General features: G+C 45.1%; 2 protein-coding genes and 1 non-coding gene across 3 annotated transcripts; 2 read left to right on the top strand and 1 right to left on the bottom strand.

Moving 5' to 3' along the window:
- The first annotated feature begins 4,832 nt into the window (after window positions 1-4,832).
- On the top strand, window positions 4,833-45,362 carry LOC135522074 (Wilms tumor protein 1-interacting protein-like). Its single transcript, XM_064947996.1, has 8 exons — window positions 4,833-6,919; window positions 25,483-25,584; window positions 34,517-34,584; window positions 35,264-35,326; window positions 36,014-36,144; window positions 39,205-39,256; window positions 42,881-42,949; window positions 43,905-45,362. Exons 1-8 carry the CDS (start codon window positions 5,560-5,562, stop codon window positions 44,046-44,048), a joined length of 1,989 nt encoding a protein of 662 aa, XP_064804068.1. The 5' UTR covers window positions 4,833-5,559; the 3' UTR covers window positions 44,049-45,362.
- Window positions 45,363-46,124: 762 nt separating this feature from the next.
- trnar-acg (transfer RNA arginine (anticodon ACG)) lies at window positions 46,125-46,197 on the bottom strand. The gene has a single exon. It is a non-coding gene; the product is annotated as a tRNA-Arg (tRNA).
- A 233-nt stretch (window positions 46,198-46,430) lies between these two features.
- Window positions 46,431-59,319, top strand: LOC135522073 (phosphatidylinositol-3-phosphatase SAC1-B-like). The gene is made up of 18 exons (XM_064947995.1): window positions 46,431-46,483; window positions 47,068-47,165; window positions 47,900-47,974; window positions 48,096-48,223; window positions 48,854-49,003; window positions 49,208-49,267; window positions 49,382-49,415; window positions 50,285-50,386; window positions 51,714-51,886; window positions 52,037-52,185; window positions 52,380-52,478; window positions 52,597-52,735; window positions 53,709-53,778; window positions 53,968-54,040; window positions 54,485-54,578; window positions 54,698-54,790; window positions 54,925-54,982; window positions 55,231-59,319. The coding sequence occupies exons 1-18, from the start codon at window positions 46,455-46,457 to the stop codon at window positions 55,365-55,367; spliced, it is 1,761 nt and encodes a 586-aa protein (XP_064804067.1). The 5' UTR covers window positions 46,431-46,454; the 3' UTR covers window positions 55,368-59,319.
- Window positions 59,320-62,329: the final 3,010 nt, after the last annotated feature.

The following is a 62,329-nucleotide window of genomic DNA, read 5'->3' as shown; positions in this document are numbered from 1 at the left end:
CTCTGCTGAGGCATGACTAAGGGCTGTGTGTGATATATGAGGGAGATGGTTGCGAATTGTTATCAGCCACCTGATTCCCTCCCCTTTCTCTCTCACAGTGTTGTTATTGCTCCTTCACCGTTACATTCTCACTCTGGATCCACAAGTGTTCTAGCCTGGAATCCACACTGAGTATCACACAAATGTAGTGAAATGGACACACTCGCTAGCCAACTTCAGCAGTTTTCTCATGGTTTTTTGAGCTCCCTGCCCACTGCCTTCGTGGAGGAGAGAGACACTAAGCAGGTTTCCATTGACCCAGGTTAATTCGACAAAAGCATTGTAAAAAAATATATATATAATAATCATTGCGACATCTGTAATGGAAACTGCAGATATAGAAATGTTTAAAGGTCGAAAAAAATGTATCCGTTCGACAGGGGTGGACTTATTTTAAACAAATGATGATAAACGCTGTTTTTAGAATAAATGATCTTTGATTAATTCTGAAGGTACGCGGGGCACATGATGTCATGATATAGCCTAACTATAAACTCCACTCCACATTTAATTATAAATGTCAAGCCAAATGCTTGCTAAACACATTTGCTTTGCCTGACAATGATTGTCCTGCTTTTCAAGACTGCTTGCATTGCTTCGCTTTGCTTTTCTGGTTCGCCGGGAAGTTTCACCATCCAATTATTTCAGATCTGCAAGTTTCACAATGGCACGGACCCTGGCGATATGTGAGCACATGAGACATTAGAATATGGCAAATATAGTCACTTATTGCATTCTATCCATGCTGACTTTCGCGGGCTACCTAGACTTGAAACAGGTGTCAGGACATATGGGCTGTGGCAATTTATTATTGCGCAATTTGCCTTAATGGACAATGGAAACACTTCAACCACTACATTTTTATTCAACATTTTTAATTTTAATTATGAGGTCATTACATCCAACTGTGTTTATCGACACACAAGATAATTTTCCATTTAACTATCTATTTTTTCCCGCATTTATTTTCCATGCAAACTTTCTAAATGTCAACAAAAAGTCTCTACACAATTTAATGGAGACATAGCTAGTGACAGTCAATAGTGGAAGGCTTGTGACAGTCAATAGTGATAAAAAAAGTTAGGTATTACTTTATGCTCACATAAATACATTTCATTGGCCAGTTATCATACAGTATATTGACACAGTTCAGACAAAAATTTCCCTGAACACACATTTAATTGTGTTAGTAATAGCCCCCGAGACATTTGAAACCTTCATCAGCGTGGCTGTTTCCATGGCTACTGTAAGTCATTAAATAGGCAACAATATTCCTCTGTGACTCAACTACCAGAGGAAGACCACAATCCTAGCAGCAGACCCTCTCCAAAGACTTACAGAAGGCCTACATTAACATAGTCTTTATCCCAGCCTGCTTAATTGTTTGAAGGGGATAAAACATACTAGCCTGGTACAACCAGACTGATCTGGAAAGCTTTATATATAAGCCCACCAAATCATTGTGTGGTTGTACAAGGATGAAAACATACAGGAGTTGGCTCATTTTCTCAGAGACTGAACTAAATTGGGTAGTTTGGTCGTCCCAGGATATATTGTCTATGCCTCCATGGAACAATGAGGCTTGTCTGTTATATTTCATTGTTTTGATGATAAAGCTAAAGCATTGGTATGTCTGGTAAAGGACCACATTAAGCCACAGTTATTCTGTTGTTTACCTCTCCATAGCAACCCATCACTTGGAGCAGGTTGGCTCAAGTTCTTTTACATTCTAATTTCATGTTTTTAACTGTACATTGGTATTTCATATTTTTTAAATGTGCATAGATTATGAAATTAGGTCTCAGTTCTATTGCTAATTTCACCTTTTCCAAATGAAAATGTAACAGCTCTGTTGTTGCCAGTGGCGTATATTCATGGAAGCCAAGGGAAGCCAGGTTTGCCCCCCAAAAATGAGTCTCTATGTTTCATCATTTTCCTTAAATTCGCAAGAGGCTGAATGTATCTCATCGGAGAAAGCATCCGAGCGAGTGAAACAGTCCCCCTTTGTCTCTGTATGTGTAGCTCATCTATCTGATGCTGTCTGGTCAAAAAGAGTATGACATAAAATAATAGCCAATCAGAGTTGCGCTAAACTGACTGAGCTCAACTGTGAATAGTCCTGGCGCACCAAAGAAAAGTATCAAGGGAAGCCAGTGTGGATTTGGCTTCACACCAATCACATCGAGAGCCAAATGTAATTGACAGAAACTACTTAAATTGTTGTATCTTGTTATGTTGTTGTCCTGAAGGCTAGTTAGCTACTGTAGATAAAATGGTCCCTTTCCTAAATTAGCCATGGATGGAGATAGGGATTTGGACTTGAGGTTTTACTTATTTCTCCATACTGGCCAATGATTATAACGGTAATTCTGTTCTAACCAAAAAATGCATACATTGTGCCCCTGGCCTGAGAGGATGGAAGTTGAATATGTAGCTGGATGTAGTAGGCTAATGTTAACTATCTGGCCCTTTCGTTCTCCATGAAAGGAAGTTAGGCTAGTGACCAAGCATTTTAGCCAGGAAGTCTAGGACAACAAAAACTAAAACTGTGTACTGTATGACAAGAGTCATAGACCATTTTGTTAACATGAAAGAGTGGAGGATGTCATTGACATTTCTCTACAAGTAGGGTGAGCCGACATGTTTTTTCAACTTGCACGAATGCACACACACACACACACACACACAGAAATCAGCACCATGGACAGCCAAATTATATTTACCTTACATTGATTGGACTAAATGGTTTTTGGTATCTTTTAGATGTCACTGTATTAGACTAAGCATAGGTGATCTGATGATGTTGAAATGTTGACGTTAAAATGGTGCTGGAATGTTGGAGGCAGCTTCTGTTTTCTTTGCGACTTGCGGTAACTCTCTGTGGTTCTAAATCAATAGTTGTTTAGTTGTCCGAAAATTTTGGAAGCATGAACTTGCTTGACCATGCTGTAGGTCTTATAACTGTTGTTCCATGCAGTATGCTTTGTGGACTTCAACGGGCAGAGGTTGCTCTCTGGTTTTGTGGTGAAACAAATGTGTTGTTGAATTTATTTTGCCATTGTGACATCTTATTGTCTTGGCCTTAGGCATATATTTCACAGTGTTAAGGCATATGAACTAACAGGTTATAGAGCAAACAACCAATTTATGGCTTGGCTTCCACAGTGATTTTACCCACGCACCACTAATGGTTGTTGCCTGAAACTGTACCATTTGCTGGGAAGGGAGAGCTCTGCCTTAATAAATATCCATATTCTAATTGTTAGAGCTGATTAATCCGAGCAGTAAAACAACATGATTTTCTCCAACAAGATTTCCATCAGAATCTTAATGAGCTCAAAGTAGTGCCTGCCTGTTGTTGGTGGGTATTTGCATGAGAACGTTATAAACAAGTGTACTGAGCTCCGTTTTGGCTGTTTGTGGTGACGGTTTCCTAATTAGTGTACAGATGGTTACTGACTGTGCCTTTATAAACATTCTGTTTTGATTACATCACAGCCAGCCACCACTCTCACAGTCTCTATCCTTCTACATATACAGCTTGGCTCCACAGACAATGGGATTCATACACAGTACTTAAAGTCCCCACCAAGGACTAAGAAAAATACAGATGTGTCCCAACTTGTCAGTTTGAGAAAGACCCTCCCCCCTCCTTTCCACACAGTAATGTTTACATATTTTGCATTACTCATCTCATATGTATAAATTGTATTTTATTCTATTCTACTGTATTTTAGTCTATGCCGCTCTGACATTGCTCATCCAAATATTTATATTTTCTTAATTCCATTCCTTTACTTTAGATTTGTGTGTATTGTGTGTATTGTTGTGAAATTGTTAGATATTACTTGTTAGATATTACTGCACTGTTGAAGCTAGAAATACAAGCATTTCGCTACACCCGCAATAACATCTGCTAAAAAACATGTATGTGACCAAAACAATTTGATTTGATTAGTACAACAGTACTTCCCGGCCACAAAGCACCATTGTGCATTTCTTCTGAGAATCCATGAATAGGTCAGGTTATAGCTCAGGTTTATACAGTCTATGATCTTAGCACTACCCCTGCCCCCCCTCTCCTCCCACCAACTTTCCACCCTGGGTCGGGACCTGGAACACTATAGAGTGGGTGGTATAATCGGGCACAGCGACAATGCTCTGGTTTCTTGGAGCCTCTGGGCTCATGCACGTGGTTAGAGGGGAATGAGTGACATCATACATCCACGACAGTAGAGCGGACAGAGTATAGTCTTCAGTAATTATTAACCAATATGCCATGGTTTTCCCTACCATTGAATAAGCAGGGTGGGCGGTCTGCCCTGTTCTGCTCTGGACTACCTGAAAAAACTGGAACACTTGACACTTTTTTTTTTTACTTAAACAAGATGTGAACATGTCAAAGTAGCCTATACACATCTGTCAGCACATCATATGAACTTGAGTCATCTGAATGTATAAATCCACATTAACCATATGTGGCCAATTTTTTTTTGTGACTAATTTTGACTGCAAATCACACGTTGTAGCCCTACATGATTCCTTAGCTATTACACTGTTGATTCATAATGAACTTTAATTCAGTTGGTTCTGCACCAACAAGGTAGCCAAAGAGATTGTGGGTATAAAGTAAGTATATCAATAAACAATGTGTGATAAAAAAGAAAGAAAGAAAGAACATAGCCTAAAGGTAAATGTTTGTTATGCTATGTGCCTTGAATTATCTGGGGGTCCGGATATCGTGACTCAAAATCTACCCCAGAATGAAGTGAACACTGCGCCTTTAAAAACAAACAGCGCTCCCTAATCCCACGGTCGACTCCACACTATCCACATTCGGACCAAGAGGTTTGCTTTAGTTCAGTATATTTTGCCGTACGCACTTGTAATAACTGTTCAATTACAGGCGAGCTAAATTAGCGTTGTGATAGGACCCCATTGGAATTTGTTTAGCAACTTGCGGGACAAGTTTGGAACGCATGCACTCGCTACAAAGTTGCAAACAACGTTTTTTTAATGGATGCTTCGGCTGTGAAGTTCGGAAAGGGGGCGCAGGCTGGGGTCGTAGGCTATCTGATCTGACTTTATAAACAGACAGTATCCTGTTGCGAGCAGAGTCAGCTGGCTCACGGAGGAGAGGACGGAGCTTCTTCTCGCTATTATTCGGATCTTTGTCCATTCCAGAGTAGGCCTAGGCATAATTGCTTCCGCGGGATAGCTAAACACATTACGGGAGAAACTGTAATTCAACTTCAGGTCGGGATCTTCACGTCAGAATACCGCTTGACAGTGCTCTGTCTCCGCTGCCTGGACTGGACAGAAGCCTGGTAATCTTTTACTTGGAGAGTGACGAGAGTTTGGATTTAATCCTTTCGTTTCAATTGTTTACTGTGTTTAACATTGTTTTTATTGGCTAGCCTACTTTTTATTTTATTTTGGACAGAACGTTTTTTTGTGACAGTTGTGGCTCGAATCTTAAATCAGATCATAGTTTATACACATTTTGTAATTCACTTCAAGATGGATAAATACGACGATTTGGATCTTGAGGCAAGTAAATTTTTAGAAGACCTCAATATGTATGAGGCATCTAGGGACGGGTTGTTCCGAATGAAGAGGGATGCAGGGAACAACTCCGACTTTGAAGAAACCAGGAGGGTTTTTGCCTCCAAAATGACAAAAATCCACATACAGAAACAGCAAGAGGAAATAGCCAAAAACAATTTGGCAGTGAGAATGAACGGGGGTCACAACAGAGCGGCAGACAGCACGTTTTACACCAAAGACAGGCCGCCTATCAATAGCTACAGACAGGCAGGAGAAGCTGCGGCCAAGCCTCCCATACTGTCTGGCCCTTTGCCAGGCACCGCCAGTGCGGCGAGTCAGTACGCGCCCTATGACGCTCTGAAACACCATTCACCCAGTCAACAGCCATACAGCTACGGAAACAATTACGATAACAAGGACCGTTTTGAGCCGCATTCTTACCACCACACCTTGAGTCCCAACAGCCCAGGGAATGCACCCACACATGCTTCTGGTCACCCTGCCATTCCCTCTGTCACTTGGGCCTCTTACTCTTCCAGCCCTGGTGGATCATCAAGGCTTATGTGCAGCCCACCTCAGCAGCCCCCACACCACTCACCATCTCCCTCCTTCTCCGACAGCCTACCATCTCCGAGCCCCACTAGACTGCACCAGAGCAAGGCTGCCACTCTACTAGTGCGACAGAGACCCCCCATGGTGGCTGGGGCTGCAGCAGACTGGATGCGGAGCTTGGGGAATCCAGAGCTGATTGCACCGCTCCCTCTGAGTGCCTTCACTGGCGGAGCTGACCTGTACCAGCATCTGTCTCCACAACCTGCCCCTGTTACACAGCCAACAGGCCCTTACTCAGCAGCACCCTCCATGGCCCAAAGACCAAACGCCAACCAGGGAAATCTACGCCAGAACGGGCTCTCTCAGAGTGCTGTGGCTCTCACTCCCAGCCCCACCCCTGCTCAAGGGGCTGTCCCAGCCCCACCTGTACACCCATCTGAGACAGCCCAGCCCAAAGCTACTACTGGAGCTTACTTCCCTGCCTCTGCCTCTCCCTCTGGAACCAGTGTCTCTAGAAGCTTTGGCCAGGGTCAAGGTATAGGCCAGGCCCAGGGCAGGCAAGTGGCCATGGGGGTGGATGTGCCCTCTGGCCTAGACAGCCAGCTGTCCTCTGGTGGTGAGGCTTGCCAGCTCCAACACCAGCCCCAGTCTCTCAAACTGCCCTGCCAGACTCTCCATGTCCAGCCGGAGCAGGGGCCGTCTGCCGCCGAGATCAAATTAGAAGCCCTGACCAAGCGTCTGGAGAAGGAGATGGACGCCCAGCCAAAGGCAGACTACTTCGGTAAGCTTAGTTTGACATTTTGATTGACCTGGTGTCTCTCTTTAATCAAATTCAAAATTTCTCTGTGTGGGTCACAGTGCGAAAATGGCCCACTGTTCAAAACTTTTCACCTCATTCATTTAACCTTGTCTTTGTGTATGTGTGTGTATGTGTTGATTTGCTCATGCCAGATCAAGTGGAATAGTTGTGAGGGCATCCTAGAGGTAATTCTGTCTGTGTATGTTTATGATCATCATGGCAGATACTGTTGTTCAGTGTTGAACTCGACAGAGACAGACAGACAGACAGACAGACAGACAGACAGACAGACAGACAGACAGACAGACAGCGTTTAGCCCGAGGCCTTTCTTCTATTCTCTTCTCCGTCTTTTAGATTAGATTGAATAATTGTCTAATTTGTTTCTTCTCATTCTCCTTAAATCCTCCCGTCTGTGTATGTCACTGACTGCCACCAGCCCACCTACCTCTCAGTAATAATACACGTTTTAGTAGTTCCAGGCTCAGCCCAGGGCCAACCAGGAGAAGGTTGTCTTCTCCTCTCAGCTGTAATAAGCTTGGTGGATTAAGTGGAGGACACATCAATAACAAAATTCATTAGTAACAGAATGCAGGCTGCTTTTTGTTAGATCAGCGCTGCGCTTTCGTCATTGTCTGTAAAACATCTATACTCTCCCCGATCACATCCGTTCTCTCCCCGATCACATCCATTCTCTCCCCGATCATATCCGTGCTCTCCCCTATCACATCCGTTCTCTCCCCGATCACATCCGTTCTCTCCCCGATCACATCCGTTCTCTCCCCGATAACATCCGTTCTATCCCCGATAACATCTGTTCTCTCCCCGATAACATCCGTTCCCTCCCCCCGATCACATCTGTTCTCTCCCCGATCACATCCGTTCTCTCCCCAATCACATCCATTCTCTCCCCGATAACATTCGTTCTCTCCCCGATAACATCCGTTCCCTCCCCACCGATCACATCCGTTCTCTCCCCGATCACATCCGTTCTCTCCCCGATAACATCTGTTCTCCCCCCGATCACATCCGTTCTCTCCCCGATAACATCCTTTCTCTCCCCGATAACATCCGTTCCCTCCCCCCGATCACATCCGTTCTCTCCCCGATAACATCCGTTCTCTCCCCGATAACATCCGTTCCCTCTCCCCGATCCCATCCGTTCTCTCCCCGATAACATCCGTTCCCTCCCCCGATCACATCCGTTCTCTCCCCCCGATAACATCCGTTCTTCCCCCCGATCACATCCGTTCTCTCCCGATCACATCCGTTCTCTCCCCGATAACATCCGTTCTCTCCCCCGATAACATCCGTTCTCTCCCCCCCATAACATCCGTTCCCTCCCCCCCGATAACATCAGTTCCCTCCGCCCCCAATCTCATCCGTTCTCTCCCCGATCACATTCGTTCCCTCCCCGATCACATTCCATCCGATCCGATCACATCCGTTCTCCCGATCACATCCGTTCCCCCCGATCACATCCGTTCTCTCCCCGATCACATCCGTTCTCTCCCCGATCATCCGTTCCCTCCCCCCGTTCTCCCCCCGATCACATCCCCCCGATCACATCTTTCTCCCCCGATCACATCCGTTCCCTCCCCCCCGATCACATCCGTTCCACCCCCGATCACATCCGTTCCCTCCTCCCCGATAACATCCGTTCCCTCCCCCCGATCATATCCGTTCTCTCCCCGATCATATCCGTTCTCTCCCCGATCACATCCGTTCTCTCCCCGATCACATCCCTTCTCTCCCCGATCACATCCGTTCCCTCCCCCCGATCACATCCATTCCCTCTCCCCGATCACATCCGTTCCCTCCCCCCGATCACATCCGTTCTCTCCCCCCGATCACATCCATTCTCTCCCCGATCACATCCGTTCCCTCCCCCCCGATCACATCCGTTCCACCCCCGATCCATCCCCCCGATCACATCCGTTCCTCCCCCCCCGATCACATCTGTTCCCTCCCCGATCACATCCGTTCACATCCTCCCCCCGATCATCATCATCCGTTCCTCCCCCCCGATCACATCCGTTCCCTCCTCCCCGATAACATCCGTTCCCTCCCCGATCCGATCCGTATCCGTTCTCCCCGATCACATCCGTTCCTCTCCCCGATCACATCCCCGATCACATCCTCTCCCCGATAACATCCGTTCCCTCCCCCCGATCACATCCGTTCCACCCCGATCACATCCGTCACATCCCTCCTCCCCGATCACACATCCGTTCTCTCCCCGATCACATCCCCCGATCATCCGTTCCCTATCCGTTCTCTCCCCGATCATATCCGATCACATCCGTTCTCCCCCCGATCACATCCGATTCTCTCCCCGATCACATCCGTTCCTCCCCATCATCCGTTCTCTCCCCCGATCACATCCGTTCCTCTCCCCCCGATCACATCCATTCTCTCCCCGATCACATCCGTTCCCTCCCCCCGATCACATCCGTTCCCCCCGATCACATCCGTTCCCTCCCCGATAACATCCGTTCCTCTCCCCGATCATCCATTCCCCCCGATCACATCCATTCTCTCCCGATCACATCCGTTCCTTCCCCGATCACATCCGCTTCTCTCCCCCGATCACCTCCCCGATCACATCCATCCGATCACATCCGTTCTCCCCCCGATCACATCCATCCATTCTCCCGATAACCCCCCCACATCCGTTCCCTCCCCCCCCGATCACATCCGTTCCATCCTCCCCCCGATCACATCCGTTCCCTCCCCGATAACATCCGTTCCTCTCCCCGATATCACATCCATTCCCCTCCCCGATCACATCCGATCACATCCCCTCCCCCGATCACATCCGTCTCATCTCTCCCCGATCACATCCATTCTCTCCCCCCGATCACATCCGTTCCCCTCCCCGATCACATCCGATAACATCCGTTCCCTCCCCCCCGATCACATCCGTTCCCTCCCCCGATCACATCCGTCTCCCCGATCACATCCGTTCTCCCCCCGATTCCCGATAACATCTGTTCTCCCCCCGATCACATCCGTTCCCTCCCCCGATAACATCCGTTCCCTCCCCGATCACATCTATTCTCTCCCCGATAACATCCGTTCCCTCCCCCCGATCACATCCGTTCTCCCCGATAACATCCGTTTCCCACTCCCCGATAACATCCGTTCTCCTCCCCCATCCATCATCACATCCATCCGATCACATCCGTTCTCTCCCCGATAACATCCGTTCCCTCCTCCCCGATAACATCCGTTCCCTCCCCCCGATCATTCCCTCTCCCCATCCGTTCCTCCCCCGATCCTCCCCCGATCACATCGTTCTCCCCGTTCTCTCCCCGATAACATCCGTTCTTCCCCCCGATCACATCCGTTCTCTCCCCGATCACATCCGTTCTCTCCCCGATAACATCCGTTCTCTCCCCCCCTATAACATCCGTTCCCTCCGCCCCCAATCTCATCCGATAACATTCTCTCGTTCCCCCGATCACATCCGTTCCCTAACATCCCCCGATCACATCCGTTCTCTCCCGATCACATCCGTTCTCTCCCATCCGATAACATCCGTTCTAACATCCCCCGATCACATCCGTTCTCTCTCCGATCACATCCGTTCTCTCCCCCGATAACATCCGTTCTTCCCGATAACATCCCCCGATCACATCCGATCACATCCCTCCCCCCGATCACATCCGTTCCCTTCCCCTGATCACATCCGTTCTCTCCCCGATCACATCCATTCTCTTGTCATGTGTTTGGCTGTTTGACTCAGTTTTTCCAAATAATATCACATGGCCGAGCACAGACCCAGGCTTGCACATTCTTGCTCTAAACCGCCATGTGCAATCACGCACACACACATGCATCCATATACGCACACAGGCACACACCCACCTTTTGTACGCAGCCACAGTCTGGGGAATACAGACAATGACAACTGAATAACAGCACCTGTTAGTGTTTTTCCATGTAGCCTGTAGCTGCCCTAGGATACATGACATCAGTCTGTTGTTTAGTTTAAGTACAGATGAATATATAACTGGTTCCGAGTAAATTTACACTCTTCCCTTTTAATGCAGAAATAACTATTGAATATAACATTTGTGCCCAATGTGTGCAACAGGACAAGTGGAAGTGAAAGAGCATGTTTGGTGGGGCTGATCAACAGATGAGAAAAGCATTGAGGAAGAAAGAAAGAGGAAAAGGAGAGAGTGAGAGAGAAAGAGGTAGGGCAGGAGGAGAAAAAGAGGTAGGGCAGGAGGAGAAAAAGAGGTAGGGCAGGAGGAGAAGAGAGAAAGAGGTAGGGCAGGAGGAGAGAAAGAGGTAGGGCAGGAGGAGAAGAGAGCAAGAGGTAGGGCAGGAGGAGAAGAGAGAAAGAGGTAGGGCAGGAGGAGAAAAAGAGGTAGGGCAGGAGGAGAAGAGAGAAAGAGGTAGGGCATGAGGAGAAAAAGAGGTAGGGCATGAGGAGAAAAAGAGGTAGGGCAGGAGGAGAAAAAGAGGTAGGGCATGAGGAGAAAAAGAGGTAGGGCAGGAGGAGAAGAGAGGAAGAGGTAGGGCAGGAGGAGAAGAGAGAAAGAGGTAGGGCAGGAGGAGAAGAGAGAAAGAGGTAGGGCAGGAGGAGAAAAAGAGGTAGGGCAGGAGGAGAAGAGAGAAAGAGGTAGGGCAGGAGGAGTAAAAAGAGGTAGCGCAGGAGGAGAAGAGAGAAAGAGGTAGGGCAGGAGGAGAAAAAAAGGTATGGCAGGAGGAGAAGTGAAAAAGAGGTAGGGCAGGAGGAGAAAAAGAGTTAGCGCAGGACGAGAAGAGAGAAAGAGGTAGGGCAGAAGGAGAAAAAGAGGTAGGGCAGGAGGAGAAGAGAGAAAGAGGTAGGGCAGAAGGAGAAAAAGAGGTAGGGCAGGAGGAGAAGAGAGAAAGAAGTAGGGCAGGAGGAGAAGAGAGAAAGAGGTAGGGCAGGAGGAGAAAAAGAGGTAGGGCAGGAGGAGAAGAGAGAAAGAGGTAGGGCAGAAGAAGAAAAAGAGGTAGGGCAGGAGGAGAAGAGAGAAAGAAGTAGGGCAGGAGGAGAAGAGAGAAAGAGGTAGGGCAGGAGGAGAAAAATAGGTAGCGCAGGAGGAGAAGAGAGAAAGAGGTAGGGCAGGAGGAGAAAAAGAGGTAGGGCAGGAGGAGAAAAAGAGGTAGGGCAGGAGGACAAGAGAGAAAGAGGTAGCGCAGGAGGAGAAGAGAGAAAGAGGTAGGGCAGGAGGAGAAAAAGAGGTAGGGCAGGAGGAGAAGAGAGAAAGAGGTAGGGCAGAAGAAGAAAAAGAGGTAGGGCAGGAGGAGAAGAGAGAAAGAAGTAGGGCAGGAGGAGAAGAGAGAAAGAGGTAGGGCAGGAGGAGAAAAATAGGTAGCGCAGGAGGAGAAGAGAGAAAGAGGTAGGGCAGGAGGAGAAAAAGAGGTAGGGCAGGAGGAGAAAAAGAGGTAGGGCAGGAGGACAAGAGAGAAAGAGGTAGCGCAGGAGGAGAAGAGAGAAAGAGGTAGGGCAGGAGGAGAAAAAGAGGTAGGGCAGGAGGAGAAGAGAGAAAGAAGTAGGGCAGGAGGAGAAGAGAGAAAGAGGTAGGGCAGGAGGAGAAAAATAGGTAGCGCAGGAGGAGAAGAGAGAAAGAGGTAGGGCAGGAGGAGAAAAAGAGGTAGGGTAGGAGGAGAAAAAGAGGTAGGGCAGGAGGAGAAGAGAGAAAGAGGTAGGGCAGGAGGAGAAGAGAGAAAGAGGTAGGGCAGGAGGAGAAAAAGAGGTAGGGCAGGAGGAGAAGAGAGAAAGAGGTAGGGCAGGAGGAGGAGAGGGAAAGAGGTAGGGCAGGAGGAGTAAAAAGAGGTAGCGCAGGAGGAGAAGAGAAAAAGAGGTAGCGCAGGAGGAGAAGAGAGAAAGAGGTAGGGCAGGAGGAGAAAAAAAGGTAGGGCAGGAGGAGGAAAAAAGGTAGGGCAGGAGGAGAAGAGAGAAAGAGGTAGCGCAGGAGGAGAAGAGAGAAAGAGGTAGGGCAGGAGGAGAAAAAAAGGTAGGGCAGGAGGAGGAAAAAAGGTAGGGCAGGAGGAGAAGAGAGAAAGAGGTAGGGCAGGAGGAGAAAAAAAGGTAGGGCAGGAGGAGGAAAAAAGGTAGGGCAGGAGGAGACGAGAGAAAGAGGTAGGGCAGGAGGAGAAGAGAGAAAGAGGTAGCGCAGGAGGAGAAGAGAGAAAGAGGTAGGGCAGGAGGAGAAGAGAGAAAGAGGTAGCGCAGGAGGAGAAGAGAGAAAGAGGTAGCGCAGGAGGAGAATAGAGAAAGAGGTTGGGCAGGAGGTGGAATTCAACCGGTCAGCAGAAACAGATTCGTAAATGGCCCAAGAGCATTGCTTTCTGCTTATTTTATTAAGCTAGTGCCACGCAGCACCCAGTTTGTGGGCTCTCTTCGAGTTGTTATCTGGAAATAAGGGAGAGAAAATAAGTGCTTGGCTGTCTTTCCCCCAGGTATACTGCTGTACTGTTGTACTGTACCAGACCTGTACTCTGTGTGCGGTTAGAAACTGCTGACAAGGTGTTTATGACTCTGCTCTGAGAGCCCAGTTCCAGGCTAGTCCTGTTACTCACACTGACACGGTACCCATGTAAAATATGCATACAGTATACTATGTCCTGTGGAGTTTTTCCTCCTCACCAAATGACCCTTTCAGGAAACAGTACAGATGCTAGTTGTCATAGGTTATGACATGTTTCTAACTCCTTGTCCTAAGTATGTACTACCATGTATGTATAGTCATTATTAAGGCTTGTGTGTGAATGACAATGTTGATTTGGGATTAAGTTTAGTTCACATGGATGCTTGGGTTCGGCATGTTGAGGCAAGGGCAGTCATCAGAACGGGACGTCCAGCCGAGAGAGTGTGAGAGAGAGGAACAACGAGAGAGAGAAGAACAACGAGAGAGAGAGAGAGAGGAACAACGAGAGAGAGAGAGAGGAACAACGAGAGAGAGAAGAACAATGAGAGAGAGAGAGAGAGAGAGAGAGAGAGAGAGAGAGTGGAACAATGAGAGAGAGAGAGGAACAACGAGAGAGCGAGAGGAACAACGAGAGAGAGAAGAACAATGAGAGAGCGAGGGGAAAAAACGAGAGAGAGAGGAACAACGAGAGAGAGAGAGGAACAACGAGAGAGAGGAACAACGAGAGAGAGAAGAACAACGAGAGAGAAGAACAACGAGAGAGAGGAACAACGAGAGAAAGAATAACAATGAGAGAGCGAGGGAAAAAACGAGAGAGAGAGAAGAACAACGAGAGAGAGAAGAACAACGAGAGAGAGAGCGGAACAACGAGAGAGAGAGAGAGGAACAACGAGAGAGAGAACAATGAGAGAGAGAGAAGAGCAACGAGAGAGAGAGAGGAACAATGAGAGAGAGAGAGGAACAACGAGAGAGAGAAGAACAACGAGAGAGAGAAGAACAACGAGAGAGAGAAGAACAACGAGAGAGAGAAGAACAATGAGAGAGAGAAGAATACATAGCGTGCACTTGTCCAGCGGTCATAAAGCATCTCACTGCCGCCTCGTAAAAGGAATTTCCTGCAGGAACGAGGAACCTCAGTCCAGATTGTAATTCCCGTCCCAGCCCCCCAGAGTCCACTCCTTCAGTATGTAAGGGAAGATGTTCTGGGGCATGTTGCTGTCACGCTGAACACACCCACACAGATTCATAAGCACACATGTTAACATATTATAGAGATTCCTATGGGGGGCCGCAGTGGAAGATGGTAGAACCTTTGGGTATGACAGTACTGTAATGCTGACACACTCACAGCACACACACCCAGCACACACTCATTTTCTGCGTCATGCTGTCGTGCCAGAAAATAGCCTGCGTGACGGACAGATGCAGTTCCTGGCCTGGTCTACATACTGAACTGAAAGAGAAGCTCCATCCCTGACCTGCTTTTTCCACTGAAAGGAGAGGAGTATTCTCTCAGCCTGAACCGTAGGTCTGGATGCTCAAAGAGCAAGCACAGTGGCTCGGAGAAACTCCCTAGAAAGCCAGGGTCCTAGAAACCTAGAGAGGAACCAGGCTCTGAGGGGTGGCAGTGTCGGGTGAAGATTATAAGAGTACATGGTCATTAAGGCCAGATTGTGTTGAGCTACTCCTCTCTACCAAGCTAAACTATGGCTAAATGCAGAACCATAATACTATGGGAATGATGTTCTATTCCAGGGTTATCAGTTCAATATTTGGTGTCATTTATTAAAGGATTGCCTCATTTGTATGATACAGTATATTATTGACCAGTGTGACTGTAGAGTATTAAGTATGTAAGCCATATTTAAACTGGGGGCATGTACCTAGTGATGTAGTAGGCTCATCTAAAAGAGAGATTAGTTTGGCCATCCTAAAGGCTCATATGGGTCACTTCCAAAATGATACCCTATTGCCTATTTAGTGCACTACTTGTGACCAGGGCCCATATAGTAGTGCACTGTATAGGGGAAAAGGTGCCATTTCAGATCCATGCCAAGTGAGTTCCTGCCAGCTAGGGCTGGGGTCTCAAATCATATACACTCTGCTCTGATTGGCAGAGCTGTAGTTGGATGTTCTGGGAAACTGAGTGTCGTGCCAAACGGCTGCACCAGGGGAACACAGAGGAATGTCTGGAGGACGGGACGGGGCTGAGGAATATAAAGAGCGGGTGGTGAACACACTTAGTTTCATAAATGATTAGATTAACAGAAGGTACTTTGGGTTAATTTATAGAACCTTTTGTCGCGTCTTTGGCTGTGAGTGGGAGAGAGAGGGAGGTAGAGCAGGGAAAGAGAGGCAGAGCGGAGAGCAGATTTATGGGTGGGAGGTCAGACAGGAAGGGTGGGTGGTGGGACAGGACAGAGGGTGGAGCCCCCCCCCACACACACACACAGATAGTAGAGGTTGAGTGCTTTGTATTGTGTTGTGATTAAGGATGTCTTTCTCCTATCAGGCTGTTGTCTGTCTGTGGACTGGACAGTTTGCCTTAACTCTTCCCAGGGTGTCTTGGCTTCTGCTTTGGCACTCAATCTGTACCCCTGACAAGTCCTGCAGGAAGCCTTTGTGTGTGTGTGTGTGCATCTCTCTCTCCTCCCTCTTTATCTCTCTCTGTCTGGGCCTGGGGCCTTGCTTCAGTGTTTGATTGGTTGTATAAGTAAATGTGTCTTAGTGTAGTGAGAGAATGTTTGTGTGATGTTAGGCTGTTGTTTTGGGTTGGACCAGTGTTGATGTGATATGTGATTTCATAATGTCCTAGCTTTGGATTCTAATAATTCCATATGATAAACACACACAAAAACTAGTACTACTATAAGGACTATTACTAAGTGCAGTAGTCTTATTTGGCTTCTAACATGACAAGTCAACTACCATAATATCAAGTTCCTGTCAGAGATTGTGGAGGTTTATGAAGAGGCTTGTTGTGAGCCATTGGGAAGCAGTAGAGGCAGACGTTTTGACTGCTGGGCTGGTGTTTGGGGGGTGAGGTGAGGGGGAGGATGGGGGTGAAGTTTTGGCTCTGTGTTTTGATTCCATTCCCCCCTCACCCATGCCCTCATAACCGTTAAAGAAAGCACTCCCCTATAAAATCACAGGGGTTTTGGAATATGGGACAGTAATCAGGGAGAAAAATGTTGCTTCTTTACCTAAGAATGTTTGTCCTAAACAGGAACCAGTTTGTTTGGTTGTTTATGTATCCCTCTTAGTTTTCAGTGCATTTTACAGTTTCAATGGCATGTGCATTACAAACAACAGCTGTGACTTTCAACTCTGGTGGAATATCATACAATTCTCTGTTTTGACATTTCACCAAGTAAAACCAAAGTTGAGCTGAACAAACCCAACCCTGTTGAGTCCATACAGTCGAACTGTCTGTCTGTCTAATGATGGATTGAACCTAGAATTCCAGGGTTGAGGCCAGATGGTTTGGAGGAGAGGAGAGGAGGGGTAGAGAAAGAGGAGAGGAGAGAAGGGAGGAACACACGATGAGAGGATTAGGACCTTAATCTCCAGACATTGTTATGTAAGGGGATAGGTAGATGGCTGTGCTATAGGCTACAGTGGTTTATTGTAATTTTAAGGGGAGGGTTAATTCAATAAGGTCTGTATATAGCTCATTCCTATATTGTGTTACAGTATCAGAGGTATTCCTGTATTATGTTACAGTATCAGAGGTATTCCTGTATTGTGTTACAGTATCAGAGGTATTCCTGTATTGTGTTACAGTATCAGAGGTATCCCTATGTTGTGTTACAGTATCAGAGGTATTCCTATATTTTGTTACAGTATCAGAGGTATTCCTGTATTGTGTTACAGTATCAGAGGTATTCCTGTATTGTGTTACAGTATCGGAGGTATTCCTATATTTTGTTACAGTATCGGAGGTATTCCTATGTTGTGTTACAGTATCAGAGGTATTCCTGTATTGTTACATTTACATTTACATTTAAGTCATTTGGCAGACGCTCTTATCCAGAGCGACTTACAAATTGGTGAATTCACCTTATGACATCCAGTGGAACAGCCACTTTACAATAGTGCATCTAAATCATTAATCATGGGGGGGTGAGAAGGATTACTTGCCGAGGTTCAGCTTGAGGTGGTGATCCGTCATCCACACTGATATGTCTGCCAGACATGCAGAGATGCGATTCGCCACCTGGTCATCAGAAGGGGGAAAGGGGAAGATTAATTGTGTGTCGTCTGCATAGCAATGATAGGAGAGACCATGTGAGGTTATGACAGAGCCAAGTGACTTGGTGTATAGCGAGAATAGGAGAGGGCCTAGAACAGAGCCCTGGGGGACACCAGTGGTGAGAGCGCGTGGCGAGGAGACAGATTCTCGCCACGCCACCTGGTAGGAGCGACCTGTCAGGTAGGACGCAATCCAAGCGTGGGCCGGGCCGGAGATGCCCAACTCGGAGAGGGTGGAGAGGAGGATCTGATGGTTCACAGTATCGAAGGCAGCCGATAGGTCTAGAAGGATGAGAGCAGAGGAGAGAGAGTTAGCTTTAGCAGTGCGGAGCGCCTCCGTGATACAGAGAAGAGCAGTCTCAGTTGAATGACTAGTCTTGAAACCTGACTGATTTGGATCAAGAAGGTCATTCTGAGAGAGATAGCGGGAGAGCTGGCCAAGGACGGCACGTTCAAGAGTTTTGGAGAGAAAAGAAAGAAGGGATACTGGTCTGTAGTTGTTGACATCGGAGGGATCGAGTGTAGGTTTTTTCAGAAGGGGTGCAACTCTCGCTCTCTTGAAGACGGAAGGGACGTAGCCAGCGGTCAGGGATGAGTTGATGAGCGAGGTGAGGTAAGGGAGAAGGTCTCTGGAAATGGTCTGGAGAAGAGAGGAGAGGATAGGGTCAAGCGGGCAAGTTGTTGGGCGGCCGGCCGTCACAAGAAGCGAGATTTCATTTGGAGAGAGAGGGGAGAAAGAGGTCAGAGCACAGGGTAGGGCAGTGTGAGCAGAACCAGCGGTGTCGTTTGACTTAGCAAACGAGGATCGGATGTCATCGACCTTCTTTTCAAAATGGTTGACGAAGTCATCTGCAGAGAGGGGGAGGAGGGGGGGGAGGAGGATTCAGGAGGGAGGAGAAGGTGGCAAAGAGCTTGCTAGGGTTAGAGGCAGATGCTTGGAATTTAGAGTGGTAGAAAGTGGCTTTAGCAGCAGAGACAGAGGAGGAAAATGTAGAGAGGAGGGAGTGAAAGGATGCCAGGTCCGCAGGGAGGCGAGTTTTCCTCCATTTCCGCTCGGCTGCCCGGAGCCCTGTTCTGTGAGCTCGCAATGAGTCGTCGAGCCACGGAGCGGGAGGGGAGGACCGAGCCGGCCTGGAGGATAGGGGACATAGAGAGTCAAAGGATGCAGAAAGGGAAGAGAGGAGGGTTGAGGAGGCAGAATCAGGAGATAGGTTGGAGAAGGTATGAGCAGAGGGAAGAGATGATAGGATGGAAGAGGAGAGAGTAGCGGGGGGAGAGAGAGCGAAGGTTGGGACGGCGCGATACCATCCGAGTAGGGGCAGTGTGGGAAGTGTTGGATGAGAGCGAGAGGGAAAAGGATACAAGGTAGTGGTCGGAGACTTGGAGGGAAGTTGCAATGAGGTTAGTGGAAGAACAGCATCTAGTAAAGATGAGGTCGAGCGTATTGCCTGCCTTGTGAGTAGGGGGGAAGGTGAGAGGGTGAGGTCAAAAGAGGAGAGGAGTGGAAAGAAGGAGGCAGAGAGGAATGAGTCAAAGGTAGACGTGGGGAGGTTAAAGTCGCCCAGGACTGTGAGAGGTGAGCCGTCCTCAGGAAAGGAGCTTATCAAGGCATCAAGCTCATTGATGAACTCTCCGAGGGAACCTGGAGGGCGATAAATGATAAGGATGTTAAGCTTGAAAGGGCTGGTAACTGTGACAGCATGGAATTCAAAGGAGGCGATAGACAGATGGGTAAGGGGAGAAAGAGAGAATGACCACTTGGGAGAGATGAGGATCCCGGTGCCACCACCCCGCTGACCAGAAGCTCTCGGGGTGTGCGAGAACACGTGGGCGGACGAAGAGAGAGCAGTAGGAGTAGCAGTGTTATCTGTGGTGATCCATGTTTCCGTCAGTGCCAAGAAGTCGAGGGACTGGAGGGAGGCATAGGCTGAGATGAACTCTGCCTTGTTGGCTGCAGATCGGCAGTTCCAGAGGCTACCGGAGACCTGGAACTCCACGTGGGTCGTGCGCGCTGGGACCACCAGATTAGGGTGGCCGCGGCCACGCGGTGTGGAGCGTTTGTATGGTCTGTGCAGAGAGGAGAGAACAGGGATAGATAGACACATAGTTGACAGGCTACAGAAGAGGCTACGCTAATGCAAAGGAGATTGGAATGACAAGTGGACTACACGTCTTGAATGTTCAGAAAGTTAAGCTTACGTAGCAAGAATCTTATTGACTAAAATGATTGAAATGATACAGTACTGCTGGAGTAGGCTAGCTGGCAGTGGCTGCGTTGTTGACTTTGTAGGCTAGCTGGCAGTGGCTGCGTTGTTGACACTACACTAATCAAGTCGTTCCATCGAGTGTAATAGTTTCTACAGTGCTGCTATTCGGGGGCTAGCTGGCTAGCTAGCAGTGTTGATTACGTTACGTTACGTTAAAAGAACGACAATAGCTGGCTAGCTAAACTAGAAAATCGCTCTAGACTACACAATTGTCTTAGATACAAAGACGGCTATGTAGCTAGCTAGCTACGATCAAACAAATCAAACCGTTGTACTGTAATGAAGTGAAATGAAAATGTGATACTACCTGTGGAGCGAAGCGGAATGTTGACCGGGTTGTTGAAGTTCTATTCGGTAGACGTTGGCTAGCTGTTGGCTAGCTAGCTAGCAGTATCTCCTACGTTAAGGATGACAAATAGCTGGCTAGCTAACCTCGGTAAATTAAGATAATCACTCTAAGTCTACACACTCTAAACTACACAATTATCTTGGATACGAAGACAGCAAAGACAACTATGTAGCTAGCTAACACTACACTAATCGAGTCGATCAGTTGAGTGTAATAGTTTCTACAGTGCTGGTGGACGTTAGCTAGCTGCTGGGCAGATAGCAGTGTAGACTACGTTAGGACGACGAAATACGATAATTACGCAATTATCTTTGATACAAAGACGGCTATGTAGCTAGCTAAGAAGAAATTGCTAAGATTAGACAAATCAAACCGTTGTACTATAATGAAATGTAATGAAAATGTATTGTGTTACAGTATCAGAGGTATTCCTGTATTGTGTTACAGTATCAGAGGTATTACTGTATTATGTTACAGTATCAGAGGTATTCCTGTATTGTGTTACAGTATCAGAGGTATTCCTATGTTGTGTTACAGTATCGGAGGTATTCCTATATTTTGTTACAGTATCGGAGGTATTCCTATATTTTGTTACAGTTTCAGAGGTATTCCTATGTTGTGTTACAGTATCAGAGGTATTCCTATGTTGTGTTACAGTATCGAAGGTAGAGTCATAATAGGCAGGACAAATGGCTTAAAGCCAGTCACAGGTTATAAGGCCAGACTAGAGGACTGTGTTGTAGTTAACAGGAGATGTTGATTCAATTAGGTATATACACTGAGTATACTAAACATTAGGAACACCCTCCTAATAATGGGTTGAACCCCCCCTACAAGATGTTGAAAGCGTTCCACATGGATGCTGTCCCATTTTGACTCAAATGCTTCTCACGGTTGTGTCAAGTTGGCTTGATGTCCTTTCGTGGTGGACCATTCTTAAGCATGGAAAAACCCAGCAGCGTTGCAGTTATTGACACAAACCAATGTGCCTGGCACCTACTACCATACCCCGTCACCTACTACCATACCCCGTCACCTACTACCATACCCTGTCACCTACTACCATACCCCGTTCAAAGGCACTTCAATCTTCATGTCTTGTCCATTCACCCTCTGAATGGCGCACATACACAATCCGTGTCTCACAAATCCTTCTGTAACCTGTCTCCTCCCCTTCATCTACACTGATTGAAGTGGATTTAACAAGTCACATCAATAAGGGATCATAGCTTTTACCTGGATTCACCTGGTCAGTCTGTCATGGAAAGAGCAGTTGTTCTTAATGTTTTGTACACTCATTGTACGTTCAGTTTGTTAAGTACACCCATCTAGTACCGGGTCGGACCCCCCTTGCCTCCAGAACAGTCTGAATTATTTGGGGTATGGAAACATTGCTCAATTGGTTTCAAGGAAAACATTCCCCACACCATTACACCACCAGCCTGTACCATTAACGCCAGGCTGGATGGGGACATGGAGTCATGCTGCTTACGCCAAATCCTGACTCTGCCTTCAGCATGACGCAACAGGAACTGGAATTTGTCAGACAATGAAATGTTTTTCCACTCCTAAATTGTCCAGTGTTGGTGCCCACTGGAGCCACTTCTTCTTGTGTTTAGCTGATAGGAGTGGAACCCTGTGTGGTCGTCTGTAATCCCTAGACACTGTCCTGAATGAAAAGTCCAGGAGGCCGGCCCGTTCTGAGATACTGGAACCAGCGAGCCTGGCACCGGCTATCATACCACGCTCAAAGTCGCTTAGGTCACCCCTTTTGCACGTTCGATCAAACAGTAACTGAATGCCTGTCTACCGGCTTTATATAGCCAGCCACGGCCACGTGAACCATTTTCGTGAATGGGGTGGTGCACCTAGTAAACTGTATAGCTCTATATTGTGTTACAGTATGAAGTGGTGAACTTAATGTTGTCTCTTGTCTGTGGATGCGTTGCAAATGGGCCCCTATTCCCAATGTAGGGAGTAGGGGCCTTTGGGGATCTTGCCAGTGAGTTAGGGGAGGAGGCATACAGACGTAGTGAATGGTGATGTCTGTCTGCAGGAGAGCAGGCCAGAGACAGAAGCTTCTTTGTGAGTGGCCAGGCGAGGCGGTAGTGTCCCTGGCGTGGTCTTCGTCCCCCTGGGGAATGTTGTGTTTGTAACACACTGTTGTTTCACACAGCCATACTGCTGTGGGCTCATGTTGTTCTGTTACCACATCTCTCTCAGCACACTGCCAACCTCTCAGCTCAGTCAGAAGACCTCAGCACACAAAACACCTCAGAGGACACATGACACAAGCTCTTTCTATTTTCGCTGGACTCTCTCTCGCTCTCTTTCTCGTTCTTTCTCTCACTCTTTCTGTCTTTCTTTCTCTCGCTCTCTCACACTCTCTCAAGTCTATGGAACTTTCCACCTCCGCTGCCTGTCAGCTGACTAGATTATACTGCGTGATTGGCTGTGTGTGTGTGTACGTTGCTATGCACTGCAGTATGCACATGCATGATTGAAGATGGTGACAGAACAAACCACTGGCTGTGAAGACCCAACATGATACATTGATTGAGACTTGGCATGTTCTGGGTGACAACCCAATCACAGTTGGCCCATATGAACTACTGAACCTCACCCTCCACAGGTATACACACCAGCTTGGACAGCTCTCCAACTTGCATTACAGTCTCTTACTTTTCTATCCCTTTCTCCTTATTTTCTCTCACTCCTTTCTCTCTCTTTCCTTCTCTTGTCTGTCTGTTTCTACCACCAACCTCTCACTTCCTGTCCTGTCTGACTGGTGGTCTATAAAGGGGAGGGCGAAAGGGACGTTTGTTTGTGTGTCTTTCAGTCTGGCTGAAGTGTGTAGAACAGTGTGTGTGTGTGTGTCTGCCTGTGTGTGTCTGCCTGTGTGTGTCTGCCTGTGTGTGTCTGCCTGTGTGTGTGTGTCTGTGTGTGTCTGTGTGTGTGTGTGTGTGTGTGTGTGTGTGTGTGTGTGTGTGTGTGTGTGTGTGTGTGTGTGTGTGTGTGTGTGTGTGTGTGTGTGTCTTTCAGTCTGGCTGAAGTGTGTAGAACAGTGTGTGTGTGCGTCTGCCTGTGTGTGTGTGTGTGTGTGTGTGTGTGTGTGTGTGTGTGTGTGTGTGTGTGTGTGTGTGTGTGTGTGTGTGTGTGTGTGTGTGTGTGTGTGTGTGTGTGTGTGTGTGTGTGTGTGTGTGTGTGTGTGTGTGTGCCGTCTGTCTAGCAGCAGTGTGTGCAGGGAGCAGCATTTGGCAGGAACAGGTCTTTTATCACTGTGTTCATGTGACAGACTCCTCTAGCCCAGAGCCAAACCAAACAAGCAGATTGGAATATATTTCCCCTTTCAATGATACAACATGGCTAACTCATTTCCTTTGACTGTTGTTAGGCTTTTTTCATTCCATTGTTTGTGTCTGGTTTTATCAGGTTGCTTGTTATGGATCCAGCCTCTTAATTTATTTGTGTTATGGAATGCGTACAACTTTAACTTTTTATTCTAACAGGACAACTGCTTATGACTGAGACACTAGTGGTGCCAAAGTGCATGATTGTGTGTGTGTGTGTGTTCATGTTAGAGATTGACCGATTAATCGGCATGGATGATTAACTAGGGCTGATTTCAAGTTTTCATAACAATTGGTCATCTGCTTTTTTGGACACTGATCATGGTCGATTACATTGCATTCCACAAGGAGACTCTGTGGCAGGCTGACCACCTGTTACGCGAGTGCAGCAAGGAGCAATGGTAAGTTGCTAGCTAGCATTAAACTTATCTTACAAAAAACAATCAATATTCACATAATCACAAGTTAACTACACATGGTTGATGATATTACTAGGTTAACTAGCTTGTCCTGCGTTGCATATAATCAATGCGATGCCTGTTAATTTATCATCGAATCACAGCCTACTTCGCCAAACGGGTGATGTTTTAACAAAGGTGAATTTGTGAAAAAAGCACAATCGTTGCACGAGTGTACCTAACCATAAACATCAATGCTTTTCTTAAAATCAATACACAGAAGTATATATTTTTGAACCTGCATATTTAGTTATAAGAAATCCAGGTTAGCAGGCGATATTTACTCGGGAAATTGTGTCACTTCTCTTGCGTTTATTGCACGCAGAGTCAGGGTATATGCAGTAGTTTGGGCCTCCTGGCTCATTGCGAACTAATTTGCCAGAATTCTACATAATTATGATATAACATTGAAGGTTGTGCAATGTACCAGGAATATTTAGACTTAGGGATGTCACCCGTTTGATAAAATACAGAACGGTTCCGCATTTCACGGAAAGAATAAACGTGTTGTTTTCGAAATTATAGTTTCCGGATTTTACCATATTAATGATCTAAGGCTTGTATTTCTGTGTTTATTGCATCATAATTAAGTCTATAATTTGATATTTGATAGAGCAGTCTGATTGAGCGGTGGTAGGCAGCAGCAGGCTCGTAAGCATTCATTCAAACTATACTGCATTTGCCAGAAGCTCCAGGCAATGCTTGATTCACAGCGCTGTTTATGCTTCAAGCCTATCAACTCCTGAGATTAGGCTGGCAATACTAAAGTGCCTATTAGAACATCCAATAGTCAAAGGTATATGAAATACAAATGGTATAGAGAGAAATAGTTGACGTGTCATAATTCCTATAATAACTACAACCTAAAACTTCTTAACTGGGAATATTGAAGAACTGGGAATATTGAACCACCAGCTTTCATATGTTCTGAGCAAGGAACTTAAACGTTAGCTTTTTTTACATGGCACATATTGCACTTTTACTTTCTTCCCCAACACTGTGTTTTTGCATTATTTCAACCAAATTGAGCATGTTTCATTATTTATTTGAGACTAAATAGATGTTATTTATGTATTATATTAGTTAAAATAAGTGTTCATTGTTCATTCAGTATTGTTGTAATTGTCATTATTACATATATATATATATATATATATATATAAATCGGCCGATTAATCGGTATCGGCGTTGGATAATCATAATCGGTCGTCCTCTAGTTCATGTCTCTGACCTGGCTGTTGTGTTGTGTTCCAGGGAGCTGTGTGGGAGCTAGTTCATGTCTCTGACCTGGCTGTTGTGTTGTGTTCCAGGGAGCTGTGTGTGTGTTCATGTCTCTGACCTGGCTGTTGTGTTGTGTTCCAGGGAGCTAGTTCATGTCTCTGACCTGGCTGTTGTGTTGTGTTCCAGGGAGCTGTGTGTGTGTTCATGTCTCTGACCTGGCTGTTGTGTTGTGTTCCAGGGAGCTGTGTGAAGTGTAACAAGGCGGTGTACGGAGTCACTGAGGCCTGCCAGGCTATGGGAAGCCTCTATCATGATGTCTGCTTCACCTGCAGCGCCTGCAGTAAGTACTACTACAGTAAACCCTGTCCACCTCACCTACTCTCTCCTTACCTCTAACATGACATACTTCACCTGCAGCGCCTGCAGTAAGTACTACTACAGTAAACCCTGTCCACCTCACCTACTCTCTCCTTACCTCTAACATGACATACTTCACCTGCAGCGCCTGCAGTAAGTACTACTACAGTAAACCCTGTCCACCTCACCTACTCTCTCCTTACCTCTAACATGACATACTTCACCTGCGGTAAGTAACCTACCACTTCCCCCCCTATATTAATATATATGTATATAATTATTCAAACAAAAATGGTTATTTATTTATTATGGATGGTAAAGCTCTTTCAGTGTCAACTTAAATGACTGAAACAGATATAAATTATGTAGAAAATATAATGGAGCTATATATTTTTTAAATATAATCATCTTTTGAGAACTAACAATCAGCAAAATAAAAACTAGACCGGGACGATCTAAAATTCTAAAAATGTCATGGCATGGGGTCCCCATTGATTGTTGTTATAATGTTGTTGTTACTCAGATAGCATAAGAACTTAGCTTGTGTCTTTCAGCCCCATGACAAAATGTGTAGAATTGCAGGAAATTAGCTAGAAAACAACAAGATGTTGTCTCTGCGGCCAAGAGTACGGCATCTAAAACCGTGCCATTGGCCATGACCACGACCACTACCACGACCACAACCACAACCACTACCACATCAGCCACCTCCCAAACCTACTGATCTATATACACAAACCCAACCTGCCTCACTCACTCTTTCCTCACCTTCTGTGTACATGGCATACACACACACACACACACACACACACACACACACACACACACACACACACACACACACACACACACACACACACACACACACACACACACACACACACACACACACACACACACAGTCACCTAGTCCAGGGTTTCTCAAACTCTGTCCTAGGTGACTCTGAGTGCACATTTCATTTTTTGCCCTTTCTGACATGAGCTGCATGTGAGCCTGTTCAACTCACTGGGTGGACTAGGTCAGGGATTCCCAAACTCAGTCCTAGGGCCCCCTCATCTGGGTGCACGTTGTGGTTTTTGCCCTAGCACTCCACAGCTGATTCAGACTACCAATTGATCATTAAGTTTGGATTATTTGAATCAGCTGTGGAGTGCTAGGGCAAAAACCACAACGTGCACCCAGACGTGGGGGCCCTAGGACCAAGTTTGGGAATCCCTGACCTAGTCCACCCAGTGTGTTGAACAGGCTCCCATGCAGCTCATGTCAGATCATGTTGCTATGAGTTGTATTGTATGCTGAGTTCCTGTTCTACTAAATGGAACTGTCACATCATCTCTCCGACAGTCATCCCCCGCCCCAGGCACACACACACACACACACACACACACACAATACTGCACACATATACACACACCGTCAGCTTCATGATTACAACCAAGGAACTGTGGTGTTTAGTTTCGGGGTGTGTCAGTCTCTCCGCCAGCCCACACAAAGAGAAGAGAATGCCACATCAGAACACACAGACCCTGGGACATGAAGCTAAATCACCGCAGCTGCAGTTTAGTGGCTCATTGATTCATCAAATCAATCGATGTGATTCAGTAGTTCACCAACTTTATGGTTCAGTGTCTCACTAATTTAGTGATGTTCAGCTTGGATGGTTCCCTGGCTGCACCAAATTTGCTTCCCACTGACCTTGCCTGTCTGTCTCCTCACCTCCCCTGACCTTGCCTGTCTGTCTCCTCACCTCCCCTGACCTTGCCTGTCTGTCTCCTCACCTCCCCTGCCTGTCTGTCTCCTCACCTCCCCTGCCTGTCTGTCTCCTCACCTCCCCTGCCCTTGCCTGTCTGTCTCCTCACCTCCCCTGCCCTTGCCTGTCTGTCTCCTCACCTCCCCTGCCTTTGCCTGCCTGTCTCCTCACCTCCCCTGACCTTGCCTGCCTGTCTCCTCACCTCCCCTGACCTTGCCTGCCTGTCTCCTCACCTCCCCTGACCTTGCCTGCCTGTCTCCTCACCTCCCCTGACCTTGCCTGTCTGTCTCCTCACCTCCCCTGACCTTGCCTGTCTGTCTCCTCACCTCCCCTGACCTTGCCTGCCTGTCTCCTCACCTCCCTTGCCCTTGCCTGCCTGTCTCCTCACCTCCCCTGACCTTGCCTGCCTGTCTCCTCACCTCCCCTGACCTTGCCTGCCTGTCTCCTCACCTCCCCTGACCTTGCCTGCCTGTCTCCTACACCTCCCCTGACCTTGCTTGCCTGTCTCCTCACCTCCCCTGACCTTGCCTGTCTGTCTCCTCACCTCCCCTGACCTTGCCTGCCTGTCTCCTCACCTCCCTTGCCCTTGCCTGCCTGTCTCCTCACCTCCCATGCCTGCCTGTCTCCTCACCTCCCCTGCCCTTGCCTGCCTGTCTCCTCACCTCCCCTGCCCTTGCCTGTCTGTCTCTTCACCTCCCCTGACCTTGCCTGTCTGTCTCCTTACCTCCCCTCACCTTGCCTGTCTGTCTCTTCACCTCCCCTGACCTTGCCTGTCTGTCTCCTCACCTCCCCTGACCTTGCCTGCCTGTCTCCTCACCTCCCCTGACCTTGCCTGTCTGTCTCTTCACCTCCCCTGACCTTGCCTGTCTGTCTCTTCACCTCCCCTGACCTTGCCTGCCTGTCTCCTCACCTCCCCTGCCCTTGGCTGCCTGTCTCCTCACCTCCCCTGCCTGTCTGTCTCCTCTCCTCACCTCCCCTGCCCTTGCCTGTCTGTCTCCTCACCTCCCCTGCCCTTGGCTGCCTGTCTCCTCACCTCCCCTGCCCTTGCCTGCCTGTCTCCTCACCTCCTCTGCCCTTGGCTGCCTGTCTCCTCACCTCCCTTGCTTGTCTGTCTCTTCACCTCCCCTGCCCTTGCCTGTCTGTCTCCTCACCTCCCCTGACCTTGGCTTCTCCCATAAATGAGCTTGGCCCTGTCTTTCCACTGTGATCTCCTTACTAGAACTTCAGAGGGATTCCAGAGCCATCCTGTCCAGATGGTTGCTGCTCTGGTATCTATAGATGAATCGACCAATTAAAATCCCCCTGTGGAGATGATCTGTGACCTCTGCCCATGCCCATTAGAGGGCAGTGTGAGGCCTCCTGACCCCTGACCCGAAAGCTCATGCTCTACCATTGCTGATTAACACACCCTTTGTTGTCCTTTATCTTCCCAACCGTTTGTGTGTGTTTGTGCGTGCGTGTGTGTGTGTGTATGAGAGAGAGAGAAAGTGTGACTGTGTGAGGCACTGAAAAGAAGAGCCACGGAAGGGAGAAAGTTAGGGAGGCAGGTGGGGTCTAAACTGGGGGGAGTTAGGTGGATACTCTCTGACTGCATACCTCCCATACCCTTCTCCATCTGAGGGCACAGAGGCTGCGGCCGGCTCCACAGGGAGAGGGACCGGGCCGTGGAGGAATGCATGCTTAGGGGGCCTTGGGGTGGGAGTCCACAGACTGGAGTTATGCTGTATCCAGGGAGGTAGGGGTGCACGGGGCAGGACAGCAGGACCATTCAGAACTACCACCTACGCCGGAACACACACATACACACACACACACACACACACACACACACACACACACACACACACACACACACACACACACACACACACACACACACACACACACACACACACACACACACACACACACACACACACACACACACACAGCAACAGTCTTGTTAAGCAGACTCTCCCTCCCCCTCAAACACCTTCATGGTTCTTTTGTTGCATAACAGAATCTTTAAGACCCTGAACTTAAAATACTTAAAGGGGAATGTCTCCCCCATTCCTCAAGGTGCCTGGGAGACAGCCAGGGTGGAGGTAGGGGGAGGCAGGGTGGAGGTAGGGGGGAGGCAGGGTGGAGGTAGGGGGAGGCAGGGTGGAGGTAGGGGGAGGCAGGGTGGAGGTAGGGGTGGGAGGTAGTGGGAAAGTAGTGGGGAGGCAGGGGGGAGGCAGGGTGGGGTAGGGGGAGGAGGGTGGAGGGGGGAGGCAGGGTGGAGGTAGGTGGAAGCAGGGTGGAGGTAGTGGGAAAGTAGGGGGAGGCAGGGTGTAGGTAGGGGGAGGCAGGGTGGAGGTAGTGGGAAAGTAGTGGGGAGGTAGGGGGGAGGCAGGGTGGAGGTAGGGGGAGGCAAGGGGTGCATCCTTTGTTAGGCAGGAGGATAGTTGAAGCTGCATGTCTAGGACAGAAGACAGAAGACTCACTAAAGATACCAGTTAAAGCAGCTTCTAGAAAGGTCACAAGCCTCTTTAAAGCACCAGCACACAGCAGCCCAAAACCCCACTCAACCCCCTTTAACCCCCTAGAACTCCCCTTCATCCAGGGGAGATATGGGCTTGTTTGTAAAGAGGACTTCCAGGTCTAAAGTGGGCTATAGAGTGGGCTTCCAGGTAGTCCACGACAATAATCTGTTGGTCAAGACAAAGGGCTGTTAGAATGAGCAACAAAACCAGAAAGTGAGAGGAGACAGCAAAGCTCCAGTAGGATGCTAAAGCCCAGAGTAGGTGAGAACTAGAGTAAAGGATTGTGGGGTATTACATATCTCAGCCTCAGAGCAGATCAGCAGACTAGACGGCAGGGAAGCCGTGGGGCGGCAGGTAGCCTATTGGTTAGAGCGTTGGACTAGTAACTGAAAGGTTGCAAGATCAAATCCCCGAGCTGACAAGGTAAAAATCTGTTTTTCTGCCCTGGAATAAGGCAGTTAACCCACTGTTCCTAGGCCATCATTGTAAATAAGAATTTGTTCTAAACTGACTTGCCTAGTTAAATAAAGGTTAAAAAACACACTGGACAGGAAATTACATGGGCAGGAAGTGGTTTTGTCGCCATGATGCCTAAGATATTTTTGCCACCATTAATTTTATTTTGCACCATCATTCTCATTCAAATGTCCACCATACAACTTTGGACCAGAGTGAATGGAACACCTTTAATACCAGCACGACTAGAGATATTTGCGTCGAAAAAAAGTGTTGTCTTTGTCTCCCTCAATAAAGAGACCCTGTTCCCACAAACGTAGAGTCTAAATCTTCCCTCACTACACACAGTTAGGCAGCCATCTCCCAACTTTTCACAATGGAACTTGATTTGTCATGATTTGATCAAGTGGAGAGTAGCACATTGTGTGTGTGGACTGGAGCAGGTATTCCCAAACTGGGGTACGTCTAACATGGCAGGAGATGTTTTGAAATAATTACTGCTTCGCATACAAGCCAGTGAATTATATGCGTTACAGCTGGATGAGTCAACAGACGTGGCGGGCCTGGCAGAGCTTCTAGTATATGTCAGTTACGTTTATGGGGGGTCAATGAAGGAAGACATCCTCTTCTGCAAACCACAGGAAACCAGGAGAACAGGAGAGGATGTTTTTAAAGTACTGGTCATCTTTGTGACATCAAATGGACTGTAGTGGTCAAGATGTGTTGGTATCTGTACTGATGGCGCAAAATCCATGACAGGGAGACATAGTAGAGTGGTAACGCGCGTGCAAGCAGTTGCTCCCAACGCCACTTGGGTACACTGCAGCATCCACCGAGAGACTCTTGCTGCCAAGGGAATGCCAGACAGCTTGACAAACATTTTGGACACTACAGTGAAAATGGTTCACTTTGTTAAAGCAAGGCCCATGAACTCTTGTGTATCTTCTTTTTTATGCAATGATATGGGCAGCGACCAACATACAGCGCTGGCTGAGATGAGACTGGAGCTGGGTTGGACTAGAGCTTTTGGCTGAGATGAGACTGGAGCTGGGTTGGACTAGAGCTTTTGGCTGAGATGAGACTGGAGCTGGGTTGGACTAGAGCTTTTGGCTGAGATGAGACTGGAGCTGGGTTGGACTAGAGCTTTTGGCTGAGATGAGACTGGAGCTGGGTTGGACTAGAGCTTTTGGCTGAGATGAGAGCTTTTGGCTGAGATGAGACTGGAGCTGGGTTGGACTAGAGCTTTTGGCTGAAATGAGACTGGAGCTGGGTTGGACTAGAGCTTTTGGCTGAGATGAGACTGGAGCTGGGTTGGACTAGAGCTTTTGGCTGAGATGAGACTGGAGGTGGGTTGTTTTTTGTGAGAACAGAAGTGTAATTGTTGCTTTGTCCTGAGCCCAACCAATCCCAACCCACCTTACAACATCAGCCTCTCCAACTAATCTTCTGCCGTTATAGAACACAAGCATGGATTGGATGTGACGTTAGTGATCTGAAAACTGCTGTGGTTTTATTGCTGGCACTCTTAGATGGTGGATAGTTTGTGAAGCTTAAACACCCTACCCTGTCCCTGTGTCCACACTCTACATCTGATAAATGTCATTGAGGTAAGGGGAGGATGTTGCTGTGAGTAACAATATCCTCCAAGTAAACACTTATAGGCCTTATTGGACATATGTTGTTGTGCTGAGGAAATAAGGATTAGATAGGATTCAACTAAATTAATCTAAATTCACATACTTGTTGAGAACCATTATAGCTTTTCTAAGGAAGAGTGGGTTATGGGTATATTATGAACTTTTTCAGTACATGTGAAATGTGGTCCATTCTCCTTTGCTTTGACGGCATCTGATCTGTGCATTTCTCACGTAGCTCTTGTGATTTTCTTCCTAGATTGCTCGTGTTTATAGGACAGTAATAGACAGACTTATACATAATTAATGAATGGTGGACAGATAGATCTTAGAATCAACCTTGAGGTATTAAAGAACGTTTTCACTAGAAAACAGCCCAGGCCTGTGTGCGTTTTCTGTCTCTGAGGCATTTATTATTTATATTAAGGGGGACAGAGTCATCATTCTTCTGGAACTCTGTCATTACTGTCAGCACAGTCTTCTTCTGCCATTCATTCATCTTATCGTCTCACAAGAGTCTCTCTCTCTCTCTCTCTCTCTCTCTCTCTCTCTCTCTGTGTTCATCCCCCATTCCATCCATCGCTCTTTTCTTCGTTCCTGAGGGAAATGAAGGGGAAAATAGGGTTATTAAATTATGATTATTCAAGGGACAGTTTTGCATCTTTTCCTGATGGGAGATGGTTGTCTTGTTGTTGTAACGATTGCCTTTCTGACCTTGATATTGTCAGCTTATCCCACTGAAGTACAGGCAGGATAGGCATGTCATATGGCACTTATTACAAAGGAATGTTACATTCCATTCAATGTAATTCAATTAAATGTTGTACATGATAAGACCGTTAGTTCCGAATTTTGTCAGGAAGCTTGGCCAGTTTCATAATGCTACTGAATGCGCAGGTTCAAAGCCTTGATACAAGTATAGTACAGGATGTCTCATTGTTTGGCTCTATCCATGTCCGTAAGAGGATCAAACCATTTCAGATAGCTGCTGTGGGCTTTCAGGAGATCTACTGTGATTTAGTGTCTATTGTTGTTACCCCGGAGAGGGGCCCATATGGCCCTTATTTCCATCAGTGGAATGTCTCAGGGGTCACTAGGGTCATGTTCAGTAGGGGAGAAAACATTTTGAAACTCAGGAGAAACGGGGAGGTACTACCTGAACTTTAGTGTTCTTATTGGCCAAAACTACCTGAACTGTCCAATAAGAAGACACAAGTCCGTTTTCCATTGCAAAAGGTTTCGCTACGGTGTGCCCTAGCTGTTTTTCTGAACTTTGCTGCCCACTCAATGCCATGATCAGGTCACCACTGGTATCATTGCAACCGGTGCTCTGCTCTTCTCTCCATCCCAGGCCTGTTGTGTTAAGACCCCCATTCCCTCAGCCAGCCATCTCTGACAACGAGACCTCTGAATAAAACATGTTAGTTCCTAATCGCTTAGTGATTATTTTAGCACCATCTCTCTACTCGCCTTCCTCCATTTTGATTAGTCTAACGTGTGTAGCTAATAGCTCTGTGGCAGCCAGGAGATGAAGAAGGCTCCCATTCACTAGTGTTAACCCTCCTCCCTCCCTCTCTCCCCTGTCCCTCCTTCACCTCCTCCCTGAAAATGTGTGGAATGTTTCCCCTTCCTGTGGGATGGGCTGTAGGAATGGAGGGAGGGGAGAAGGGGGTTTATTATGAAGGAGAGGAGGAGAGGGGGATTCAGACGGACAGGATGTGCTCTCGGTGTGTGGAGTGATCTATTAGAGAACAGACAGAAAGCAGGAAAGAAGAGGGAAAGAAGAAGAGCTGCCTATGGGCCTGAGGCCTGGGTCTCTCTCAATCTCTCTCTCTGTCTCTCTCTCTCTCTCTCTCTCTCTCTCTCTCTCTCTCAATCTCTCTCTCTCTGTCTCTCTCTCTGTCTCTCTCTCTCAATCTCTCTCTCTGTCTCTCTCTCTGTCTCTCTCTCTCTCTTTGCCACGTGAAGCAAACCATTAGAGAACTCTGTTTTAATCAGTTACGCTCTGTTTAGTCATTGTATTCAATCACACCATTTTCTCCTCATGTGCTAGTGATTGTCTCAGCGAGGTCCCAGGTGTGTTCCCAGTAGTTCCCAGTGCAACAGAAAGCTGTCCAACCAGGCCAGTCTCTCTCTGAAGCAGATTAAATCAAGAGGCTGCTACAGTACTAGACTCAGTGTTTATTTGAGTTGGTGTCTGGGAATTAGCCAGACTTAATGGATTCTGTTTGACGTTCTGGAGCATTTGAGCTGAAATAAGTTACCACAGCGCTTCTGGGTATTCTTCTGGTGTGACTTAGGGGAGATGTATAGGGCTCATTAGCCTGGTCCCAGATCAGTTTGTGCTGTCAAATAGATCTGAGACCATGCTAGGATTTCATATGGAGTTCACACATCTCTCTGAATACTCCCAGATGCCTCCTGTGTGATCTGCTGCAATTTAGTAAAAGTAATGTTTGGTCTAATTATGGTCAGACAAATGGGTCTCATGGTTGGGCCCAGCCCAAACTGTTAAGTGTTGTTTCAGTTAAGTTTATACTCTAAAAGCCCATCTCTGTTCTTCGTCCCAGGCAGAAGGCTACGGGGAAAAGCATTTTACTACGTCGGTGGGAAGGTGTTCTGTGAAGAGGACTTCCTGGTAAGTAGTCCGTCTGGATACTGTATCTAGAACCCTGCATAGTTTAGCAGTCTGTGAATAGAGTATTATCTATATTTCTGACAGCAGATATGTGTCTTCCGCCGTGTGCTACTGTGACTATTTGTGACCGGGACCTGTGGACTCCAGATTATAGTTTAAATTTGATTTCTTCACCTCGTGGCCCAGGTTCAAGTTTCTAAGAGATTCTGGATCAGTTTACTCCTGTAAGGGCATTAGGGGAGGGGGGGGAGTTGGGTAACTGGAGCTAGTACTTATCCATGTTTTAGAGGCATACACCCCTGGGCTTTGCACAATGACACCTTGTATAAAGAAGAACGAGCAGGAGGACCCATGTTTAACTCAGCTGCCCTGTCACAACAACACGCTCCATTACATTACAGTTTGTCTGTTACTGGTCAATTCAATCAGTTGTCCTACTGTCTCTGTGCTGCAAATGAGTCTAACTTATTTCGCCTGGTATTAGAGGACTATTTCTGGACATGGTTGTGTTTATCCCTAATTAAACATTAAGTTGATGTGGGAGAATTCCCCCATGAGGTGGACTGGGCTCATATGAGAAGAAGACTAAGAGTCAGTCTAAGATGCCAGCAGTTTCCTATGAGATGATGTAGCAGCCGTAACCTCTCTGTCCACCTCCCCTCTCCTCTGTCTGTTCCAGTATTCTGGATTCCAGCAGTCTGCAGACAAGTGTAACGCATGCGGACATCTGATCATGGATATGGTGAGTGTGAGTGAGTGAGTGTGTGAGTGAGTGTGCCCTCCATCAGTGTGTTGAGCAGTAGAAACATGGAGTCACTCCTCCTGCAGAGAACTTCCTGTGCGCACATCTGGAGAAAGCTTAGGAGGAAGTGGTGGTTTGAGGACACGTGATCACACACACACACACACACACACACACACACACACACACACACACACACACACACTAGGGTAAAACCAGGACACGAAGAGAGATTGTAAAACCCAAGTCCGGTAGTCATCAGCTGGTGTTGTAACACATTTACCATGACATGGCTTTATAAAAGTTAACCATACGGAGCTGTAGCAGGGGGGGAACAGATCTGTTTTCCTATTATCACTGTCTCTCTCTCCAACACACTGCTTCCCTCAGCTACTAACTCACTGTAATACAGACAAATCTATGCTCCGGGGATGAGCATTGAAATTAAAGCATTGAAATTCTCTCTCTCTCTTTCACTCTCCTTCTCTTGCTCTCTCTATTCCCTTCTCTCTGTCCCTCTCTCCGTGGCCCCTTCTTTCTCACTCTCTCTCTCTCCCTCTCTCTTCCTCTCCCCTTCTCTCTTTCTCTCTCACTCTCTCTCTCTCTCCCTCTCCCCTTCTCTCTTTCTCTCTCCCTTTCTCTCTCTCTCTCCCCTCTCGTTCTATCTCTCCCCCTCCACCTCTATAGATCCTGCAGGCCCTTGGGAAGTCCTACCACCCTGGCTGTTTCCGTTGTGTCATCTGTAACGACAGTCTGGACGGAGTGCCCTTCACTGTGGACACAGAGAACAAGATTTACTGTGTCAAAGACTACCACAGGTACGTGGGTACAGCCGTTATGAACACTGCAAAACATAAACATATTAGTTTAACTGGCGCTAACAATACGGCCAGAAGCCATGTTGCTATAACAGAAGTCAACGGCAGTTCCAGCAGGATCAGGTTTTTGCCACGTGGAGAGGAAGGGGGAGAGGGGAGATGTTAGGTAGTCTCCTGTGAATGAGCAAAGGGAGTAGCAGCATGGGGTCACCTCAGCCAAGCACAACAAACACACTGAATCAGGAATCTGGTCACAATGGAATCCACAGCAGCCGGCCAGGCCTGACCAGGGCAACCACCCAGTATACTGACAGAACCATGGGGAAAGTAAGAGCCATGGGCCTTATGTTAGAGCAATCAGAGCTCACTGTACTGAAGGCACCAGATGTCTTTTCCCGCCTATTCATGATTAATCGTCACTAGCATTCATTCACTGGCATACTGTTGCTTTGATTAAAGGGATAGTTCCTCCAAATTACAAAATGACAAATTGGTTTCCTTAATCTATAGGCAGTCTATTGACAAGGTATGACATCAATCAATTCTCAAACCCTCTTAGGCCTCACTCCCCCCTATCTGAGATATCTACTGCTGCCCTCATCGTCCACATACAACACCCGTTCTGCCAGTCACATTCTGTTAAAGGTCCCCAAAGCACACACATCCCTGGGTCGCTCCTCTTTTCAGTTCGCTGCAGCTAGCGACTGGAACGAGCTGCAACAAACACTCAAACTGGACAGTTTTATCTCAATCTCTTCATTCAAAGACTCAATCATGGACACTCTTACTGACAGTTGTGGCTGCTTTGCGTGATGTATTGTTGTTTCTACCTTCTTGCCCTTTGTGCTGTTGTCTGTGCCCAATAATGTGTGTACCATGTTTTAAGCTGCTACCATTTTGTGTTGGTACCATGTTGTTGTTATGTTGTGTTTCTACCATGCTGTGTTGTCATGTGTTGCTTCCTTGCTATGTTGTTGTCTTAGGTCTCTCTTTATGTAGTGTTGTGTTGTCCCTCTTGTTGTGATGTGTGTCAAGCCCCCGTCCCCGCAGGAAGCCTTTTGCCTTTTGGTAGGACTTCATTGTAAATAAGAATTTGTTCTTAACTGACTTGCAGTGTTAAATAAAGGTTAAATAAAAATTCTTTGGTTTAGTTTCCCTGTCACTGTTTCCACATGCTAACATTTTAGCATTTTTGGCACCAATCCCATTGAAGTCATGAAACCGATATTAGCATTTTTCGTGCATCATGTCCAAATCATCATTCGGCTCCCGAGTGGCACAGCGGTCTAAGGCACTGCATCTCAGTGCTAGAGGCATCACTACAGATCCTGGTTCGATTCCAGGCTGAACACAACCGGCTGTGATTGGGGGTCCCATAAGGCGAAGCACAATTGGCCCAGCGTCATCCGGGTTTGGCCGGGGTACGCCGTCATTGTAAATAAGAATTTGTTCTTATTAACTGACTTGCCTAGTTAAATAAAGGTAAAAAAAAAAAATGTAATAAAAAAATATTGTGAAGCTAAACATTTACATTTTTAGCAACTTACAAGTGAAATGTGGTTTAGGTGCCTTGCTCAAGGTCACATCACCAGATTTTTCACCTAGTCAGCTCGGGGATTTGAACCAGCATCCTCAACAAAGTCACTTATAGATGCTTTGAACACGATATGACAAAAATGCTAATATTGGTCCCATGACTTGATTTGTGTCACAAATGCTAAAACGTTAGCATGTGGAAACAGTGCCAAAGAAACTAAAGAAAATCATGGATTGCTGTTATACCTTATCCATAGACTGCTTACAGGATAAGGAAACCATGTGTACTTTTGTAATTTGGCTGAACTATCCCTTTAACGCAATTCAAGTCAGTGGTGTTACTCTGGGCTATTAACACAATAATACTCTTGTAAATACTGCACAGAGTGCAGGAAAAACAGGTATTTAATAAGGATACCCTATTACACATATATCTAGGACAAGAAATGTGTGTGGTTTCTCAATCAGACCTAGTCATGCCCACTACACTGAGAGGGCCTTTGTTTTACAGACTCAGACATTCAGGTGTCAGCCAGCTGCACGTGGTGTGTGTGTCTGTGTGTGTGGGGAAAGAATTAATGTATTTTTCTGGATTGGTTGAATCAGACCTGGAGATTCACCACCTCTCCTTAGCAGTCTCAACGCTCTCATGCACACACACACTGAAGGGGAGAGAAGGGGTAAAGGAGGAGAGAATGGGCAAAGGAGGAGAGAATGGGCAAAGGAGGAGAGAATGGGCAAAGGAGGAGAGAATGGGCAAAGGAGGAGAGAATGGGCAAAGGAGGAGAGAATGGGCAAAGGAGGAGAGAATGGGCAAAGGAGGAGAGAATGGGCAAATGAGGAGAGAATGGGCAAAGGAGGAGAGAATGGGCAAAGGAGGAGAGAATGGGTAAAGGAGGAGAGAATGGGGTAAAGGAGGAGAGAAAGGAGAGAATGGGTAAAGGAGGGGAATGGGTAAGGAGGAGAGAAGCAAAGGAGGGAGTAAAGGAGGAGAGAGAGAAAGGGGTAAAGGAGAGGGTAAAGGAGGAGAGAAGGGGTAAAGGAGGAGAGAAGGGGTAAAGGAGGAGAGAAGGGGTAAAGGAGGAGAGAATGGGGTAAAGGAGGAGAGAATGGGGTAAAGGAGGAGAGAATGGGGTAAAGGAGGAGAGAATGGGCAAAGGAGGAGAGAATGGGCAAAGGAGGAGAGAATGGGCAAAGGAGGAGAGAATGGGCAAAGGAGGAGAGAATGGGCAAAGGAGGAGAGAATGGGCAAAGGAGGAGAGAATGGGCAAAGGAGGAGAGAATGGGCAAAGGAGGAGAGAATGGGCAAAGGAGGAGAGAATGGGCAATGGGGGAACTGGTGAAAGAGAGGAAGTGTTAGAAGTATTAACCTGAAAAAAGAGTAACAGATACAAGTGCTGTATCTATATCAAGCCTGGTGGTCTTTCTGTAGGGAACCAGTATAAACCAGACATATATGTTCAGTCTGAAACTGTTATTATTTCTACCAATTGAAGCATCTTCTTTGTTCTCTCGTTTTCTCAGGGTCTTGGCCCCCAAATGTGCAGCATGTAACCAGCCCATTCTGCCTTCAGAGGTAAGCTCTCTTTGAACACAACATCTTCAAGTAATAGCCTAAGGACTTACATGTATACAGCCATAAAATAGGTGTTTTTCTGATCATCTGCATGTCATGTATGACAAAATACCAAATTGATCGGTTGACTACTAGTGTAATGAACAGGGCCTGGAATGGTTCCTGTCTGCAAAGTGATTTCAACAGGAAGAACTCCTGTCCGCAGTAATGATGAATGATAATCAAAATGTTCAGGCATATATTATGGTTTACGATGCAAACACTTCCACTCCCATCCCATGTCGATATAGACAGTCACATTGCAACCTCTGACCTGATTCCCTCAGGGTAAAGATTGATAACCAACCCCAGTGTTGAACCTGAGACAGGAGCCAGATGTGAGGAGAGAGTTCCTCTGGCATAGCAAACGATTAAGTGTCCTATTGAGGCAGTAGCAAACATAAAGATTCCTACTGAGGCAGTTGCAAACGATCAAGAATCCTACTGAGGCAGTAGGAAACAATCAAGTATCCTACTGAGGCAGTAGCAAACGATCAAGAATCCTACTGAGGCAGTAGGAAATTATCAAGTATCCTACTGAGGCAGTAGCAAACGATCAAGAATCCTACTGAGGCATTAGAAAACGATCAAGTATGCTATTATCCTAGGTCAGGCTCTAGTGCAAGAGAAGGAAGAGGAAGGGGTGTGCTGTGTTTTAACATGTTGCATATGAGCAGGTATCCCTTTAAGCAACTGTTTGGATGTAGAGGGACTTGAAAGGGATCTCAGGCATGATGATCAGCTTTCCCACTTTAATCATTTGGAACTCGTCTCTGAAGTCTCACTCTCTCCTGAGCCAAGCAAGCTGCAGTCAGGATTCAGGAAGACATCCATTTTCACAGCTATTTACTCAGTCTAAGGTGATAACAGACCTGGGAACATCTCTTGTTGTAATGGCTGCCATAGTTACACGCAGGTCAGCAGACATCCCCCCCAAACATTTTATTTATTTATTTAGTGGTTGATTGAGCTGGCGCAATGGAACCAATGGAAAAGTCCCAAAAGAGAAAACCCAGAGGATCTTGCACTCCATTCATGCTCAATCAAACTATTAATGTATCTGAAAGAGCGCTATTTGAACCAGAGGCCCTACTAGGACACCATCCACTGAGGTGTAGATTCAGGGCTGGGCTTCTATTGGAGACCTCTGTGTGTAGGCCTACGTGGGGTGGTTTTGGGAGGGGTGTTGTTTGCCTATTTTGGTGTGTGGTTCAGATGCAGGCACTGCAGCCTACGCCTCACCCAGTGCATGACTTGCCCTAAACGTTATCCCTCCCTCTTAAAAAAATGTCCAAAATTAGAGTTGACTCGACAGGAATGTTGCCCCTCCTCACTGAGGCTATAAGGGTAGAATTCAGAATAGGGGGGCAGTTTGTGTTGGACGTGCATGTACTTTGTCATGGAAAAGGCCAGATAAATTCATGCCTACTAGCAGGTGGTTTGTAGAAGGGACCACAGTGCAGTACAAGGGGGAGAGTTTATAATAGCTTTTATTTAATGTGTGTAACTGGTTTTAAATGAGTTGATAGCTGAAAATCTTCCATGTACCCTCCTGCTGAGTGTGTCAGGCTGATATACAATATAAGATGTCAATTAGCTGAATAGTTAATTATATTATAATGTCAGTTCTGACAAGCCTTACTTTATTATCACATAACAATGGTATGTAACCACATGTCCATGATGAATAGCTTGTGTGATGACGGTAATAATTGGTGAAAGTCTGATAAATATGGAACATTCCAGCTGTAGTACCTGCCCTCTGAAGCTGTAGTAGGCTGAACCCAGACGGTCTGTCAGAAGCTAACTGTTCGTTAGCCATATGTTGTGTAGAAATGTGTTCTTTGGCACATATGGTGTCTTTGACACTTGGCTGTTTTCTCAGGTGAAGGTTCACAGTACTGTCCAGAATGCTGGTGTTGGCCAAAGGACAAGTTTCTACACAACTACCTTCTTGCCAATCTTGGCCTATTTGTAGGCCTATTTCAAATGCTGTAGTTTGTAAAGGTTGGAGGAAAAAGGACATATATGGATGTCAGGACAAAGCCTAATTAGCTTGCCTGCTGGTTGATATATCAGCAGTAATTAGTTTGCTGTACCTGTTAGCAATCACGGCTAACTGTAGCTGAAAAAGAATCAGGCTAAATGAAAAAGCAATGGACAAGAGGCCTATAACGCAAGGGGATATTTTTATCAATGGATGCTCAGCATGTAAAAAGAAATGTACTGTTGGCTATCTAAGGATCTCAACAGTCCTCTCTGAAGGTGGAGAGTGGTGGTCAATCTATCATTTGAGTGTTGACTTCTGTCATTGTTGTGATTATGTCACTGATGGATTCCATCATTTTGGTGTTGTGACATCATGATACATGCTATTAGAGGCATAGAATTACATCTAAGTTGTTATCAATAAAACGTCACAATAAGGCAAGGACGGTAGCCCCACGATATCTCTCAATATTGGCCACCATTAATTATATAATTGAATTATAAGTGAACTACACATGATTAGTTTGAGTGGTTTAGCTTCACTTCATCATCATTTGTGGGCTCTGCCTGTCAAGCAGCAGAAGGGCGCATTTGCCGATGTAAGCCCATTGTTAGCTGATAATGGCTTACTTTGCAAGCTACCGGTAGAAACTTTGTACCGTTGGCTAAACGTAGTGCTAAGTAGAGCTAATGTACTTTTGTCTCCAACCAACGTAGGCCTACCGCGTGAAGTTAGCTAACATGCTAGCTACATGCCAAATGGATCGGCTACCCTCACGAATCTGAAAAACATGATCAATTGATGCTTACTAATCATGACATGCATGCAGTTACTTGCTGTATAACTCTGATGACAGAGCTAAATGTGGAGTAATCTAAACTGTGTAGTTCTGACTATGCTCTTCAAGGTGATGGTATTAAAATCAAATAGTTATAACATTTAACAAGCCCTTAAAAACAGCATGTAGTTCTCAATGGTTTTAGTGGAGTTGGGGGTCTCCTTGCCCCCCAGCAGGCAAATCGAACGTTCGGCACCTTATTGTAACGTTTTGTTGATAACGACCTATAGAATCCCATTTGAATAGGATCTCTTTGGTTACAGGACTCTGATTGGCTGATGCATTTCCCACTGTCACCTGCACCTGCAGAAGATGAAAAGTGCACTGAATTGAATGCACTGTTACTGCCAACCTCTACTTACGGTTTTGTCCATAAACCAACAGACAAAACAACTTTGCTGATAACTACTGATGACAAATGTACATACTATGACTGTGATAAGTGGTTGTCACAGCCATAGAATCATTTAATTGGATCACTATGGTCTCAACTATCTTAAGATGCACTAACTGTCAATCGCTCTGGATCAGAGAGGCTGCTAAATGTCTACATTTTTTATATATAATTTTAAAACTCCACTGAACAGGGCCACCTGTCACATATTTCTCCACACCTGACATTGGCTGCAGGAAAAAATGGAGAGTTGTCCGGGCCATGCATGCCATGTTTAACTGCTTTAAATGAACCGATCCAGCCTATACTGATAGCTACTCGGGTTCAGTGGACACTGAAAAGGCTGTCTGTTCCTCTCCACAGGGCTCTGATGAAACCATCCGAGTGGTATCCGTGGATAAAGACTACCACGTGGAGTGCTATCACTGTGAAGTGGGTAAACATTAAGATACAAATTCCCTTTTCTATTTCCTTGTTGTTTTCCCTATATCCTTGTAGAGACTGGATGTTCTGTGTTGTTGGTGACTATACTACATGTTAAAGCTGTCATCTTAGTAAGTATATCCACTATAAAATGCCTCGTTATTTCTCCACATGAATGTGCTTAAATGCCAGGGGGTAGATCCTATACCATATGTCAGCCTTCTCATCATATCAAGAGCTCCATATTTCAGTCATCATTTAGTCTTTTAAAATAAACGTTAGAGAGATTCTGGAAAGCTATTTACTGCACACAGATCAAAGACAAGGTGGTCCCAGTGCTTAATTACAGTCTTGGTACTAATTGCAAGCTAGAAAGAGGAGCTCAAGCACATGTTCATTTGCTTCGCTCGTCAACACTGTCTGATGATTCTCCTCAAGTGCCTCTTCTCCTGACTCCTGCCTTGACTTATGGAGTTCGGAGAGCACTTGAAAACAAACACCAGTAAGCCGAGTGGAGACGAGAGCTTTTGAGGATCTCTCTCTCTGAATAGCTCCACTGTGGAAGCTAGTTCAACAATTAATAGGAGTGGACACAAGAGTTCACCCAATGTCCTTCTCATACAGTGTTTAGTCTGTCAAGCCTGCTGGGCAATTCAATGGGATTTAAGAATACCTTCAAGTTCTTTCGCCTTTGACAAGGTTCTGTTCTTCACAAAGATGTTTACATTTGAGGAGAGAATGGCCCACAATTCACCTTGCTGGTATAGATAGTTATGCCTCTGGAATATAGACAAATGTGTATTTTAAACCAGCGTTTTTAATGCATATTTTGCAGTTAAGATCCCATAGAATCAGATAGATGTAGATGGAATCACAATCACCTTTTGGGGTAATGTTCAAGTGTTAGATTTATTTTATAGGCTTTTCCCTTTTATCTTCCTCATCCCTCTGTGTTGGTCTGTAGGACTGTCAGATGGAGCTGAACGACGAGGAGGGGCACCGCTGCTACCCGCTGGACGGCCACCTCCTCTGCCACGCCTGCCACCTGAAGCACATCGAGCCGGGCTGCGCCTCGCCCACCGCTGCCTCCTACCAGCACCAGTTTTAGTTTTAGGATCTAGTGCATGGTGCCACCAGGTGGCCCTCTGAACTAACTGCCAATAACCAACCACAACCAATCTGCCAAAAAAATCTGTCTATAATGGTTTGGATGATAATGTATGCCTTTACTGTACATCTCTGATGTAAATGTGGTCCCTTTAGGGTTAATTGTGCGATTGGTTGATTGATTGATTGATTGATTGAGTGTGTGCATGTGTGGGAGTGTGCTTGTAAATGAGATAGACCTGTTATTATTTTTTTATGAAAAAATATATTTCTCTATCGAAGACATTGTTTATTAGTTGTAAAGTGTTGAACTTTCATCTGACACAAATGTTAAAATACTCTGGAAATATTTTTTAAATATATATATATTTAAATAGCAATGCCAAAGCACAGTTGTATTTTAATGACTGATACCAAAACAATTAAGCATGGAATTATAACAATACAATTTATAGTCTCAATTAGGTGCATTGTGTGTAAATAAATATGCATTTCATGTGCTTGTGTAAATATCCTGATCTTCATTTTCCCCTTTGTGTGCCACCAATTTCAGTTGCTCAGTTTGAATCAATGTGTTTGTAGATGCTGATAGAGTAGAAATAGTTTGCATAGCTGAATAGAGCAATTGCCCAGTGTTGTTGTGTCTCTGTGTGTGGATTATGAAGGTGTGTTTCCATTACATGTTTTACTAGAAATACCTTCATTACTCATTTGAGCTAATATGCAGGTAGTGTCTAGAAAGTCTAAGTTAGCAATTTAATACACAAACTGTACATGGCCCTTTATTATTCCATGTCAGTGGGAATCATGTTGTATTAGTATTACATTTCTATTGTAAAATGAACCCTGGATGTTCTGTTCCCAACACTGATACTGGGCTAATATTCCTACTGTCCTCTGTCACACACCACTCATAGAATATACTTTCTATTAGATTATTAAACCAAATATGGCAGTTTTGTCTGGGTCAACAATGTTTCCAAAATCCCTGCACACAATTACCACCTAGGAAAATAGATAACTAGGTTTATTCTATTCCAATAAACCCCCGAATTCAATATCTATGAACAACCCCTGATAACCCATTTTGGTTTGTAGTGACAAAAAAAGTGATTAAGTTTCAGTAGGCTTAGTCTATCATATTTCATGATTTATTATATTTATCCTTGTTTGAAAAAAAAATCCCATGGTCATTAATCATATGTTCAAAGTATGTGACGTATGTGAAGTATTCCAGTCGTTTACTGTATTTAAAAATGATTTGAGAGATGTCCATATCAAATATTTAACAAAAATAAATGCATTTTAATAGGTTGTCAAATTGTCTGTCTCTTCTTCATTAACAAGTAGCCTGTATACAACAAAATCTTTTGCACAGCTGTGGAGGGTATATCTTTACACGGGTATTTAGGATAATCCAAATAAATGTAGGCCTAAAGGGGCAATCAGCAGTTGCAACGAAACACAAAGCGTTCCCCACCACTGTTTCAGTAAAACATGTAATCCCTCTCATATTCATAGACATATTCATAGACATAGACATAGACATAGCTATGGATGCAAAATTGGTTTTTATTAACTTTTACTTTGTTTTTAAAAACATTGAGTAAAACAAGCTTATATTTTTGGTTCTGATGGGGTACGACAGTTATATAAATTGATTGATTCCCATTGATTCTTGAAGAATATAAATTATATTCTTCAAGAATCACTGGGTACAGAGCATTAATGTATGGATATATCAACTGCTGATTGTCCCTTTGAGGCTATTAGGACACACAAAAACATATAGAATACAAAAAGTTTGATCAACCTTAATATGAGCAGTAACGTTAGACCAGACAGCGATGTTTTTTCAACAAACTCGCGGCAGGGCAAAATCAAATATGCAGTAGTCCCTAGGCGACGAAAAGTTCTGAATCGGAAGATCAGAGTCAGCCAAGAGTCGAACTCAATCAAACAAGTCATGATACCATCGAAACAAAGAATAATATCTTCCTTCATCATGACAACAAACAAGCTATAAATTCATCTTCGGAGAAAAAATATCAGAGAAGATCCGGAGAGAAAAAAGATACGAGCTAGCCAGGAGTCGAACCTAGAATCTTCTGATCCGTAGTCAGACGCGTTATCCATTGCGCCACTAGCCCGCTGAAAATGGTTCAGGGACTGTCACTTTATAAAGTTATCACGATCTGATTTGTAGAGTAGTAGTGCATTTACGAAACTGTAACTTTGATCAAATAATGTATTTGTGTGTGATACATAATAAGTTGCTGCCTATACTTTATCATAGTTTGCAAATGTGCTACGACGCTACATGTCTGACCCAGGACGCGAACTCCGGTCCAGCCATAATATACAATGTGCACGTTCATTGACACGTCACTAGGTCAGACCTCTAAAGATGGCGACCGCCTACGAGAAATTCAACCTGTAAGTCTTGAAAATATATATCGTTTTCAGTCTTTTATTTTCAGAAGCTAGCTAGTACAACTTTTCTGAAAACGTTGCCATATCTTGATGAGAGAAAATTGCCGTATGTATACGTCTAGAGCTAGCTAGCAGATGATAAACTAGTTAGCTAACGTTCAACAGCAATTACAGGCTGCAGTCATTCGTATGCGGGATTTGTTTCAGTTTACAGTATTGTAGCTAACGTTAGTTTACAGTCATGTCAAGGATGTGTCGTTGTGTTGTCCGTAACAGTACTTATTTAGCCATCTGCCTTTCGATTTAATTAAGTGGTAGAATTCAATCGATCTTGTTGATGAAACAGCTAGCTAAAAAAATAGTTAGCTTAGCTGTTAACGTTAGTTAGCCCATTGAGCCAGCTAGTGAGTAGCTAGTATGTGTGAGCTAGCTTGTGGCGACGTTAACCACTAACTAAGTTGAGCTTTTGCCAAATCAAGCCGATGTTTTCCCTTTGTCGTCACCATGGCGTCACCATGCCAAATGTTCGTCTACCAAGGGCACTGATTTTGTATCTCCCTCCTCTGTGCCCACTCTCCTCCCTATAGGCACACTACCCCAGAGAAGTTTTACATTGAGGCTTGCGATGACGGCTCCAATGATGCACTGTCCATTGACAGGGTGTCCACAGAAATGATCCTCACCGGTAGGCTGTGTTTGTGTGTGTTATATCATCATGGCATGATACTGTCTTATGCCGACCAAGTCCATTGTATATATTTTTTATTTAACTAAGAAAGTCCGTTAAGAACAGATTCTTCTTTTCGTTGATGGCCTACCAAAAGGCCTCCTGCGGGGAAGGGGCTGGGATTAAAAATAGGACAAAACGCATCACGACAAGAGATAAACGCAACACTACATAAAGAGAGACCTAAGACGACAACAATGCATGGCAGCAACACATGACAACACAGCATGGTAGCAACATGACAACGACATGGTAACAACATGGCAGCAGCACAAAACGGTACAAACATTGTTGGGCACAGACAACAGCACAAAGGGCAAGAAGGTTGAGACAACAATACACCACGCAAAGCAGCCACAACTGTCAGTAAGAGTGTCCATGATTGAGTCATGGAATGAAGAGATTGAGACAACTGTCCAGTTTGGGTGTTTGTTGCAGCTCGTTCCAGTCGCTAGCTGCAGTGAACTGAAAGATAAGCGAATGGTGGTTTGTGATCATAAAGGCAATGAAAGAATGATGTGGCTCAGTTGGTAGAGCACTGTGCAATGGCAGAGTTGTGGGTTTGATTCCCATGGGAGACCAGTACAAAAAAAGTATGAAAATGTCTGCACTCACTACTGTAAGTCACTCAAGATAAGCGTGTCTGCTAAAATGTTTTAAAAAATGATGATTATTTGTCTTTGTCTCTCTAGTGAGGAAAGACATTCCTCCCCATGCGGTCACCAGGCCAATATGTGGGATCATGGGAACTATCCGTCTGGTGGCAGGTAGGTTCAATCTTGCACTCTGTAAAATGATCCATTGAGAAGACTTTACCTGTGTACACACAAATGTTCTTAACAGGGTGAGTGTTTACTTTACCTGTGCCCCTCTGCCTACCCTCCCCAGGCACGTACCTCATCGTTGTCACAAAGAAGAAAAAGGTGGGTGACCTGTTGGGCCATGCTGTGTGGAAGGCTATGGACTTTGACGTTATCTCTTACAAGAAGACTGTGCTGCACCTGACAGACAACCAGGTAGGGAGGTGTGAGTTGGGGCCCCAGTGCCAGCCCACAACCACAATCACCCAAGCTCAACATGACAACATGTTAATGACGGTGGGTTGTTTTGTTGTGGATGCTGACCTGTCAAACCCTAGCCTGACCAATATGAATGCATTATATTGGACAGAGGATGCTCGGCATCTGTGCTGACATAGATGTCCTGTGTTGAATTGGCTATGGAGCTGGTCCATGGCAGACAGTGTGTCTGTAGACAGTCAAGTGTATGTGAAGGGCAAAGAGAAAGAGACCCCTTCTCACAGACAGAACAAGTACTGCATTCAGATGGTGTCATCATGTAGCTGTTACAAGAACACTCTGTTCTGTCCCCAAGTCTAGACAAGTGTTTCTCTATTAGTGAGCATCTCTATGTTGGCTTCTAGTTACAGTACTGGTGGAGGAGATGTTATTTATAGTATATAAGTTTAGATTCCTTGTATATATTATTTTAGGATAGTGGTCATCCAATACTTTCTAACCATCATTCCACCTAACTTCTATTTTGCTTTCCTTCTTCAACCTTCCTCCTGACCTCTCACCTTTGACCTCTGTGCTTTCCTTGGTCAACCTGCCACCTGACCTATCTTTGAATTCTGACCTCATCAGATGCAGGACAACAAAGCCTTCCTATCCATGATCAACAGTGTTCTGCTCACAGACGGCTTCTACTTTGCTACAGACTATGACCTGACCCACACTCTGCAGAGACTTGCCAACACAAGCCCTGAGTTCCAGGAGATGAGCCTGCTGGAAAGGGTGAGAGAACGAGGGGATATATATGTATGTGAGGGAGGAAAATAATGTAAGAACATGTTTCCATTTGGAGATACATTCATGAAAACACGAGTAATGTGTTTGTACTTTTGTCCTGTACATATGCAGACATTTCCTATGCAGGGCATGTGGAAACAAGTCGAATGGTATGATAAAGATGTGTTGTGTTCTTGCCCTTTTTTTTAGGCAGATCAGCGGTTTGTGTGGAATGGTCACCTGTTGAGAGAATTCATGCCACAGCCAGAGGTAAGGACAGAACTGATACATGTTAACCACTTGTGGTAAATATAGAATGAATATGCTCCAGTACAGATCTTATGATCTTTCTAAACTGCATTGTCTCTGTTCTTCTCTTGACAGCTGCACAGGTTTGCTTTCCCAGTTGTCCACGGCTGTATCCTTTCATGTTTGTTTTTTTGTTACAAACTCCAGATTAAGACTTTCTCCACTCTTCAATTCTCATAAACAGGAAGACCCTCATTACCACTTCCTGTGTAAGACAACAGATATTGCCCATGTGAGATATGTCATTCACAGGGCGGTTGTTTATAGTGACTGAACTGTTAAACAGCATTGTAGTTTAAACCCTGTAATCTGTAAATAGTGTGAAATCTACCCTCTGGGAACAGTTGCATGTGTGCACAACACACTAGATCACATGGTCATTTTCACGTTCATATTTTGCATGGGGTTTAGCGGTCTGAGTGACTGGATGTAAACCAGCTAGTGATTCCCCTATTTCTCTGGATTAGTCTTGTCATTCTTTTCCCCGAGAAAAACATAGACCATGTATATGGTCGGCAGGGTAGCCTAGTGATTAGAGCGTTGGACTAGCAACCAGAAGGTTGCAAATTCAAACCCCCGAGCTGACAAGGTACAAATCTGTCATTTTGCCCCTGAACAGGCAGTTAACCCACTGTTCCTAGGCCATCATTGAAAATAAGAATTTGTTCTTAACTGACTTACCTAGTTAAATAAAGCAAAATAAATATCAATAGAAGTGAACTTGCAGTTTGCTCCTTTAGCCACAAGGGGGAGCTAAAGATTCATATAGGTCGCATTATAATTGGGAAATTAGGGGTATTGTATTTACAGACAATGGAAAGTGAATCCATTGACATAATATGATGGAGCCCACTTTTCTAAACATCACAACACTCCAAAACATTTTCTGAAAAGGAGGTCAGAGAAAGGTTGAGTTCAGGAGGTAAAGTTAGGCTTTAAAGGTTAAGACCGTGTTACCCCTAACCATGTGTTGTCCAGTCATCATTATGAAGTCCTGCTGCATCAATGGGAAGATCTTTGACTGGAACGTCATCTCCAGACGGAGCTGCTTCAGGGCTGGAGTACGTTACTACGTCAGAGGTGACTGATTCCACATCCACCAGCACGTCTAACTGGAGCTTTCTGACTAGAGCAGGGCTGACGGACAATCTTTTCCACAGTGGACCGGTGTGGGTGCAGGGGGTTTTGTTCCAGCCAAACAGTACCAGTCAAATGTTTGGACACACCTACTCTTTAAAGGGGGTTTCCTTATTGTAGAATAATAGTGAAGACATCAAAACTATGAAATAACACATGGAATCATGTAGTAACCAAAAAAGTGTTAAAAAAATATAAAATATAATTTTGATTCTTAAAAGTAGCCACCCTTTGCCTTGATGACAGCTTTGCACACTCTTGGCATTCTCTCAACCAGCTTCATGAGGAATGCTTTTCCAAAATCTTGAAGGAGTGCCCACATGCTGAGCACCTGTTGGCTGCTTTTCCTTCACTCTGCGGTCTAAACCATCTCAATTGGGTTGAGGTCGGGTGATTGTGGAGGCCAGATCATCTGATGCAGCACTCCATCACTCTCTTTCTTGGTAAACGAGCTCTTACACAGCCTGGAGGTGTATTGGGTCATTGTCCTGTTAAAAATGAAAATGATAGTCCCACTTGGTGCAAACCAGATGGGATGGTGTGTCGCTGCAGAATGCTGTGGTAGCCATACTGGTTAAGTGTGACCTTGAATTCCAAATACAGTGCCTTGCGAAAGTATTCGGCCCCCTTGAACTTTCCGACCTTTTGCCACATTTCAGGCTTCAAACATAAAGATATAAAACTGTATTTTTTTGTGAAGAATCAACAACAAGTGGGACACAATCATGAAGTGGAACGACATTTATTGGATATTTCAAACTTTTTTAACAAATCAAAAACTGAAAAATTGGGCCTGCAAAATTATTATTATTCCCAATGTCAAACCACTTGGAGAACATTCCAAACATTGAAATTCAATGTAACCATGTTTGAACTTTTAGGAAATGTTCTGTTAAGGTAATGAAATACCAAGTATATACCCCCCCTTTTTTTTTTCTTCCTTCCTTAAATGTGCTGATAATTTTCATAGCAATGAACTATCCTGCACCATTTCCGGAAAGTTGTGGGAAGGTTTTTTGCAAAATAACCATAGGACAACCACACTCTCACCAAGCTCTAAGAAACATGGTTCTCAGAACGTTATATGCTTGCTGGGTCTTCAATCAATATATTGATTAGTGGAATCATGTGTTTTACAGCTGGGTTGAAACAAAACCCTGCAGACACACCAGCCCTTTGCAGATAATATTGGCCTGTCCACTTTATAGTTTTACTGTCAAACACTCTTCGTTCAGATGGATCATTACATAATGTCTATTTGGTCCATCAGGCATTGACTCAGAGGGTCATGCAGCTAACTTTGTGGAGACAGAGCAGATTGTCCAGTACAGCGGGGGCAAGGCCTCATTCGTACAGACCCGAGGCTCCATCCCCTTCTACTGGTCCCAAAGACCCAACCTCAAGTACAAACCAAAACCTCAGATCAGCAAAACCATTGACCATGTAAGCTACCTGTTACAATATTCCATTGTTTATTTCATGTTCAAACATGTTAATGTACAGTACAAGTCATTTAATTACAGTAGAGGTGTGATATTGAGGATTACTATACTGAGTCAAGTCTTTCCTACCTTTATTGTCCTGCTTTCACAGCTGGATGGCTTCCAAAGGCATTTTGACTCGCAGATCATCATTTATGGAAAGCAAGTGATTTTAAATCTGATTGACCAGAAAGGCTCAGAGAAGCAATTGGAACAGGCCTTTGACAAAATGGTGTCCAGCTTGGGCAACTGCATGGTCAAGTAAGGACTATAGCTTTTCCCCATCATTCATTCTGATCCCACTATGCCCGTCTTCTTCTAACGTCATTCATGTATTTATTTATTTTTTAGGGGTGAACATTCTGTCTAAAGCCATGGAACTCCAAATAACCCCTTACAGAAAATGATTTAATTGGATTTTACATAACTTTTCTCCCTGTACCGTGCACCTCTAGGTACATAGCGTTTGACTTCCACAAGGAATGCAGTCGGATGAGGTGGCATCGCCTGCAGATCTTAGTCGATATGGTGACAGAGATGCAGGACGAGTATGGGTAAGTATTTAGTCTGCATGGGGGGGGTGTTCATCTCTCTCTGTGGTTTGCTGATTTGTTTTGTGACAAATGTTATTGTAAATATTATAGAAATCAAATTGTTTGATTGGTTGGTCAGGTACTTCCTGGTTGATGTGGATGGGAACGTTCTGGTGCAACAGGAAGGGATGTTCCGCAGTAACTGCATGGACTGTTTGGACCGTACCAACGTCATCCAGAGTCTGCTGGCACGACGCTCACTGCAGTCACAGCTGGAGGTGGGAACCACCAACCAGACACGCCCACACTGACTAGACATGTCCATTTTTTATATATATATATATATCACACACACACTCCTACCACGTCCATCTAGACCACAGGTGTCAAACTCCTTCCACGGTGGGCCAAGTGGCAACAGGTTCTCTCCTTCCTTGTACTTGATTGATGAATTAAGGTCACTAACTAGTAATGAACTCTCCACACCTGGTTGTCTAGGTCTTAATTGCAAGGAAAAACACAAAACCAGCAGACACTAGGCCCTCCACGGAATGAGTTTGACATCCCTGATTTAAGCACTTCCACCACATCTAGACACACTATCTGTCTTTGACATAATGAGCAATGTCATGTTCCTCTCGGTTCCACCTCAGGAGTTTTACTGTTCATTAAAGGTGTAGACTTAGCCTCCCCTTTTACATTCTGTAAAAGCAATGGTAAAAATCTTAATGGCAAACCACATTTTATGAGGAGCTCGTCCATTTTGACCTAACAGACCTTTGACTTGACAAAGTCATGCGTTTCACAACTTCTTCGACTCACTTGACCCACATTTGCAAATGAGCAACAAACTGACAAAACAGAGACTGGAAATTCCAAACTTTATGTTGAAGGCCTTTGACTAAAGCTGCTGTCTCTGTGGACTTTGACTGTGGGCTGTTTTAGTTATCTGACCCTATTTGGGCTGTGAAAAGGTCAGGTCTCATCTCACCCAGGTACATTAAATACTTCAGGTACCATTGTGTTTTATTCAACTGTTTTAGCACTGTGGGTTAAATTGTCATTGAAACATGTATTAATAGTGTAGTAGTTAGGCTGCTGGTTGACCCACAGGGTGATGAAGGTGCAGTTGCATCAAGGTCTTTCGGGTAAACAACAGTGCTGAATCTGATGGCGACCATCTTGGTTCCTCCTTGCCCCCTGTAGTCAGGCCACTGCAGTATCTCACCACACATCTTTGTTTATCTGCAGCGACTGGGAGTTCTCCACATGGGCCAGAGGATTGAAGATCAGTCCGACTTCGAGAAGATCTACAAAAATGGTGATCCTCAGCTGAAATCTGCACACTTTCCTACCCCTCTGCCAGCACGAGCACAGCATTGTCTTCCTTATGAGATTATTCCAACACTACGGTTTGTTAACATGATTGAAATCCTCCCCTCTTTCCACTCACTAAATCTGTTTTCTTTCTTCCACCCCCCTTTTCCTCTCTCACACTTGCTCGCTGCAGCGTGGGCAGACAATGCCAATGCGTGTGCCAAGCAGTATGCTGGCACAGGGGCCTTGAAGACGGACTTCACAAGGTGAGAGAGAGGGGCTCACGTGTTTCTTGCTAATCTAGTGATTAGCAAACTAAGGCACAGGACTAGCTCTCTTCATGGATTCCAATAGAACTTGTCCATTTTAACAATGACAGAGAACTAGTTGTCTTTCTGCTGGCACAGTACCATCCCACTGTCAGTCACACCCCACATACCTATGAAGTTGGCCATGCATTATTGGCTATGAACTACATAAAAACATTGTACTGGTTTTGGTGATGAGTATTGAATGGACTGGTGCCCTTAGAACAGGGAGGAAGGAGTAGGATGTTTTGCTAGTGACCTTTGTTATCACCAGGAAGACAACTCTTGAGTAAGAGCGTGCTCAGGAAAGGGTGGAGGATGACGTGGATGAATATTTGTAGTGTGTGTGAGAGATTATGACAAGGATGACTGAGGATGACTGAAGAGTTGCTCATGTCTCAGAACAGGGAAGAGGACACAATGGGGGCTGGTGATGGATGGATGGAACTCCATGATCAGATACTACAAGAACAACTTCTCAGATGGCTTCAGACAGGTGTGTGTGTCTACTGTGCATGTGTGCCAGTTATTAGTCATGTTTTTGTAAATGTGACTAATAAAAAATGCTTGACTTGTGTGGTAACTGATAATTGAGACATCTCTCCTGATCATCAGGACTCTATTGATCTGTTCCTGGGTAACTATTCCATTGATGAGGCAGACATGACCACACCCCTGCATGAGACCAAAGACTGGAAGTTCCTCACGGTGAGATCTGATTGGCTAGGCCTGATCACTGCTATGTGTACTGATTGGCTACAATATGTGTTGGTTTCAGTCACAGGTGGTAGATTGAGATTTCGTTATCTTATTTAACTCCCATTTCCCCTCTCCCCCTTTAGTTGCCCATTATCATGGTTGTGGCATTCTCCATGTGTATCATCTGCCTCCTCATGGCTGGTAAGACCGCAGTGGACTCCCTTGTCAATTCTGCATTGAATCCTAATAGGGGCATGGACTTTGTTTGAAAATTCTAGTTACACCTGCACCAATCTCAAGTTAGGATTTGGTCCCATAAACACATTTTGCCGTACTTCGTTTTACAACACTTTCCACTGGTATTGACTAGGCAAGTATGTGCTATCAATGGGTACTTTTTCAGTACCTAGTTATTACCTGTAGTCACCCTGCGTGTCTCCCCCCCTCAGGTGACACGTGGACGGAGACCCTGGCGTATGTGCTGTTCTGGGGCACAGCTAGCTTCGTGACGGCCGGCGTCATCCTCTTCAACGGTCGGGAGTTTGTAGACGCGCCCAAGCTGGTCCAGAAGGAGAAGATGGACTGAATGTGTGCGTGTGGAAAGCAGCTACGCCCCACAGACTTCTCCTCTTCCTCTTCATCCCACTCTTCTTCATCATCGTACCCTCAGGATAAGCGGGCCTGGAGCCTGTACTGATTACTGAGCCAACGGCATGAGGAAGAGGAGGAGGAGGGTGGGGTGAGAGAAAGGCCAGGTGTATGATGTAGGGCTGTGAAGCATACAGGGACTCACTCTGCACTGGCCTGCTGCTGTCCACACCACTAGCACATTGTTTGGGCTGGGGAAGATCCCTAACCTTGTCCATAGACTGACTGTATAAGCTGAAAACTGTCTGATTTTATGATACGATACCCCACTACGGTAACATTGTTACCCCGCTGCACGGAATGCATATGGGCACTGCTGTTGTTGCCATAGCAACCTTGCCAAGGGAACTTCTTAAAAAAAATATCTTGCTTTTTTTGTTGACTTGTCACCTAGCTACATCATGTCATATTTGCTCTGTTAGTTGCCATATTGTTTCAGTGTCATTGCCCCTTAGTGGTCGATCTGAAGGTAGTGTCTTAGTGTGATAGCTGACCTATTGGGTGCCAGTGGCTGTCTGTCGGCCCAGCCCAAGCCATGATCCCAAAATTAGGTCACCAATAGTCATGGAGAGAATGTGCTAGCTGGTCAATTATTGGTGAGGGAATGTTCTAGCTGGCCAATAGGCAGGAAGAGAACGTGCTAGCTGGCCAGTGGTTGTTGAGAGAATGTTCTAGCTAGCCAATAGTTGGGGAGAGAATGGGCTGAACTGTTTCAATAGGGAACTTTAGTTATGGTGTCCCATCACCATTAATGCCATAACTGCCCATACTATTCTCGCTCACTGCACTTCTGAGTGCACAGAAACTAAGCGTTTCACATGAGGATTGCTCTGAGATGTGACGAGAGGGATGTTTGTCTGTGTGGTATGTCTGGCCGTCAAGTCTTCCCAGGTATGGAAAGCTTCGTGAAACAGCTGGAAAGACAAATCCTCATTAGTTTCTAACAACCAAAAGGTGTGAGAGAGCATCAAACTATATACTATAGTGAGTAGGATCTGTCTTTGACCAGTAGACTGAGGCCCAAACCTAGGCTAATAATGAAGCATGGATTTAATGGCCCAATGCAGCCATTTCTATCTCAATATCAAGTCATTTCTGGCTAACAATTAAGTAACTTACTGTTGTTGTTTTCAATTAAAATGGTTGTCTAGGATTGTCTGGGAATGGTTTTGGGGGAGGGGGAAACTGAACTAGCTGTTATTGGCAGAGATGTTTGGAAATCTTTGTTATTCATCTTTTAACTAATTTTTACCGTCTGGTGATGTCATCCCACCAAAACAGCCTGAAATTTCAGGCGGTCTTTTCAAATACTAAGAGCATTATAATTTTCACAGTATTATTTCCAACCTGGAAATGTACACTGCTCAAAAAAATAAAGGGAACACTAAAATAACACATCCTAGATCTGAATGAATGAAATATTCTCATTCGATACTTTTTTCTTTACATAATTGAATGTGCTGACAACAAAATCACACAAATCAATCAATGGAAATCAAATTTATCAACCCATGGAGGTCTGGATTTGGAGTGACACTCAAAATTAAAGTGGAAAACCACACTACAGGCTGATCCAACTTTGATGTAATGTCCTTAAAACAAGCCAAAATGAGGCTCAGTAGTGTGTGTGGCCTCCACGTGCCTGTATGACCTCCCTACAACGCCTGGGCATGCTCCTGGTGAGGTGGTGGATGGTCTCCCAGACCTGGACTAAAGCATCTGCCAATTCCTGGACAATCTGGTGCGACGTGGCGTTGGTGGATGGATTGAGACATGATGTCCCAGATGTGCTCAATTGGATTCAGGTCTGGGGAACGGGCGGGCCAGTCCATAGAATCAATGCCTTCCTATTGCAGGAACTGCTGACACACTCCAGCCACATGAGGTCTAGCATTGTCTTGCATTAGGAGGAACCCAGGTCCAACAGAACCAGAATATGGTCTCACAAGTGGTCTAAGGATCTCATCTCGGTACCTAATGGCAGTCAGGCTACCTCTGGCGAGCACATGGAGGGCTGTGCGGCCCCCCAAAGAAATGCCACTCCACACCATGACTGACCCACCGCCAAACCGGTCATGCTGGAGGATGTTGCAGGCAGCAGAACGTTCTCCACGGCGTCTCCAGACTCTGTCACGTGCTCAGGGCCCTCATACAACCCTCATGGAGTCTGTTTCTGACTGTTTGAGCAGGCACATGCACATTTGTGGCCTGCTGGAGGCCATTTTGCAGGGCTCTGGCAGTGCTCCTCCTTGTACAAAGGCGGAAGTAGCGGTCCTGCTGCTGGGTTGTTGCCCTCCTACGGCCTCCTTCACGTCTCCTGATGTACTGGCCTGTCTCCTGGTAGCACCTCCATGCTCTGGACACTACGCTGACAGACACAGCAAACCTTGCCACAGCTCGCATTGATGTGCCATCCTGGATGAGCTGCACTACCTGAGCCACTTGTGTGGGTTGTAGACTCTGTCTCATGCTACCACTAGAGTGAAAGCACCGCCAGCATTCAAGTGACCACAACATCAGCCAGGAAGCATAGGAACTGAGAAGAACCACTCCTTTATTGGGGGTGTCTTGCTAATTGCCTATAATTTCCACCTGTTGTCTATTCCATTTGCACAACAGCATGTGAAATTTATTGTGAATCAATGTTGCTTCCTCAGTGGACAGTTTGATTTCACAGAAGTGTGATTGACTTGGAGTTACATTGTGTTGTTTAAGTATTCCCCTTTTTTTTGAGCAGTGTATATAAAACACGGGAAAATCTAGTTTTTGATTGAACTGGGCATTTTGAACAAAGTCTCATGGGTCATTGGCGATTTGAAATGCCACGTGTCCTCTATGACGATTTCTAAGTGCTTTAGTGTGTCTCTGGATGGGAATGTGAACTGTTGCTCTCTCTTACACAATCTTTCTCTATATTATTTATCCTTTGATTATTGGCTGTTCTGTAGCACTAGCCCCAAGTCAAATTCTGATTCTTTATAAGAGATGGGGTGTTTAGTAGCAGGATTGGGTCCAATTCCATTTGAATTCAGTCAATTCAGGAATTAAGTTCCAATTCACAACATTCTCATTGAAAAGCATTGAGGTCATGTTTAATTGGAATGAGAATGTCAGTTTACCTCCTGAATTGAAATGAAATTGAGCCCAACCCTGGTGTATAGTGTACATAATCATTACAGGATCACACTTACCTTACCTGCTGATCTGAGAATGTTAAGAAAAAAGTATGTAATGTTTTTAATATTAAATTGATTATATTGCCGCTTATGTGTCTTTCCACTTCAACTGTAGTGGTGCAAAATGACAATGAGAGTATGTATGTCCTATAACTTTAAATGTAGTGGTCCAATAATACATTGGTGTATGGTTACTATGATAAAGCATAACCCAAGGTACACATCGGCTACCATGCCAATGGACAACAGTGCATTATCAGCTATAAGCCTATCAAATTCAAGAATCAGCCAGCATAGTGTCTCTTGCTGATCTGTGTTTTTAAACAGATGATTTAGGTGCCATGTAAGCCTAGATACAATTTAATGTAATGACAAAGCATTGTATGCTTGTAAGAATGATGCGCAAAATGATCAATACAAATGACTGTGATATTTAAGCTGAGTCGTGTTTGAGTGGTTTTACACATCTTTTTGGTTTGACTGCTTTACCAATGAAAATGGGTTGCTACTGTTGACTCAAGGCAGTATGAAGAAAACAAGCTGGACCACAGTTGTAATTGTTTTATAGGCCTATATTATTGTCACATGTTTTTGTTTCAGAGGATTTATTTTGGGGCAGTTATTTTCCAGGATATTCATTTGTTATCATTGTGTTTTTTTGTCACTTAAAACATTGTTGTGTTCAAGAATTGTGTAATAAATGTATCATCAGTCTTTCTGTTCCATTTCCTAATATTGTTCTATAAAAATGGTTATTTGACATGAAATGTAGCCCATTTATTGTCCATAGTGTTTTCTGGTTTAGTTAAGTTTTAAGTGACAATATGGAGCATACTATTGGTAAAGTAATAAGAAGCAATGTGCTTCCTTCCTTTAGGGGGTAGTTTAGCAAGTGTATTCTTTATTAGATAATGGTTAATCATTGTCCGGTTTCTTTTCCGAACTTTGATACACTATGTAAGGCTTTTATGTTCCTCATAACATCTAATAGGATCACTTCTCATCAGCATCCTTGATTCAATTGGCTATGCTGTTTTGCCTTTTTGAAGAGTAATGGTCATTCTACAGGGTTGAAGATATGACAGCCTATCAGCTTTATAACAAAACTCCTCATTATATCCATTGTCCTGGTGTCATACAGTCGGCCAACATCTCTCTCTATACATAATGTTTTCAATGAAATCCTCAAGAAGGAGATTAAGGAGTTGACATGCCAAGATCAGTCATGACGTGAGGGGGATTTTTGCATACAACAATGGATTTTGGAACTAGATGTTCATACTATAGTTTGAGGACGTGCATGTCCAGCCTGCTTTAGCTGTAATTCCTATCATCTATATTAAGGTTTGTTTTAGAGTGAACATTGTGGAAGAAATAACAATAGGATATTTCTGATTTTACATTTCTAAAAAGCTGTTTTCGCTTTGTCATTATGGGGTGATGTGTGCAGATTGATGAAGGAATTTTTTACATTTATTTAATCATTTTAGAATAATGCTGTAATGTAACAAAATGTGGAAAAGGGGAAGGGGTCTGAATCGTTTCTGAATGCACTGTAGACCAAGGTTAGTTTTAGAGCTAAAATGGTTTGGAAGAAATGGTTTTTGAGCCCTGTTTATAAATCAAATCAAATCAAATTTTATTTGTCACATACACATGGTTAGCAGATGTTAATGCGAGTGTAGCGAAATGCTTGTGCTTCTAGTTCCGACAATGCAGTAATAACCAACAAGTAATCTAACTAACAATTCCAAAACTAATTTCTTATACACAGTGTAAATGGATAAAGAATATGTACATAAAGATATATGAATGAGTGATGGTACAGAGCAGCATAGGCAAGATACAGTAGATGGTATCGAGTACAGTATATACATATGAGATGAGTATGTAAACAAAGTGGCATAGTTAAAGTGGCTAGTGATACATGTATTACATAAGGATGCAGTAGATGATATAGAGTACAGTATATACGTATACATATGAGATGAATAATGTAGGGTATGTAAACATTATATTAGGTAGCATTGTTTAAAGTGGCTAGTGATATATTTTACATCATTTCCCATCAATTCCCATTATTAAAGTGGCTGGAGTTGAGTCAGTGTGTTGGCAGCAGCCACTCAATGTTAGTGGTTGCTGTTTAACAGTCTGATGGCCTTGAGATAGAAGCTGTTTTTCAGTCTCTCGGTCCCAGCTTTGATGCACCTGTACTGACCTCGCCTTCTGGATGATAGCGGGGTGAACAGGCAGTGGCTCGGGTGGGTGTTGTCCTTGATGATCTTTCTTTATGGCCTTCCTGTAACATCGGGTGGTGTAGGTGTCCTGGAGGGCAGATAGTTTGCCCCCGGTGATGCGTTGTGCAGACCTCACTACCCTCTGGAGAACCTTACGGTTGTGGGCGGAGCAGTTGCCGTACCAGGCGGTGATACAGCCCGCCAGGATGCTCTCGATTGTGCATCTGTAGAAGTTTGTGAGGGCTTTTGGTGACAAGCCGAATTTCTTCAGCCTCCTGAGGTTGAAGAGGCGCTGCTGCGCCTTCTTCACGATGCTGTCTGTGTGAGTGGACCAATTCAGTTTGTCTGTGATGTGTATGCCGAGGAATTTAAAACTTACTACCCTCTCCACTACTGTAATCTGTAATCTGTCTTCACATGGTATTAAAATGTGTTTCTTATCCATCCACTGTCTGCACAATTTTTCATGGTCCCTCCCTGTATCCAAATATATGTATACTATTCTTTCATAAATGTTTTTATTTATTTTAAAACATACATTGATGTCATAAGTCAATGATTTTAGAGGGCGGGATAATGATTATTTAAGTGGTTTCTCTGTCCAGATCTGTCTACACTTGTAAAGATATCCAGACAATCCATGCCTGACTACCTCCAGAGGTGGTTAGGATCACAATGAGTCTTTTAATCATCTACACCTGTCTAAAAATGTGGGCACAATCAGAATATGGACAAGATCAGGACAAAGGACGCATTTTAGCATCAGGTAAGCTTTAAATGGGGCTTTGGAGCGGTGGCAATTCTAAAATCATTGATATCAGCTGTGTGGGTGATCTTAGCCTATATTAATGATCACCTCACTGTAATATGGCGGTCAATAAGGGTTGCAGTTGGCCCAATCTCTAAGATTGTGACTGTATATGCCTGTTCTTGTCTAACCCCACACACACGTCCGTTGAGCCCTACCCAGGTCAGGGCCTATCAGGGACACCAGGTGCCATAGACCTACACAGAATGCAAAGATCCAAAAAAACAGAAAGGTCCAATGAAATTATGCTTTAGGTGAATAAATATGACTCAGTTCTGTCAATAGGGCTGAAGGTTCCAACAGAATCAACTACAGTATATTCACAACTGCCCTTAATGAGTATATCATTATTCAAAACGATTTTCTTGACAGTTCTTCCCTAGGTGGCATAGTGCTGCAAAGCAGCACCCACCCGTACTAGTGCTGGCACACACAACAGAAAGTACTTGAATTTTTGAACAAAATGTGTATACTTTAGTTTGTAGGACAGCAAGAGCAGTACAGACTGCTTTTGCTGTTATTCTCACCATTTGTGATGCCTTGAGGCACAGTATGTCAGTATGTTGATTTTACTAGATTTTATTAGGATCCACATTAGCTGACGCCATGATGACAGCTAGTCTACTTGGGGTCTGACACATACCGAAAAAGACATTACAGACGTTACAAAAACATTGAC

Source organism: Oncorhynchus masou, chromosome 30 (assembly GCF_036934945.1).
Source record: "Oncorhynchus masou masou isolate Uvic2021 chromosome 30, UVic_Omas_1.1, whole genome shotgun sequence".
In the NCBI taxonomy this organism is placed as follows: Eukaryota; Metazoa; Chordata; class Actinopteri; order Salmoniformes; family Salmonidae; genus Oncorhynchus; species Oncorhynchus masou.
The sequence above is the reverse complement of the archived record's forward strand: the minus strand, read 5'-3'. Positions and strand labels throughout refer to the sequence as shown.

What these genes read in the sequence shown, in the direction of transcription:
- LOC135522074 (XM_064947996.1), top strand. Translation starts at nt 5,560, where the DNA reads ATGGATAAATACGACGATTTGGATCTTGAGGCAAGTAAATTTTTAGAA. An exon ending in GCCAAAGGCAGACTACTTCG is followed by an intron (nt 6,920 to 25,482) that starts GTAAGCTTAGTT and finishes GTTGTGTTCCAG; the next exon opens with GGAGCTGTGTGAAGTGTAAC. An exon ending in CTTCACCTGCAGCGCCTGCA is followed by an intron (nt 25,585 to 34,516) that starts GTAAGTACTACT and finishes TCTTCGTCCCAG; the next exon opens with GCAGAAGGCTACGGGGAAAA.
- LOC135522073 (XM_064947995.1), top strand. Translation starts at nt 46,455, where the DNA reads ATGGCGACCGCCTACGAGAAATTCAACCT. An exon ending in TGCACCTGACAGACAACCAG is followed by an intron (nt 48,224 to 48,853) that starts GTAGGGAGGTGT and finishes TGACCTCATCAG; the next exon opens with ATGCAGGACAACAAAGCCTT. An exon ending in TTGAAGACGGACTTCACAAG is followed by an intron (nt 54,041 to 54,484) that starts GTGAGAGAGAGG and finishes CTCATGTCTCAG; the next exon opens with AACAGGGAAGAGGACACAAT.